The sequence below is a fragment of the Elephas maximus genome, chromosome 13, assembly GCF_024166365.1.
Source record: "Elephas maximus indicus isolate mEleMax1 chromosome 13, mEleMax1 primary haplotype, whole genome shotgun sequence".
Taxonomy (NCBI): Eukaryota; Metazoa; Chordata; class Mammalia; order Proboscidea; family Elephantidae; genus Elephas; species Elephas maximus.
Genome location: NC_064831.1, coordinates 24951079 through 25023167, shown reverse-complemented (window position 1 = coordinate 25023167; position 72089 = coordinate 24951079). Strand labels below are relative to the sequence as shown.

The following is a 72089-nucleotide window of genomic DNA, read 5'->3' as shown; positions in this document are numbered from 1 at the left end:
TTTGCCCGATGTTTGTTTGTTTTTAATGGTTCCATAGAGCAAATAATACAATGTAGAGGGCATATCCTTTGTCTAAAAATCACAAAGACTATCATCCAGTCTTGGATACCTTGTTAAGTTTATTTTGCTAGTGCTGGGCAATTCATTCTCCCTGAGCCTCTTTCTTCAACTGACAGCTGAAACTGACAATACTGGATCTATTTATTTATGCCAAGATCAAAAAAAATTAAGTTCGTATGAAGAATACACCATATAAAAGATTTATGATTCTGACTTAAGCCAAGTCCACAGAGAAACAAACTGTTTTCTAAAGCAACAACCCCCCCCCCAAAAAAATCATTGCTGTCAAGTCAGTTCTGACTCATAGCGACCCTACAGGACAGGGTAAAACTGCCCCCTAAGGTTTCTAAGGAGCTTGTCATAGATTCAAACTGCCCATGTTTTGGTTAGCAACCATAGCTCTTAACGACTACACCACCAAGATTTCCCCTAAAGCAGTGGATACCAGCATTTTCATCAGTTATTTGGTTTCACTTGTTGTGAATGTTTGTCTTCTGCCACAAGGAAATGGGTGGAAGAACTCATGGTAGGTACATATTACATATAAACAAAAAAAATAAACTGGTATTGGTATAAATTTACTCTGGTTCAAAATCCAGCTTAACAAACTACTTTATCGATAAATTGAAAATATCCAAACCTACTCTTTATCTATGTAGCAAGATCTGACGAGTTAAAGAGCATGAAGAGAGGTAGGTATATCATTAAAACTGTGGGACAGCTAGAACAAAACTATGGGAAAACTAAAGAATTAAAACAACACATAGCCTTTCTCTTGATTTTAATTTTTTTTTTTTTTAAACACTGGTACTAGCTTCAGAGTCTCTTAACATTTTAATCTGGCTTTGCTCTCTATTTAAAATTATTGGACGTCAGTTGGAAAAACACCCATGTGGACAAAGATTCTTCAAAGCAGTTTCCATAGAGTCTTTACTACGGATATTCTGAAAAGTTACCTCATGCTGAAATATTTCCTGGTCTCGTCCTCAACTCATTAATCCTTAAAAACGCATTGCCTATTTAAAAAAAAAAAAAAAACAAGCATTTTCATCTAGTCAATTCTAGTCAATTTGAACACATGACGACCCTATGTGTTAAAGTAGAACTGCTCCACAGGGTTTTCTTGACCATAAACTTTACAGAAGCAGATTGCCAGGCCTTTCCTTTGCAGCACTGCCAGGTGGGTCAAACCAAAAATCTTCTTTAAGTTAGTAGTTGAGTGCAAACTGTTTGCATATCACCTGGGAACTTTTCCCTGTGCCACAGTTATATCAAGTATCCATTTTCTTTCTCTCTCACCCTGTCTGTCTCTCTTTCTGTCACACAAACACCACAACGCACACACATATCTACTCATATCACATGTATAGTTACATATGGTTCTTAGAGAGAATTTTGAGTCTACCTTTTACATACCATTTAGAGTCTCTTCCAAAAGTGACTTTTCTTTAAAATTTAAATCCTCAGAGCAGTATTGCTCTGAAGAATTATTTAGGAGCTTATATAAACTACATTTTGAAAGGAAGAACAAAAACAACAACAACAAAAAAGCACTGAAGTAAGACATGAAAAGTGAGATTTATAATTAAGCTTGTGAAGAGTATACTGATAGCATAAAAATCCATCAAGGCCAATTTTATCTGTTTTTTTTAAAAATTTTCTTTACTATTGTACAATAAAGAAAAACAGTGAAAGCAAAAAGTACAGGTTTAATTATTTGATGAATTTGGACTAAAATGTTTGTTTTTGTTTTTAGGTGCCGTGGAGTTGCTTCCAACTCAGAACAAACCTACATATAAAAGAATGAAACACTACCCAGTCCTGTGCCATCCTCACAATCGTTGCTATGTTGAGCCCATTGTTGTAGCCACTGTGTCAATCCATCTCCTTGAGGGTCTCCTCTTTTTCACCAGCCATCTATTTTTACCAATCATGATGTCCTTCTCCAGGGGCTGGTCCCTCCTGATAATATATTCAAAGTACGTGAGACACAGTCTCACACAATTTTCTCTTCAAACGAGCATTCTGGCTGTATTTCTTCCAAGAGTCTTGTTCATTCTTCTGGCAGTCCGTGGCATATTCAATAGTCATTGCCATCACCATAATTCAAATGCATCAATTCTTCTTAGGTCTTCTTTGTTCATTGTCCACCTTTTGCAGGCATACATGGTGCTTGAAAGTGTCATGGCTGTGGTAAGGCATACCTAAGTCCTCAGTGATATTTTAGCTTTTTAACACTTTAAAGAAATAATCAAAACAGCCTGGTACTAGTTCATTGAGAGACACATAGACCAGTGGAATAGAACTGAGAACCCAGAAATAAATTCAGCCATCTATGGGCAGCTGATTTTCAACAGGGAGTCCAAGTCCATTCAGTGGGGAAGAAACTATCTCTTTAACAAATGATTCTGGCAAACCTAAATATTCCCTTGCAGAATACTGTAACAGAATCCATATCTCACATCTATCAAAGAATATACTTGAGTCTCTTAAAATTAAAGAGTTTTGCTGAAGGAATAGAGGGATCTAAACTGGGCAACTATTATTTAGGATTTCCAAAGTGCTCCAGAGAGAGGAATTTTTCACAGGTTTTAAGTACAGAAAATTCTGGAACTTACAAGAAAAAAATTCTCATTGGTTAACATTAACAAAATCATGTTTTAATAGTCACTAGACATTTATGAGATCCCTTGAACATTGTTTTGTTCATCATAAAGTTTCAGTCACTTAACATCTTGTTAATCAATAGATATTTTGGGGCCAGTCTGAGTAAGTATTCTTAGGGTCGTACTGTGAGAGGAAGAAAGGGAATGAGAGGGGAGTCCTCAGGCTCCCTGAAGCATTCTGGCTAACCGAATTTTGAGAGTTAGCTCAGAATGAGCAGTAAAAAACAAAAAATTGAGTCCTGGCCTATATTCTGGGCAGAAGCATCTCCTTATGCCAAGCACCTAGATTTTGGGGCTGTTACACATGCTCTGCATTTCTCAAGCTGAAAGAACTGAAGAAAAAATTCAAGCTTTAAGTTGAAATATTGAAGGGTTCTACAGGGAAAATATTGAAAGACTCAAGAAGCATAAAAAGAAGATGGAAGGAATACACAGAGCCACTATACCAAAAAAGAATTTGTTGACATTCAATCATTTCAGAAGGTACCATATGAGCAGGAACCAATGGTAGTGTAGGAAGAAGTCCAAGCTGCTCTGAAGGCATTGGTGAAAAACAAGGCTCCAGGAATTGAAGGAATACCAGTTAAGACGTTTCAACAAACGGATGAGGCACTGGAAGTACTCACTCATTTATGCTAAGAAATTTGGAAGACAGCTTCCTGGCCAACTGACTGGAAAAGATCTATATTTATGCCTATTCCCAAGAAAGGTGATCTAATCTAATGCAGAAATTACCAAACAATATCATTAATATAACAGGCAAGTAAAATTTTGCTGAAGATTATTCAAAAGCAGCTGGAGCAATATATAGACAGGGAACTGCCAGAAATTCAAGCCAGATTCAGAAGAGGATGTGGAACCAGGGGTATCATTGCTGATGTCACATGGATCCTGCCTGAAAGCAGAGAATACCAGGAGGATGTTTAGCTGTGTTTTATTGACTATGAAAAGGCATTCAAGTGTGTGGATCATAACAAATTATGGACAACATTGCCAAGAATGGGAATTCCAGAACAGTTAAAGGTACTCATGAGGAACCTATACGAGATCAAGAGGCAGTCTTTCAAACAGAACAAGGGACACTTTGTAGTTTAAAGTCAGAAAAGATGTGTACTAGGGTTGTATGCTTTCACCACACTTATTTAATCTGTATGTTGAGCAAATAGTCTGAGAAACTGAACTATATGAAGAAGAATGTAGCATCAGGATTGGAGGAAGACTCATTAACAAGTCATGCAGATAACACAACTTTCCTTGCTGAAAGTGAAGAGGACTTGAAACACTTACTGATGAAGATCAAAGACCACAGACTTCAGTATGGGTTACACTTCTATGTAAACAACAACAACAACAAATCCTCACAACTGGACCAATAAGCAACATCATGATGAATGGAGAAAAGATTGAAGTCATCAAAGATTTTATTTTACTTGGATCCACAATCAATGCCCCTGGAAGGAGCAGTCAAGAAATCAAATGACATATTGTATTGGGTAAATCTGCTTCAAAAGACTCTTTAAAGTTTTAAAAAGTGAATGTATCACCTTCAAGACTAAAGTGCACCTGACCCAAATCATGGTATTTTTTCAATTGCCTCATGTGCTTACAAAAGCTGGACAATGAATAAGGAAGACTGAAGGAGAATTGAGGCCAATTACAGTGTTGGGCAAGAATATTGAATATACCATGGAGTACCAGAAGAATGACCAAATCTGTCTTAGAACAAGTACAGCAAGAATGCCCCTTAGAAGCAGTGATGGTAAGACTAAGTTTCAGGCACTTTGGACATGTTATCCCTAAGGGATCTGTCCCTGGAGAGGGACATCATGCTTGGTGAAAAAAGAAAGACCTTCGATGAAATGGATTGACACAGTGGGGGCAACAATGGGTTCAAGCATAACAAAGATTGTGAAGATGGTACAGGACCAGGCAGAGTACATATAGAAATGTAATTCATCTGAAATGATACAGAACATAATATATATTTAATAACAAATTTCAATTTTTGTTGATATTTAAAAATTGAAAAAATTTGCAGGTCCTGGTGGATTTAATCTTTAATACCTTTTGGTAAGCTTAAAGTCATCTCATTATCATGTCATTACATAATTATGTTATCATGAGAGCATATTTTGTGTCTGAAACTTTCATAGATATTTGCCATGCATTTAACTCCCATAACAACTAGTGAGTAAGTAGGTACTATTCTTATACTCATTTTACATGTGGGGAAACAGAAATATAAGAATGTTCAATTAATTATATGAAATCACTAACGTATTAAGTAGCAAATCTAAAATATAAACCTGTATCTGATGCCAGATTCCATGTTCCTAATAGCTATGCTACAATAGACACAGACCAAATGAAATTCCAACTCTTTTCTGTTTGTGTAAAAAACTGGAATTTTTCTCCATCTCTTTCACTATATAACTTTAAGCCAGTTCTTCCACTTTTCCATGCTATGTGTAATTTTCTGTTAAGTTCCATATCACATTAACATTCTATACATCCAGTGGAAGCAAATATTTACTTTTGAGATTAAAAAGAGAGAGAGAGACACACACAAAGGCAAGCCTTTTAATTGTAACAGAGAATAGCCTAAATAATTGTTAGTTGTTTGACTAACTCTTCTTAACTTGGCAGGATTGATCTAGCTTCAGGACTTGGGTAGACTTGAAATAGGGAACTAGAGACAGAAATTTCTGGCTATCTAACTATAGAAGCACGGGATATTACTATACAAAACTTCACCATCTTCAGAATTTTTCTAAAGGTACAATTTAGAAGCTGCTATTAACACCTCTACAACAAAATGACAAATAATCCAATTAAAAAATGGGCAAAGGAAGTGAACAGACACTTCACCAAAGAAGACATTCAAGTGGCCAACAGACACATGAGAAGATGCTCATGATCTCTAGTCATTAGAGGAATGCAAATCAAAACCACAATGAGATACCATCTCACCCCAGCATTACTGGCACAAATCAATAAAACAGGAAATAAATGTTGGAGAGGCTATGGGGAGATCGGAACTCTTATGCACTGCTGGTGGGAATGCAAAATGATATGACCACTTTGGAAAGTGATACGGTGCTGCCTTTCAAAGCTAGAAATAGAAATACCATATGATCCAGCAATGCCACTCCTAGGAATATATCCTAGAGAAATAAGAGTCCTCACACGAATAGACACAGACACGCCCATGTTCATTGCAGCATTCTTCACAATACCAAACTAGATGCCTATCAACAGATGAAAAGATTAAACTATGGTACATATACACAATGGAGTATTATACAACAGTAAAGAACAACGATGAATCTGTGAAGCATCTCATAACATGGATAAATCTGGAGGGCATTATGCTGAGTGAAATAAGTAAATCACAATAGGACAAATATTGTATAAGACCACTACTGTAAATACTCATGAAAATGTTTACATACAAAAAGAAACAATCTTTGACAGTTACAAGGGAGGGGAGGGTTGGAAAAGGAAAAAGATTTAATAGACAAGTGGAAACTTTGGTGAATGATAAGACAGTACACTATACTGGGAAGCCAGCACAACCTGGACAAGGCAAGGTCACGGTAGCTCCATAGACACACCCAAACTCCCTGAGGAATCCAATTGCTGGGCTGAGGGCTGTGGGGACCATGATCTCAGGGAATATCTAGCTCAATTGTCATAACACTGTTTATGGAAAAAAAAAATTCTACATTCTAAATTAGTGAGCATTGTCTGGGGTCTTAAAAGTCTGTGAGTGGCCATCTAGAATATTTCACTGGTCTCACCCCTTTGGGAGCAAGGAAGAATGAAGAAAACCAAAGATACAAGGGGAAGATTAGTCCAAAGGACTAATGGACCACGTCTACCACGGCCTACACCAAACTGAGTCCAGTACAAGGAGATGGTGCCCAGCTACCACCACTGACTGCTCTGACAGGGATCACAATAGAGGGTCCTATACAGAGCTGGAGAAAAATGTAGAACAAAATTCTAACTCAAAAAGAGAAAACAGACTTACTGGCCTGACAGAGACTGGAGAAACCCTGAGAGTATGAGCCCTGGACACCCTTTGAGCTCAGTAATGTGGTCACTTCTGAGGTTCACCCTTCAGCCAAAGATTGAACAGGCCCATGAAACAAAACAAGACTAAAGGGGTGCACCAGCCCTGGGGCAGGGACTGGAAGGCAGGAGGGAACAGGAAAGCTGGTGATAAGGAACCGAGGGTTGAGGAGAGATAGTGTTGACATGTCATGGGTTTGTTAATCAATGTCATAGAACAATGTGTATACTAACTGTTTGATGAGAAACTAGTTTGTTCTGTAAACCTTCATCTAAAGTACAATTAAAAAAAAAAAACTCCTTGCCAATGAAAAAAATAATAATAAAATAAAAATAAGTGTTGTCATCTAGTCAATTCCAACTTGTGGTGACCCATGTGTTATGGAGTAGAAATGGTACAGTGGCTTTTCTTGACCATGACCTTTACAGAAGCAGATCCCAGGTGATTCTTCTGTAGCACTGCTAGGTGGGTTTGAACCACCAACCTTCTTTAGGTTAATAGTTGGGTGCAAACTCTTTGCTTGACACCTAGAGACCTTTCTCTGGGCCATAGTTATATGAGATATCCATTCTCTCTCTTTCTCCCCTGTATATTTCTGTCACACAAGCACCACAACACACACACATACACACTCCTATGACATGTATACATGCATAGTTTGTTGTTGTTGTAGTTATTGTTTTACCATAGTGAGTTTTCCTTTTTCTTTTTTATTGTACTGTAGGTGAAGGTTTACAGAACAACCTAGCTTCTCATTAAGATATTACTATGCATATTGTTTTGTGACACTGGTTGTCAAACCCATGACATGTCAACACACCCCTTCTCTACCTTGGGTTCTCTATTAACAGATTTTCTGTCCCCTCCTGCGTTATCATACTTGCCCCTGGGCTGGTGTGCCCACTTAGTCTTGTTTTATTTTATGGGTGTGTCTAATCTTTGGCTGAAGAACGAATCTCGGGAGTGATTTCAGTACAGAGATAAAAGGGTGTTCGCGGGCCATAGTCTTGGGATTTCTCCAGCCTCTGTCAGACCAGTAAGTCTGGTCTTTTTTTGGTGTGTGTGAGTTAGAATTTTGTTCTACATTTTTCTCCACCTCTGTCTGGGACTCTATATTGTGATCACCATCAAAGAAGTCAGTAGTGGTAGCCAGGCACCATCTAGTTCTGCTAGACTCAGTCTTCTGGAGGCTGTAGTACTTGTGGTCTATTAGTCATTTGACTAATCTTTCCCTTGCATCTTTGGTTTTCTTCATTCTCCCTTGCTCCAGGAGGGGTGAAACCAGTGGAATATCTTAGATGGCTGCTCACAAGATTTTAAGTCCCCAGACACTACTCACCAAAGTATGTAAAACATTTTTTTTATACACTATGTTATAAATTGTGTATACCAATTGAACTAGATGTTCGCACAGACCATGGTCCTCACAGCCCTCAGTCCAGAAATTCAGTCCCTCAGGGAGTTTGAATGTGTCTATGGAGCTTCCACATACATGATTTTTGTTTGTTTTTGTTGCTGCTATTAGGTGCTATGGAGTCAATTCCAACTCATAGGGACCCTTTGTACAACAGAACGAAAAACTGCCCTGTCCTAAGCCTTCACAATTGTTCATATTTTTGAGCCCAATGTTGCAGCCACTGTGTCAATCCATTGCATTGAGGCTCTTTCTCTTTTTCTCTGACCATCTACCTTACCAAGCATGATAGCCTTCTCCAGGGGCTGGTCCCTCCTGATAACATGTCCAAAGCATGTGAGACCAAGTCTCTCCATCCTCGCTTCTAAGGAGATTTCTGACTGGACTTCTTCCTACACAGATTTGTTCTTTCTTCTGGCGGTCGATGGTATATTCGATATTCTTTGTCAACACCATAATTCAAAGGCATCAATTCTTCTTCAGTCTTCCTTATTCATTTCTAGCTTTCATGTGCACATGAAAAATTGATAACACCATGGCTTGAGTCAGGCACACCTTAGTCCTTAAAATGACATCTCTGCTTTTTAACACTTTAAAGATATCTCTCGCAGCGGATTTGTCCAATGCAATGCATCCTTGGATTTCTTGACTGCCTCTTCCCTGGGCTTTGGTTGTGGATCCAAGTATAAGGAAATCCTTGAAAACTTCAATTTTTTCTGTTTGTCATGGTGTTGCTTATTGATCCATTTGCAAGGATTTTTCTTTATGTTGAGGTGAAATTACTACTGAAGGCTGTGGTCTTTTATCGTCATCAGTAAGTACTTCAAGTCCTCTGAACTTTCAACAAGCAAGGTTGTGTCACCTGCATAATGTAGGTTGTTAATGAGTCTTCCTCCAATCTTGGTGCTGAGTTCTTCTTCATACAGTCCAGTTTCTTGACCTATTTACTCAGCATACAGATTGAATAAGTATGGTGAAATTATGCAATACTGACACACCTTTCCTGACTATAAACCACGTAGTATCTACTTGTTCTGTTCAAATGACTGCATCTCGGTCAAAGTACAGGTTCCTTATGCCCACAATTAAGTGTTCCAAATTCCCATTCTTTGCAATGTTACCCATAATTTGTTATGATCCACAAAGTAGAATGACTTTGCATAGTCAATAAAACTCAGGCAAACATTTTTCTGGTATTCTCTGCTTTCAGCCAATATCCATCTGATGTCAGCAATGATGTCCCTCATTCATGTCCTCTTCTGAATCTGGCTTGAATTTCTGGCAGTTCTCTATCTATGTACTGCTGCAACCGCTTTTGAATGATCTTTAGCAAAAATTTACTAGAGTGTGAAAAAAATGATAATTTTGATAATTTCCCCATTCTGTTGGATCTCCTGTCTTTGGATCTCTCCAAGTCAGTTGACAAGGTAGCTGTCTTCAAATTCCTTGGCATAGACAAATTAGCATTTCCAGTGCTGTGTCCATTTGTTGAAACATCTCAGTGGGTATTCCGTCAATTCCTGGAGGCTTGTTTTTCACGGATGCCTTCTCTGCAGCTTGAACCTCTTCCTTCAGTACCATTGGTTCTCGATCAAATGTTACCTCCTGAAATAATTTCACATCCATGAATTCATATGCCCTGTGTATTTCTTCCATCTTCTTTTGATGCTTCCCATGTCGTTTAATATTTTCCCCGTACAATCCTTCAATATTACTACTCAAGGCTTGAAGTTTTTCTTCAGTTCTTTCAGCTTGAAAAATGCCGAGTGTGTTCTTCCTTTTTGGTTTTCTATCTCCAGTTCTTTGCACATGTCATTATAATACTTTGTCCTCTCAAGCTGCCCTTTGAAATCTATTCACCTCTTTTACTTCATCATTTCTTCCTTTTTCTTTAGCAACTCTATGTTCAAGAACAAATTTAAGAGTCTCTTCTGACATCCGTTTTGGTCTTTTCTTTCTTTTCTGTGTTTTAAGAGGCCTCTCGTTTTCTTTAAGTATAATACCTTTCATATCATTCCACAACTCATCTGGTCATTGGTCATTAGTGTTAAGTGTGTCAAATTTATTATTGAGATGGTCTCTAAATTCAGGTGGGATATACTCAAGATCATACTTTGGCTCTCCTGGATTTGTTATAATTTTTTTCAACTTTAACTTGCATGTGAGTAATTGATGGTCTGTTCTGAAGTTGGCCCCTGGCCTTGTTCTGACTGATGATATTGAGCTTTTTCATTGTCTTTTAGTCGATTTGATTCCTGTGTATTCCATCTGGCTATGTCCATGTGTATAGTCACTCTTTATGTTGTTAAAAAAGGTATTTGTAATGAAGAGGTCATTGGTCTTGCAAAATTCTATCATGTGATCTCCTGCTTAGTTTCTATCACCAAGGCCATATTTTCCAACTACCAATCCTTCTTTGTTTCTGGTTTTCACATTCCAATCACCAGTAATTTTCAATGTATCTTGATTGCATGTTCAATCAATTTCAGACTGCAGATACTGGTAAAAATCTTCAATTTTTTCATCTTTGGCCTTAGGGGTTGGTGTTTAAATTTGAATAATAGTCATATTAATTACTTTTCCTTGTAGGAATATGGGTATTAACCTATCACTGACAATATTGTACTTCAGGATAGATCTTGAAATGTTCTTTTTGACAATGAATGCAATGCCATTTCTCTTCAAGTTGTCGTTCATGGCATAGTAGACCATATGACTTTCTGACTCCAAATGGCCAATACCAGTCCATTTCAGCTCACTAATGCCTAGAATATTCATGTTTATGTGTCCCATTTCATTTTTGATGACTTCCAATTTTCCTAGATTCATTAATACATTCCACATTCCAATTATTAACAGATGTTTGCAGCTGTTTCTTCTCTTTTTAAGAGGAGGCACCACAAATCTAACTGGAGGAGGCAGCAATTCCCCAGTCATATTTCGAGCATCTTCCAGCCTGTTGGGCTCATCTTTTGGCACTATATGAGATAGTGTTCCACTACTATTCATAATGTTTTCACTGGCCAATTTTTTCAGAAGTAGACCACCAGGTCCTTCTTTGACTGTCTTAGTCTGGAAGCTTCATTGAAACCTGTCCACAATAAGTGACCACACAGGTATTTGAAATACCATTGGCATAGCTTCCTCCATCATAGCTACACACAAGATCACCACAGTATGAAAAACTGACAGATGAGTGGTGGCTCTAGATAATAAAAAAAAATTAATAGACACTTGTTATTTTCGGTGATGGTTAAGACAATACCTAAAGTGGTGGAAATGTGCTCAACTTGATCTTGGTAAATAATGACACTAAGAAATACACAAGAAAAAGGGACTTTTTGGTAAATACCATAACATATACAATTTTGCTACATCACTGATAACCAAAAATATATGCATAGATCTATAGGAAGATATGTATGCATATATGTGTATAAGAAGGTACATGTCTCTTTATGGCTGCATGTACAGATGTATCTGTAGGCACATACGTACACATTTATGTGTGTGCTGCATATATTTTCATATATATAATGAAAGCACATAGGGGGCACAGGTGCAGATACTTCCTGAACATAACCAAACAGCTCTTGACATTGGTTTACTGGATTTAAAGGTTTAGGCCCATAACTTCATGGGGCAATTTCGTCAATGGCATAATATGGTTCATGAACTTTATGTTCTACATCTTAGTTTGATGAGTAGCGTCTGGGATTTTTAAAGCTTGCCAGCAGCCATCTAAGATAAAACTATTGGTCTCTACTTGTCTGGCTCAAAAGAGAAAGAAGAAAACCAAAGACTCAAAGGAAAAAACAGTCTACAGGACTAGTAGCATACACAAACCACAGCCTCCTGTAACCTGAGATCAAAAGAACTAGATGGTGCCCAGCTACCACTACCGACCATTCTGACCAGGGACATAATAGATGGTCTCAGATAGATTGGAAGAAAAATGTAAGAGAAATCTCAAATTCTTAAAAAAAGCAAGGCTTACTGGATAGTAGAGACTAGAGGAATCTCCAAGACCATTGTTCTGAGATACCCTTAAAACTTTGCACTGAAACCTCACCCAGAGGTCACCTTTCAGCTAAATAACAGATAGGCTCATAAAATAAAAAAATATCACCTGTGAGCACCGTGCTTCTTTAAAAAATAATCTATATGATCAGTTAACATTTACCCTAAAGCAAAGAAGAGAAGGTAAAAGGGGCAGGAAACAAGATTAATGGTCACAAAAAAAAAAACAGAACTGAAATAATAGAATGTTGGCACATTGTGAAAATGAATTCCATGTCCTTTAACCAATATGTATAGAAATTGTTAAATGGGAATGTTATTTGCTGTGTAAACCTTCACCAAAAACACAATAAAATGTTAGAATAAAAAAAGAGGTATTTTGCAGCAGATTTGCCCAGTGCAATATAACATTTAATTTCTTGACTGCTTACATGGGTGTTGATTGTGGATCCAAATAAAATGAAATCCTTCACAACTTCAGTCTTTTCTCCGTTTATCATGATGTTGCTTATTGGTACAGTTGTGAGTTTTTGTTTTCTTTATGTTGAGGTGTAATCCATGCTGAGTGCTGTAGTCTTTGATCTTCATCAGTAAGTGCTTCAAGTTCTCTTCACTTTCAGCAAGTAAGGTTGTGTCATCTGCATATGACAAGTTGTTAATGAGTCTTCCTCTGATCCAGATGTACAGTTCTTCTTCATATTGTCCAGTTTCTCGAGTTACTTGCTCACCATATAAATTAAATAAGTATGGCGAAACAATGGAAGCCCTGGCAGTGCACTGGTTAGGTGCTATGGCTGCTAACCAATTCGAATCCATCAGGTGCTCCTTGGAAACTTTAAGGGGTAGTTCTGCTCTGTTCTGTCGGGTCACTGTGAGTCGGAATCAACTTGAACTTTCACCCTTCAGAACTGTGAGAAAATAAAATTCTTGGTTTTTAAAGCCACCCACTTGTGGTAAAAATAAATGCTTCTGTGAAGCATTCCTGGAACACTCAAAAGATATTCTTTCTATTTGCTTATCTCCCTCATCCCCATCTATCAAAAGAATTTATCTTGTAGTGCTCAACTACCATATCCATATTTTATTTCTGCCTTCTCACTTTAGATTGTAAATCACTCTGAGAAAAGTCTCTAAACTTTCGTAAAATCTTCCTCAACTGAGGTTTATCTAATAGTTTTCTCATGACTAGACTGGGGTTATAAATTCCTTGGAGGAAGACCACAGAGGTAAATTGTCATTTTTATCACATCAAGGTTACACACTATGAACACGACTTATCATTGGTGATGTTAACTTTGATCCCTTGGCTGAGGCAGTGTTTGTCAGCTTTCTTTACAGTAAACTTACACTTTTTTCCCCCTTCCCATATTGTACTCTTTGGAAGGAATTCACTTTTCAGTCCATTTTAAGAGACAGAAGGTTATGCTTTGATTCTTTGTGGATGGGATATCTGCATAAATCATTTGTAATTCTTATGCACAGGAAATTAGTTTCTTCTCCTCTCTCAGTTATTTATTTAGTCATATATATATGGAAACCCTGGTGGCGCAGTGGTTAAGTGCTACTGGCTGCTAACCAAAGGGTCGGCACTTCGGATCCACCAGGCGCTCCTTTATATATATATATATTTGTTGTTGTTATGTGCCATCAAGTTGGTTCTGACTCATAGCAACCCTCTGCACAACAAAATGAAACACTTTCCGGTTCTGTGCCATCCTCATGATTGTTATTATGCTTGAGACCATCGTTGCAGTCACTGTGTCAGTTCATCTAATGAGGATCTTTTTCTTTTTCTCTGACACTCTACAGTAATACATATAAGTGTAGACTAATGGATATTCATTTTGTACTTTGAATTATAGTCCAAAACTGTGTTATTTTCTTGCTTACATTTCTCAAGTTTTGACCATGGGAGCTCTTTCAGCTGACTCCTGTGTCCTTTGGCATATCTTCAACACTGTTTCAATGTGTTTCTGAGTGTATGTGTGAGCGCAAGGGTGCACATGTGTGCTTGAGCACTTTCTTACTTTCTGTCACTACAAGATGCTCTAGTTCCTCTTGTAAATTCCTTGCTCTAACCCTGTAATCAGCAACCATTTTCCAAGAAGTCATGGTTTTTTTAATTGAAGAATGTTATTGAAAACCAAGGTCTGGGTGCTAGATGGCCATTATTTTTTACTCTAGTCAAAAATATAATGTATGACCCAAATTTGTACCTGTAATTTCCAAAATAGGCCACATTTTCCCCTATAATCTTACAAGAAAAATTAAAGAAAAGTGCTTTATCATATGTGGCTCAAGTTTCTTAATTAGAAAAAAATGGATGCTTAGGGAATGATTTTCCCCAGACTGCTATATTTTGCATCATTCACGTTAAATACTCCTTCAAACAAAGAAAAACCAAACCCAGTGCCGTCGAGTCGATTCCAACTCATAGCAACCCTATAGGACAGAATAGAACTTCCCCATAGACTTTCCGAGAAGCGCCTGGTGGATTCAAAGTGCCGAAACTTTGGTTAGCAGCTGTAAGATTTAACCACTACGCCACCGGTGCTTCCAATACTCCTCCAGGGAAGCTAAAGAGAAGCATTTCCCAGTCAAAGTCTTATGTGAGTGTGGATTTCCGAGCTTGCGGGGTGAAACTGTGACCAACTTAGATTGCCTGCAAATACACAGATAAGAACTTAAGCATCTTTGTGAGACCAAAGAGAATTTAGAAGCTACATATATATAAGATTGAAGTTGTCAAGGATTTCATTTTACTTGGATCCACAATCAACAGCCATGGAAGCAGCAGTCAAGAAATCAAAAGATGCATTGCATGGGGTAAATCTGCTGCAAAGGACCTGTTTAAAGTGTTGAAGACCAAGGATGTCACCTTGAAGACTAAGATGCGCCTGACCCAAGCCATGGTATTTTCAATTGCATCATGTGCATGTGAAAGCTGGACAATGAATAAGGAAGACCGAAGAAGAATTGATGCATTTGAGTTGTGGTGTTGGCAAAGAATATTGAATATCCCATGGACTGCCAAAAGAACGAAAAAATCCATCTTAGAAGTACAACCAGAATGCTCCTTAGAAGCAAGGATGGTGAGACTGCATCTTACATACTTTGGACATGTTGTCAGGAGGGATGAGTCCCTGGAGAAGGACATCATGCTTGGCAGAGTACAGGGTCAGTGGAAAAGAGGAAGACCCTCAACGAGGTGGATTGACACAGTGGCTGCAGCAAAGAGCTCAAGCATAACAACAAGTGTAAAGATGGCTCAGGACTGGGCAGTGTTTTGTTCTGTTGTGTATAGGGTCGCTATGAGTTGGAACTGACTCGACAAGCACCTAACAACAACAACAAATATATATATATATATAATCATAGTGGTCCCATAGAACAGAGTGGAACTGCCCCATAGATATATGTAGAAGTACTTGTGAAAGAATAGAAAGTTTAGAGACTTTCTTGGAGTGATTTACAATCTAAAGTGAGAAGGCAGAAATAAAATATGGATATGGTAGTTGAGCACTACAAGATAAATTCTTTTGATAGATGGGGATGAGGGAGATAAGCAGATAGAAAGAATATCTTTTGAGTGTTCCACGAATGCTTCACAGAAGCATTTATTTTGCTATGGTTAGAGTAGGCTAGAGGTGTCACATCTTCTCAATGGAAGCCTAGTGTAGACTAAAAAAAAGACATTTTGGAATTCTATCTACAGAAAATTCTCCTTAATTCTTTCACTCATTATATATATATTTATTAAATATCTACTTTTCTATGCTGAAATTCAGCAGTGAGGATACAAAAATCCCTTTCTTATGTTGCTTAGTTCTAATGTGTATTCATATTTTGTGTCTTTCTAATGTATAGAAATGTGATTTATGTGCGTAAGCTTGTCTGTATATAGATAGATAGATAGATGATGGATACATAGGAAAATATATGATAGAGACAGAAAGATAGGTGGATGAATAGACTGATAGATGGATAGATAGAAGAGAGATGATAGATAGGGAAATAGGTAGATGATAGAGATAGAAGAAGAGATGAATGGAAGGGTTGATGGATAGATAGAAGATAGATGATAGACAGATAGATGATAGATAGACAGACAGACAGATAGATGATAGATAGATAGATGATAGATAGATAATAGACAGGCAGGCAGGCAGGCAGGCAGACAGACAGACAGATAGACAGGTAGGTAGGTAGATAGATGATAGATAGATAATAGACAGACAGGCAGGCAGGCAGACAGACAGACAGACAGGTAGGTAGGTAGATAGATGATAGATAGATAGATAGTTGGGTAGGTAGGTAGGTAGGTAGACGGATAGATGATAGACAGATAGATAGATGGATAGATAGACAGATGGATAGACGGATGGATGGACGGATGGATGGATGGATGGGTGGATGGACGGGTGGGTGGACGGGTGGGTGGGTGGATGGATGGGTAGGTGGATGGATGGATAGGTGGGTAGGTAGGTAGGTAGATGATAGATGATAGATTAGATAGATGATAGATCGATCGATAGATAGATACATAGAAGATAGATAGATGATAGATAAATCTAGATATAATAATAACTTGGTAGAAATTTCAAATAATTTGTCGTTTCTGTGATTAAGAGTTTGACAAACAGTACATTTGGAAAACTTCTAAGAATGAAAGTAAGCCTGGAGTTCCATGGCAGTGTGGTGGGGTACAAAATGGTTAAAGAGCACTGAGTTTCAAAACTCACTGTACAGCTGGTTCATTGTTTATTCAAATTCCTGGAATCTAGTGTTGCCCTAGAATATTGTGGTGCCTCCAGCCTAAGTCGAATGCATTTTGAGGGTTCAGTGATATGACAATGTAAATGGGTTAATCAGATCATCTCCTGAGGTAAGATTTTAAAAATCTTAATTTTTTAATGCAATAGATGATTACAACATATTTTCATTATTAACAAAGGGCATATCTCTAAAAGTAGGCCTTCTTCATCTCTGATGCCTAGAATGCAGTTTCCTAACTCAGAAACTGTAAATATTATGATATCCTTTGCTTCTTTTCCAAACACAATTTATTTATATAAGCACATGCATGTGTGATATAAATTGTCCTGATTTTAATGGAAATATTATATTTCAAGCATGCATTTATGTTCTCTGATTTTTCATGTACAATACATTCTAAAGACCATTACATATACAGCTGCTACATTTTTTTTTCATCAGTGATTACACAAAAAGTAGCAACCCTGATTCATTAAGTTCTGATGGACATTTAAGTTGTTTCCCATCTTCTGCTGCCTGGGAAAGAGATGCAGTGATTTTCTCTGTGCATGTGAGTAAGTGTATCTGCAAGAAATGGAATCACTGGCCAATGTGGATGTGCCATTGTAATGCCATCAATGTGGGAAATCACCCCTTGAGAAATGGCACCCACTTTAACTCCTCCCAAAAATGTGTGAGATTCATGGTTTCCCACACCTTTGCAAGCACTATATGTAAACGTTTATCAGAAGTGTCACTTTACTATCTGAGAGGCAAAAAGCTTATCTAACTGCATTTTAATGATAATGTTTTTAACTGTGAAAGACCTTTTCGTTGGTTTGTTTTGTTAAGGACAGACTCTTATTTTTTTTAATTTATCTTAACTTCTTTTTCCTATTATTTATTTTGCATTTTCTTTGTTTCAAGATTGATTTGTGAAATCTATTAATATTTGAAGGAAGCATGTTTTTTCCTGTCATATTGTCATATTGCTGCTAACCAAAGGGCAGTTCGAATCCGCCAGGACTCGACAGCATTGGGTTGGGTTGGATTGTTGTAATTATATTTACCTTTTTATTTTGACTATGTTACTAATCCTAAAGTAAACGTGATAGTGTTAATACAATTGTTTGTTCAGTGTCTGGAATTTAGTTAGCTATAAATAAATACTGGTTCCCTTTTTATTCCAGCTTTTCTTACTTGAACCCAGGGTTTAAGACACTCAAGAACTTAATGACAAGAATTATACCGAAAAGCGTCAATTATGACTTGGATCTTTCTGAGCTCATATTATGGATCCCTGGCATTAGCAGAAAATTTTATATATAAGAAGAATGTTCTGATGTGTGGAAAATGCTCTCTTGCTCTTAAATAGTCTCAGTATCCTCCTTTTTCTTAAGAAACTATGAATAAGAATGAATAAGGGAAAGAATGTGACTTTGGACAAAATGTAATGATAAAAAAATATGAAGGTTGATGAAACAGGCTCAATTTAGAACTTGAAACAAATAGGGTTGAGATGTAAAAGTAAACATAATTAGGAGCTGGAGCCAAGATGGTGGAAGAGACAGATGCTTCCGGCGAGCCCTCTTTACAACAAAGACCTGAAAAAACAAGTGAAACAAGTATATTTGTGACAAGCTGGGAGTCCTGAGCATCAAAGGCAAGCTTAGACAATGAACTGAGGGGCAGGGGGAGAAAGAGGACGTTCAGAAGTGTAGAGCAGTTACCAACCTGAATCCCGGGGAGCCCTCAGGCACCATTCCAAAGTGGAGCTGCGGTGGCGGTGGAGAGCAGGTACTACTGTTTGGCTGCAGTTTCCTCAGGAAGAAGCAGCCAGCCACACAGCCTACTCACATCTCTGGAACCTGAGAAGAACAGTGCTTTTGGCAAAAGCTAAGTACTTGCATATACTTTACCGTGCCCCCCCCCCCCCCACCCCGCCGCAAGCCGGCTTCAGCAACTGAATCCCTGGGCCTGAGATAGATCCTGTGAGGACCTAGAGACATCCTCCCGGCCTTGGGAAAGAAAAAAATTTGCAAATGGGGGGAAAACATAATTTGCTAGCTCCATTAACCAGGGGAGCTCAGGACAGAAGTGGCTCCTGTCCAGGCATAAACCGTCCTTGGACTTGAGCACCTTTCCCTTCTGCATGGACCTTTGTGGGCCTATTTCAGGAGAATAGGCCCTTGTTGACAAACTCCAACCATTTCAGCTGCGCAGTGGAGAGGTAGGTGTTTGATGTTTGACATTGCTTTGCCTAATAAACAAGGTCCTCACCTACTCAGATCAAGGACCTAAGGACTGGTAGCTCCACTCAGGTCATCTAGCCACCCGTGACAGGGGTCCAAAGATAACTGGTGCCTCCCAGTCCTTACAACCAAAAACTTTGGGTGCCCATACTCCCTCTGCAGAACCAACCAACACACTCTAAGGAACAGAAACACATTTTACTCAGAGACACTTGGGGGTCGGTTCTCAGCCCCCTGCCTTATTCAGAGCATAACCCCCTGCTACAATCAGATACCAGTATATACACCAATCACCCCTGCCCCTCTAAGACTGTAGGACAGAGACCGTACCACACACTTGATGATCAGCTACTTGGCAACCTGAGCTGAATTCATACAAGAAACCTGAATTGGACTCCTAGACTGATATAACTGATAACAGCTCTACCCAGCTGGGGTTAGGACACCAGAGCTCCAAAGGTGAAAATAATCAAGGAAGCTCACTCAAGTAACCCAAATGGGTATACCAAAACAAAACAAAGCAAGCAGGTACAACACATTAAGCAAGCATAAACTAATACAATAACTTATAGATGGCTCAGAGATAACAGTCAATACCAAGTCACATAAAGAAACAGACCATGATCACCCCAACAGGCTCTCAAAACAAAGAATCCAGGGATCTTCTAGATGAAAGTGCATTCCTGCAATTACCAGATGCAGAATACAAAAGTTTAATATACGGAACGCTTCAAAACATCAGAAAGGAAAGGAGGCAATACACAGAAAAAGCCAAGGAACACATAGATGAAGCAACTGAAGAACTCAGAAAGATTGTTCAGCAACATAATGAAAAGTTTAATAAGCTGGAAAAATTCATAGACAGAAAGCAATCAGAAATTCAGAAGATGAACAATAAAATTACAGAATTGGACAACTCAATAGAAAGTCAGAGGAGCAGAATTCAGCAAGTAGAAGCTAGAATTTCTGAACTTGAAAATAAATCACTTGGCACTAATATATTTGAAGGAAAATCAGATAAAAGAATTTAAAAAAAAGAAGAAACCTTAAGAATCATGTGGGACTCTATCAAGAGAAATAATCTACGAGTAATTGGAGTACCAGAAAAAGGAGGGATAACAGAAAATACAGAGAAAATTGTTGAGGATTTGTTGGCAGAAAACTTCCCTGATACTGTGAAAGATGAGAAGATACCTATCCAAGATGCTCATTGAACTCCACATAAGGTAGATCTTAAAAGAAAGTCACCAAGACATATTAAAATCAAGCTTGCCAAAAACCAAAGATAGAGAATTATAAGAGCAATGAGGGATAAATATATATAAATGAAAAGTCACCTACAAAGGAGAGCCAATAAGAATCAGCTCGGACAACTAGGCGGAAACCATGCAAGCAAGAAGGCAATGGGATGACATATTTAAAAATTGAAGGAAAAAAATTGCCTGCCAAGAATCATATATCCATCAAAACTGTCCTTAAATATGAAGGTGAAATTAAGATATTTCCAGATAAACACAAGTTGAGGGAATGCATAAGTACCAAACCAAAACTACAAGAAATACTAAAGGGAGTTCTTTGGTTAGAAAATCAATAATATCAGGTATCAACCCAAGACTAGAACACTGGGCAGAGCAACCAGAAGTCAACCCAGACAGGGAAATCGAAAAAAACAAAGCAAGATTTAAAAAAAAAAAAAAAAAAGCCCAAAACAGGGTAACAGTGATGTTATTATATAAAAGAAGACAACCTTAATAAAGAGAGACTAAGAAATGTAATCATGCACCTTCCATATGGAGAGGAAGATACGGCGATACAAAGAAATAAAAGTATGTTTTAAATTTACAAAAAATAGGGGTAAATATAAGGTAACCACAAAGGGAGACAAACTATCTTACTCATCAAAATAAAATAAAATACAAGGGAAAAATACAGACTCAGCAGAAACAAAATCAACAAGAACAAATATGAGGAAAGGACAATATATAAAGAAAATCTACTCAGCACATAAAATCAAGTGGGGAAAAGAAACTGTCAACACACAAAAACAGACCTCAAAATGATAGCACTAAATTCATACCTATACATAATTACCCTGAATGTAAATGGCCTAATGCACCAATAAAGAGACAGAGAGTGGCAGAATGGATTAAAAAAGAAGATCCGTCTATATGCTGCCTACAAGAGACACACTTTAGACTTAGAGACACAAATAAACTAAAACTCAAAGGATGGAAAAAAATATATCAAGCAAACAACTATCAAAAAAGAGCAGGAGTGGCGATATTAATTTCTGACAAAATAGACTTTAAAGTTAAATCCATCAGAAAGGATAAAGAAGGACACTATATAATAATTAAAGGGACAATACACCAAGAAGATGTAACCATATTAAATATTTATGCACCCAGTGACAGGGCTGCAAGACACATAAAACAAACTCTCTAAGCATTGAAAAGTGAGATAGACAGCTCCAGAATAATAGTAGGAAACTTCAACACACCACTTTCGGTGAAGGGCAGGACATCCAGAAAGAAGCTCAATAAAGACACAGAAGATCTAAATGCCACAATCAACCAACTTGACCTCTTAGACATATACAGAACACTCCACCCAAGAGCAACCAAGTATACTTTCTTTTCTAGTGCACTATGGAACATTTTCTAGAATACACCACATATTAGGTCATAAAGCAAGCCTTAGCAGAATACAAAACATTGAAATATTACAAAGCATCTTCTCTGACCATAAGACCATAAAAGTGGAAATCAATAACAGGAAAAGCAGGGAAAAGAAATCAAACACTTGGAAACTGACCAGTACCCTGCTCAAAAAAGACTGGATTATAGAAGACATTAAGGATGGAATAAAAAAATTGAGAATCCAATGAGAATGAAAACACTTCCTATCAGAACCTTTGGGACACAGCAAAAGCGGTGCTCAGAGGGCAATTTATATCAATAAATGCACAAATCCAAAAAGAAGAAAGGGCTAAAATCAAAGAATTATCCCTACACCTTGAACAAATAGAAAGAGAGCAACAAAAAAACCCACAAGCACCAGAAGAAAACAAACAACAAAAATTAGAGCTGAACTAAATGAAATAGAAAACAGAAAAACAATGGAAAGAATTAACAAGACCAAAAGCTGGTTTTTTGAAAAAATCAACAAAATTGATAAGCCACTGGCCAAACTGAAAAAAGAAAAACAGGAGGGGAAGCAAATAACCCAAATAAGAAATGAGATGGGCGATATTACAACAGACCCAACTGAAATTAAAAGAATCATATCAGATTACTATGAAAAACTATACTCAAATTTGAAAACCTAGAAGAAATGGATGAATTCTTAGAAACACACTACCTACCTAAACTAACACAAACAGAGGTAAAACAACTAAATAGGACCATATCAAAAGAAGAGATTGAAAAGGTAATCAAAAAACTCCCAACAAAAAAAAGCCCTTGTCTGGACAGCTTCACTGCAGAGTTCTACCAAACATTCAGAGAAGACTTAACACCACTACTACTAAAGGTATTTCAGAGCATAGAAAAGGATGGAATACTACCAAACTCCTTCTATGAAGCCACCATATCCCTGACACCAAAACCAGGTAAAGACACCACAAGAAAAGAAAATTATAGACCTATGTCCCTTATGAATGTAGATGCAAAAATCCTCAACAAAATTCTAGCCAATAGAATTCAACAACATATCAAAAAATAATTCACCATGACCAAGTGGGCTTCATACCAGGTATGCAGGGATGGTTCAACATTAGAAAAACAATTAATGTAATCCATCACATAAATAAAACAAAAGACAAGAATGACAAGATTTTATCAATTGATGCAGAAAAGGCTTTGACATAGTTCCACACTCATTCATGACAAAAACTCTCAGCAAGATAGGAAAAGAAGGAAAATTCCTCAACATAATAAAGGGGATTTATACAAAGCCAACAGCCAACATCACGCTAAATGGAGAGAGCCTGAAAGCATTCCCACTGAGATTGGGAATGCCCTTTATCACCATTCTTATTCAACATTGTGCTGAAAGTCCTAGCCAGAGCAATTAGGCTCGATAAAGAAATAAAGGGCCGTCAGTTTGGCAAGGAAGAAGTAAAAGTATCGCTATTTGCAGATGATATGATCTTATACACAGAAAACCCTAAGGAATCCTCCAGAAAACTACTGAAACTAAAAGAAGAGTTCACCAGAGTATTGGGATACAAGATGAACTTACAAAAACCAATTGAATTCCTCTACACCAACAAAAAGAACATTGAAGAGGAAATCACCAAAGCAATGCCATTTACAGTAGCCCCCAAGAGGGTAAAATATTTAGGAATAAATCTTACCATAGATGTAAAAGACTTATACAAAGAAAACTACAGTACACTTCTGCAAGAAATCAAGAGACTTACATAAATGGAAGAACATACCTTACTTGTGGATAGGAAGACAACATTATAAAAACGTCTATTCTACCAAAAGTGATCTATACATTTAATGCAATTCCGATCCAAATCCCAACGACATTCTTTAATGAGACGGAGAAACAAATCACCAACTTCATATGGAAGGGAAAGAGGCCCCGGATAAATAAGGCATTACTGAAAAAGAAGAACAAAGTGGGAGGCATTACTTTACCTGATTTTAGAACCTATTATACCGCTACAGTAGTCAAAACAGTTTGGTACTGGTACAACAACAGATACATGGACCAATGGAACAGAATTGAGAATCCAGACATAAACCCACCCACATATGAGCAGGTGATATTTGACAAAGCCCTCAAAACAGTTAAACGGGGAAAAGGCAGTCTTTTTAACAAATGGTGCTGGCATAACTGGATATCCGTCTGCAAAAAAATGAAACAAGACCCATACCTCACTCCATGCACAAAAACTAACTCAAAATGGATCAAAGACCTAAATATAAAATCTAAAATGATAAAGATCATTAAAGAAAAAATAGGGACAACGTTAGGAGCCCTAATACATGGCATAAACAGTATACAAAACATAAAGAATTTAGGAGAAAAACTAGATAACTGGGAGCTCTTAAAAATCAAACACTTATGCTCATCCAAAACTTCACTAAAAGAGTGAAAAGACTACCTACAGACTGGGAAAAAGTTTTTAGCTATGACATATCTGATCAGCGCCTGATCTCTAAAATCTACATGATACTACAAAAACTCCACTGCAAAAAGACAAATAACCCAATAAAAAATGGGCAAAAGATATGAATAGATACTTCATTAAAGAAGACATTCAGGTAGCTAACAGATATATGAGGAAATGGTCACGATCATTAGCCATTATAGAAATGCAGATCAAAACTACAGTAAGATTTCCTCTCACTCCAACAAGGTTGGCATTAATCCAAAAACACAAAAGAATAAAAGTTGGAGAGGCTGTGGAGAGATTGGAACACTTATCCACTGCTGGTGGGAATGTAAAATGGTACAGCCACTTTGGAAATTGATTTGGCACTTCCTTTAAAAGCTAGAAATTGAACTACCATATAATCCACCAATCCCACTCCTTAGAATATATCCTAGAGAAATAAAAGCCTTTACACAAACATATATATGTGCACCCATGTTCATTGCAGCACTGTTTACAATAGCAAAAACATGGAAGCAACGAAGGTACCCATCAACAGATGAATGGATAAAGTATGTCATATTCACACAATGGAATACTATGCGTCGATAAAGAACAGTGAGGAATCTGTGAAACATTTCATAACATGGAGGAACCTGGAAGGCATTATGCTGAGTGAAATTAGTCAGTTGCAAAAGGACAATTATTGTATAAGACCACTGTTATAAGAACTTGAGAAATAGTTTAAACTGAGGAGAAAACATTCTTTCATGGTTACAAGAAGGGGGAGGGAGGGAGGGAGGGTGGGAGAGGGTTATTCACTAATTAGATAGTAGATAAGAACTACTTTAGGTTAAGGGAAAGACAGCACACAATGCAGGGGAGGTCAGCACATTTGGACTAAACCAAAAGCAAAGAAGTTTCCTGAATAAACTGAATGCTTCAAAGGCCAGCATAGCAGGGGCAGGGGTCTGGGGACCATGGTTTCAGGGGACATCTAATTCAATTGGCATAATAAAATCTATTAAGAAAACATTCTGCATCCCACTTTGAAGAGTGGCGTCTGGGGTCTTAAATGCTAGCAAGCAGCCATCTAAGATGTATCAATTGGTCCCAACCCACCTGGATCAAAGGAGAATGAAGAACACCAAGGACATAAGGCGATTATGAGCCCAAGAGACAGAAGGGGCCACATGAACCAGAGTCTACATCATCCTGAGACCAGAAGAACTAGATGGTGCCCAGCTACAACCGATGACTGCCCTGACAGGGAGCACAACAGAGAACCCCTGAGGGAGCAGGAGAGCAGTGGGAAACAGACCCCAAATTTTCCTAAAAAGACCAGGCTTAATGATCTGACTGAGACTGGAAGGACCCCGGTGGTCATGGCCCCAAGACCTTCTGTTGCCCCAGGACAGAAACCATTCGCGAAGCCAACTCTTCAGACATGGATTGGACTGGACAGTGGGTTGGAGAGGGATGCTGGTGAGGAGTGAGCTTCTTGGATCAGGTGGACACTTGAGGCTATGTTAGCATCTCCTGCATGGAGGGGAGATGAGAGGGTGGAGGGGGTTAGAAGCTGGTGAAATGGACAGGAAAAGAGAGAGTGGAGGGAGTGAGCAGGCTGTCTCATTAGGGGGAGAGTAATTGGGAGTGTGTAGCAAGGTATATGGGTTTTTGTGTGAGAGACTGACTTGATTTGTAAACTTTCACTTAAAGGACAATAAAAATTATTTAAAAAAAAAAAAGAAGGAGAAGCATCAGAAAGGTGAATTATATGGGACTGTATCATTTTTTTTTTTCTTTATATCATAGGCAGTGGGCCAGAACTCCCACTCAGTCCTAGGTTAGCCACATGATATATAATCTCCACTCAGCCCATCTGTTGTCTTAGGAATATTTCTATTTTCAGAGTAGTTGTGGGGTAATACTTGCCTTTTCTAGGACACACAAGTGTAATCCGAGACCTAGTAGAACTGGATCCAGTGATACAAAAGAAAATGTCTTTGAGGTGAAAAAGAGAGTGTGTGATCGTATAATTCTCCACTCTTCTTTATCATTCCCGCATCCCAGAAACATCTTCAAAGGTGTTTCTCCTCTGTTACTAGTCATATTCAGATAAAGTACATATTTACTCATCAATCCAGCCAGCCTCTCATACATCTATCACTCTCTCTGTTTTTATTAATGGTGTTTTAATTCCAGCGAGGGTACTAACATATTAACGATTGGCTCTCAGAAAAATTGTAAGAAGTTGTTGCATCAGGTGGCTTACAGCTTCAAATTCCCAGCAATTGCTGCTGAAGTGCAATGTTAGAGTTCTACCAGAGATTCCAGTCTGCATGCATGCCTTTGAAGATAGTTCCAACATGATTTGTGCTTTAATTAAAGTCAAAATATTCACTGTGGAAGGATATTGGAAAATTCTCAAGGTACTCATTTAGCAAGACCAATTAGAACCTAGCAATAAGTGAAATTGACCTACATGAGAATGTAAGTCACGAACAGCAAAGCCCTCTATTTCCAACATTCCAGTTATGGGCTCGGGTAGCTGCAACATCTTTTTCACTTTCTTACTCTCCAATATGCTGTTGTGTGTTAACTCTGGTGCCTTTCCCTGCAGTAGCACCATAATCACTGAGCTGCAGTTTTGGCTTTCTGACATTGGCCTCTGCTTCTACCCCAAGATTAGCAGTGTCCTGTTTACCACCAACTACTAGTTGCAAATGGTTTTGTTCATAACCACCACATACCACATCATTATATTATTTATAGGATAGGGGTAAGTACCTTCTATCAGGGGAGCTAGCAAGGAGATTTTGGCTCTGAAGTCAACCATCTTTTTCTGCCAACACCTTATCAGAGAAAATTCAGCACCCTGCTCCAATACCGTTATTATTCCCTATTTCTCTTTGATGTCATTTGATTATATTTAACCAATTGGGATAAATAAAATGAATTGTATGGCGCCCTATAGGTGAGGTAGTTGCCCAAGAGATGGTAGCTTTCCCTCCTTTCAACAGCAAAAGATGTGCCATCAGGGCCTGTTACAGCAACCTTGTCAACCTCCTCTTCTTCATCCCATTCCTTATCATCCATCTGAAAAGTTCTATTTGTCTTGGCTGTTTCTCATTACAGCTTCCCTCATTACTCTTCTTGTTTTTCCATCAGCCGTTTTCCTCCTTTTGGCTGACTCAAACATTTTGCTGGTTATTCATATGTGTACGTGGCAACTGCAATTGCAGGACATCCGCAGCTTCAGCCCCTTCTTGTAGGAAGATTACATAAGTGGCCAAGCCTTTATTATGGCATCTACAATTGTTTCATTCACAATTGTGTCATTCACTATTGTGTCATTTGGGGGTGGCTTATTGCTGGTTATAATAAAACAAACCTAGGGTTGTTCGTACATAATATCTCAAGTACTTCAGAAGATGTATTTCATTTTTCTGTAGACATGGGAGTTTCAAATTTGACTTTCACAGCATAAACTCTCTATATTCCCCCCTTCATCAATCCCAAAAGAGGGAACACTCTTACAGTTAAACTTCTGGGGAATTGTTAGCATGCTGAACACTGCAGGCACCTGAAGATTAATACTTCCCTGATAGTTCCTTTCATTCTATTTGCCACTCAATCATTTAAGCAAATTTATGAAGGTAGCAAAGATTCATGGGCAATCGATGGTGCTTTTCAGCCAAATAACTCAAATCTTCCCTGGTCTCATGGCCATCTGTCTGATACCACATGGCATCTAGATGATGCACCTAGTAATAAAGGTCCATAAAAGAGGAAATAGCCTTTTGAAGGGATACTATACGTTTTCAAGTTTCCAATAGAACTTTTGATACAAAATGAAGTCCATTTTTGTGTGTTTCAAATGCCAGCCTCTGTGTTACCTTCTTTGGTGTTTCATTTTCTTTCTCTTCCCTCTTCGCGATTTTACTTTCACTAAAGTAATGAGCCCTGGTGGTGCAGTGGTTAAGAACTTGGCTGCTAACCAAAAGTCACTAGTTAGAATCTACCAGGCGCTCCTTGGAAACCCTGTGGGGCAGTTCTACTCTGTTGTATAGGATCACTGTGAGTCAGAGTCAACCAGATGGCAATGAGTCTTTTAAAGTGATTAATGAAAATGAGGGCATCCTTTTTCTAGCATCCTCCCCCCTCATTCGACTCCTCTATTTGAATCCACTTTGCCAGTTTCTCAGATGTAAAAGCTACATCAGGCAAAATCTATGGATAATATACATATTTTTCTTGGTAATCTGCTTCAGAGCTTTTGCTACTTTAAGCCAAGGGTAGGGTGACAACCATTCAACATCAAATTCTAATTCATTCCTCAATGTCCATTTTCTCTCCAATGTGCCTTTGCAATACTGATTTGGGCACCTGAAAGTCAATACCACTTCTCATACCACACTGAATTGTCCACTTCACTTGATTAGTTGCATTAGCGGTCTTGGATCTAAGGTCCAGGGTCTTAAGTCTGCCTTAAGGGAAGCGAAGTTTAAGTTCTAAGAATTTCCATTATTAGATAGTTACTTTTTCCATGTCAACAATCTTCCTTTAATATCTTTCAAACAAAATGTTTATTTTCTTTTTTCATTTTCATAGCATAGGAATATTAGAAGATTAATGAGAGTTATAAAATATTTAAAATTTCTTAAAATCCAAGCTTCATCAAGTTCAAAAATATAGGAGTCATTCCCATTATATTCTTCCTCTTCACCCATTTCATGTTTGACATGCAACACAATTTATAGAGTTCCTCTTTCATGAATCACCCCAAAAACAAAATGTTTCAAGATTCGTCAACATATTTCAAAGAGAGAAAGAATAACATCTCCTTTGTTTAGCTTAGGATATTTGAGTAAGTAGAGGTGAGAGGAATTGTGATGTAGGAAATGAGAAACTACCTTGCACTAAGCCTGGGAATTACTTCTACTAATGCCAGGGTAACAGATCACTCTTCTCAAGATCTGGAGAAACTAGATACACAGCCACATGTTCTAATTTATTGTTGTAGTCATAGGAAAGAGAAATGACTTAATCTTTAACATTGCACTGATATCATTAGACTTTTTTTTTCTTTCTTTCTTGTTTATTTATTTATTCCCTAATATCCCATTTCCCATTTCCATTTTCATCACTGGCAATCTTTGTATTGTTTTTGTTATATGTGTATATATATTTGGTATGTGTTTTTTTCCTTTTTATTGTGGTGAAAATATGTGCAGCCAAATACACACCTATTAAACAGTTTCTACGTGTATAATTCAGTGACATTGATTACATTCTTCAAGTTATGCAACCATTCTCACTAACCTTTTTCCAAATTATTCCATGACATTTACATAATTCAATGCCCCCTAAGCAAAAAATTCCTCCTTTCCCCCTACACCACACTCTTGGTGAACCATTGCCATTGAATAGATTCTGACTTATAGTGACCCCATAGGAGAGAGTAGAAATGCCCCATAGGGTTTCCAAGGTTGTTTCTTCACGGAAGCAGACTGCAACACCTTTCTCCTGCAGAGCTGCTAGTGGGTTCAAACTGCTGACCTTTCAGTTAGCAGCTGTGTGCTTAACCACTGTACCTGCAGGGTTCCTTCCCACCCTGGCTAACCAGTGTCAATTTTTGGTTTCTAAGAAACTGAAGATTTTTACCAACTTCTACAGTCCGAAACTTATTGATCAAACATGCACTCAGAATGCATTAATAATTATTGGTGATTGGAATGCAAAAGTTGGAGACAAGGAAGGGTCGGTAGGTGGAAAATACAGCCTTAGTGATAGAAATGATACTGGAGATCACATGATAGAATTTTACAATACCAATGACTTCCTTATTGCAAATACCTTTTTTCACCAACATAAAGGACAACTATACACATGGACCTCACCAGACAGAATACACAGGAATCAAATCCAATACAACTACGGAAAGAGACTGTGGAAAAGCTCAATATTATCAGGCAGAACAAGGCCAGGGACCAAATGTGAAATAATCAATTGCTCATAGGGAAGTTCAAGATGAAACTGAAGAAAATTAGAACAAGTCCACAACACCTAAAGTACAACCTTGAGCATATTCCACCTAAATTTAAAGACCATCTCAAGAGTAGATTTAATACGTTGAACACTAATTACCAAAGACCAGACTTGTTGTGGAATGACAACAAGGACATCATACATGAAGAAAGCAAGAGGTCATTAAAATGACAGGAAAGAATAAAAGACAAAAAAGAATGTCAGAAGAGACTCTGAAACTTGCTCTAGAATATCAAGTAGCTAAAGCAAAAGGAAAAAATGATGAAGTAAAAGAGCTGAACAGACAATTTCAAAGGGTGGCTCGAGAAGACAGAGTATTATAATGGCATGTGCAAAGATCTGGAGGTGGAAAACCAAAAGGAAAGAACACGCTTGGCATGTTTCAAGCTGAAAGAACTGAAGAAAACATTCAAGCCTCAAGTTGCAATTTTGAAGGATTCTACAGGGAAAATATTAAATGATGACAAAAGCTTCAAAAGAAAATGGAAGGAATACACAGAGTCATTATACCAAAAAGAATTGGTTGACTTTCAACCATTTCAGGGTGTAGCATATAATTGGGAACCGATGGCACTGAAGGAAGAAGTCCAAGCTGCACTGAAGGCATTGCCAAAAAAAAAGAGGCTCCAGGAATTGATGGAATACCAATTAAGATGTTTCAACAAATCAGTGTAGCACTGGAAGTGATCTCTCATCTATGCCAAGAAATTTGGAAGACAGTTACCTATCCAAACGACTGGAAGAGATCCATATTTATGCATATTCCCAAGAAAGGGGATCCAAAAGAATGCAGAAATTATCAAATAATATCGCATATAAGTAAAATTTTGCTGAAGATAATTCAAAAGTGCCTGCAGCAGTATATCGACACAGAACTGCCAGAAATTCAAGCCAGATTCAGAGGAGGACAGGAACCAGGGTTATCATTGCTGGTGTCAGGTGGATCCTGGCTGAAAGCAGAGAATATGAGAAAGATGCTTACCTGTGTTTTATTGATTATGCAAAGGCATTTGACTGTGTGGATCATAATAAATTACGGATAACATTGCAAAGAATGGGAATTCCAGAACACTTAATTGTGCTTATGAGGAACCTGTACATAGATCAAGAGGCAGTTGTTCAAACGGAACAAGGGGATACCATGTGGTTTAAAGTCAGGAAAGATGTGCATCAGGGTTGTATCCTTTCACCATCTAACCAATCTCCATGCTGAGCAAATAATCTGAGAAACTGGACTACAGGAAGAAGAGTGGGGCATCAGGATTGGAGGAAGACTCATTAACCTGGGCTATGCAGATGGCACAACCTTGCTTGATGAAAGTGAAGAGGACTTGAAGTACTTACTGATGAAGATCAAAGACCGCAGCCCTCAGTATGGATTATACCTCAACATAAAAAAAAACAAAAATCCTCACTACTGTAATAACAAGACACATCATGATAAATGGAGAAAAGACTGAAGCTGTCAAGGATTTCATTTTACTTGGACACACAATCAACACCCATGAGAGCAGCAGTTAAGAAATAAAAAGACGCATTGCACTGGGCAAATTGGCTGCAAAAGACCTCTTTAAAATGTTGAAAAGCAAAAATGTCACCTTGAAGACTAAGGTGAGCCTGACTCAAACCATGGTTTTCAATCGTCTCATATGCAAGTGGAAGCTGGACAGTGAATAAGGAAGATCGAAGAAGAATTGACCCCTTTGAATTGGGGTGTTGGAGAAGAATGTTGAATGTACTGTGGACTGCCAAGAGAACGAACAAATCTGTCTTGGAAGAAGTACAACCAGAATGCTCTTGAGAAGCAAGGATGGTCACGTTATCAGGAGGGATCGGTCCCTGGAGAAGGACATTGTCTTAGTCATCTGGTGCTGCCGTAACAGAAATACCACAAGTGGATGTCTTTAACAAAGAGAAATTTATTCTCTCACGGTCTAGTATGTTTTGAGTCCAAATTCAGGGTGTCACGTCCAAGGGAAGGCTTTCTGTCTCTGTCAGCTCTGGAGGAATGCCTTTGTCCCCAATCTTCTCCTAGCCGAGGAGCTTCTCAGACTCAGGGACCCCGTGTCCAAAGGATGCGTTCTGCTCCTGGCGTTGCTTTCTTGGTGGTATGAGGTTCCCAACTCTCTGCTTGCTTCCCTTTCCTTTTAACTCTTGAGAGATAAAAGGTGGTGCAGGCCACACCCCAGGGAAATTCCCTTTACCTTGGATCAGGGAGGTGACCTGAGCAAGTGTGGTGTTACAATCCCATCCTGATCCTCTCAACATAAAATTACAGTCACAAAATGGAGGACAACCACACGATACTGGGAATCATGGCCTAACCAAGTTGACACATATATTTGGGAGGACACAATTCAATCCATGACAGACATCATGCTTGGTAAAGGAGAGGGCCAGTGGAAAAGGAGGAAGACCCTCAACAAGATAGATTGACACAGTGGCTGCAACAATGGGCTCAAGCAAAACAACGATTGTGAGGATGGCGGAGGACTGGGTACTGTTTTGTTCTGTTGCACATAGGGTCGCTATGAGTCAGAGCTGACTCAAAGGCAACAGCAACATGTATTTGCTTATTTCACTTAAGTGAGATCATACAGTATTTGTCCTTTTGTGACTGGCTTATTTTGCTCAGCATGACTTTTTCAAGGTTCATCCATATTCTGGCATGCATCAGGACTTCGTTTCTGTTTAGAGCTGAGTAATATTCCATTGCACATATATACCACATTTTGTTTATTCATTCATCTGTTGATGGACATTTCAGTTGTATCCACATTTTGGATATTATAAAAAGTGTTTCAATGAACATTGGTATACAGGTTCCTGTTTGTGTTCCTGCTTTCACGTCTTCTGGTTATATACCTAGGATTGAGATTGTTGGGTCATAAGGTAGTTCTATCCTCAACTTTTTAAGGAAACACCAAACTGTTTTCCACAATGGCTGTTCCATTTTACATTCCCAAGAGCAATGTATGAGAGTACTGGTTTCTCCACAACTTGGCCAACACCTATTGTTTTCTGTTTTTTTTTTTTTTTTAATCACTGGCGTTCTAATGGGAATGATGTAGTATCTCATTGTGGTTTTAATTTGCATACCCCCTAATGACTAATTATGTATGTATATTAGGCTTATCAGGTCTAATTTACATATTTGATCATAAAGAATGCCTTCTTCCATTACACAAAATTTATCCATTAAATTTTTTTTTATGAAATGAAATGCCTACTTCTTTTTGTTTTCTTTTTTTGTATAATTGAATATACACACATACATACATATAGATATCCATACTCATGTGTATGGATACAGAGATATATACAATGGCTTTTATTGAACCACCACCAGATAATACAACTTAATGTTACATAATAATAAATTAGTTATGAACAAATCTGAAAGTAATGTGGGGAGAAAAGCAAGTTTTTAATCCTAAGTGAACATTAGCATTCTTCCATTCCTTCTGTAGCCCCCAGCTGATTCTGAGGTTGATGTGCCCACTGGGTCATTTCAGGTATCTTCAGCAAAAACAAAATGCATATCCAGTAGAAATTGGTGAATATATATTCAATAATTTCTATAATTGTAATCACGCTGGCACCACAAAATAAACCCAGCTGACCACCAACATCTGCTGTAATAAAACCAGTAAAAAATCAATAAATGGTTGCTTTTTTATAAGTAAATTAAATATTATTAGAAGTTAAATTATTTGAAACTAATACATTAATCATAACTGTATTATATGAAGATGAATTAATTATATTACTTTAAAGCTTATTATAAAACCTAAAAACAAAACCAATTGCCATTGAGTTGATTCTTGACTCATGGTGACCCAATGTGTTATATTTGTTATAAAGTAATAGTAATTAATAGTATCTTAATATAATTATTATTCAAACATAAAATCTGTTTCCCAAAATATAACCCAAAGTCTTTGGAGCATACAAAATTTAGGGAAAGTCTTAAAAAATCTTAGATAATTATAAATTCATGTTTGAAGAGCCACAGTGGGTCATTCAGGTGACATCATTGGATGGTGATGCTTCCCAGCAACGTAAATTTCCAAGCAATTTTGTTACTTCAGGTATTCAATTTTTCTTTTTAAACATGTACAGTATTTCAGTTTGCTAAAATGCCTTAACACAGAACGTCCTTCTCAAATAGATTACATGATTAATCTTTTTATCAGTGCCCCAGTATATTCTTAGGATCATTCTGTTTCTGGTTGTTGGATAAGTCAGTTTTGGCTTTTTCAAGAGCTTTAGGGAACCTGTATATTTTCTCCCCATCCAGGACCTCAGTCGCCATGTCTGACTGCAGTCATTTTGCCTGACTCTGATACAATCTTCTGTCTCTTATCTGGATTCCTCCAATATGCAATGAGATCTAGGAAATCAGATATTATGTTTGTTAAGGAGTAAATAAAAAAGGAGAACGAGAAGACGGTGGCAGTCTCCTAAAACCCCACTTTTGCCTGTTCAGATTCTCTGAGGTGGCTGAAATCCTACACAAAGGTTTGATTACTGGAACACCTTACAATAAACACGTGACAAGGGGGAAGTCTGACGGGAAGTAAGATGCTGAGTGTGAGATAATGAATAGTAGCCTTTTTGTCAAAATTTATGTGTGACCTCTTTGAGGTATTTTCTAGAGAGAAGAGAAGTGTCAGATTTAAAGGGTAGATAAATGACAAGTACTTTGAATCTTCTTCTTCCATTGATAAGCTAAATATTGAATTAAAAACAAAACAGAAAAACACTTGCTTTTAAGTTGATTCTGACTCATGAAGGCCCCATGTGTGTCAGAGTAGAGCTGTGCTCCGTAGGGTTTTCAGTGACTGATTTTTTGCAAGTAGATCACCAAGGCTTTCTTCTGAGATGTATCTGAACCAGTTAGAGACTCCAAACCTTAAATATGAAAGGGAAAACCACTAGTAGAAAAGGAAATTGAGGAGCAACTGAATAACACTTACCAAGTAACTCAGACACACTCACTGCTTTTTGCTGTTGTGTTTATAGTTTAAGTCACTGTAGTTTATTCCAATGTATACAAGATTCTTCCTGGAGATAAGAACAGAGTTAGGATAACTTAAAGATTGTCGGCACTACCTCTAATTCCTTTGACAAAAGTAATACTAATCTTCGGTTCAGAGCTTATTTAGTGTTGAATCAGGCACACCATTATGTTCAATATTAATTAAAACAGGTTCATTTGGAAGACACTCTTATCGTGATGGTATTTAGGGACCGAAGTAGTAGACCATCAGTAGAACCAAGAATTTTTTATGTATCACTACTGAGTGTGATAGTTAATTTCATGTGTCAACTTGGCTAGACTATGGTGCCTAGTTATTCAAAGAAACACTAATCTAGATGTTGCTATGAAGGTATTTATTTGTGACTCACATTTAAATTTATTGACATGAAGTAGCTCCAAAACCAAACACATTGCCATCCAGTTGATTCAGACTCATAGCGACCCTATAGGACAACTGGTCACATGGTCATAACTGGTATTTAGAACTACCTTCTTCCACCATCCAGGCCATATTCCCTTTGCCATCAGCAAGCACCTCAGCTGGTCATGGTTCTTTACCTAGTGGAGTGACCCAAACCTTCATTCCTGAAGGGTCTAGGCCATCAGCCATCTTGTTGGAACTGGGTTGCTGTAGTTTTCCATTGACTTTAGTCACAGGTATGGTAGTACTAAGAGATGCCCTAAGGGATCTCCTGCATTCCAGACATACTCTTCTTTCCATTCATTATGTAATATCGATAGGATTTCTCCTTGGTACTCAGGATCAATCACACCACCCAATACGGCAACTCCCTTCTTTGCCTGTTGTTCCAGAGGTGTGAGGAACTGAAAGTGGATGAGTGGCATTCTTAACTTTCAGTTCGATAGAAAGAGTGTTGTGTCTCCAGGTGGGAGCATTCTTCCCTTTAGAAGTAAGACCTCTAGACCTGCAAAGCCTAGGCTTATGGGGACAGGAAGCAAAAATTTGTGAGTGGGTCACTAGGGGTAATAGTGTGTGGTGCACTCCCTTTTCTACCCCTTGATTCCTGGACCCATGAATTCTGGCTATGTGAACTCAGTGTTGGTTTCTGATTTTGGCAGACTGGGCACTCAGCAGTTGCTGTAGCCAAGTTGGTCTTGGTGAGTGGAAGTCCACATTGCTGAGCCCATGCATAACCTCCATCCCTGCCACCATGGCCACTTTGTACATGAGCCCAGTGGGCAATGACAGGAGCTGCTGGAGAAACAGGATGACTGTTTTCCACAGAATATGTTATCTTATCCACTGGACCTTTAAAATCCTCCTCTGCTAAGGTCACTCTTTGGTGAGCATTCACATGACACACAAATATCTTCACTTTTTTGGCCCATTCAGAGAGATCTATCCACATACCTCTTCCCCATACCTCCTTGTCACCAATTCTCTAATCATGTTCCTTCCAAGTCCCCAACCATCCAGGAAAACCATTGGCCACAGCCCATGAATCAGTATACAATCATACATCTGGCCTTTTATCCTTCCATGCAAAGTCAACAAACAAGTGTACTGCTGAAGCTCTACCAGTCCGGAGGATTTCCTTTCATCACTGTCCTTCAGGGAGGTCCCAGAAAGGGGCTGTAGTGCTGTTGCTGTCTGCTTTCTAGTAGAGTCTGATATTGTGCAGAACCACCTGTAAACCAGGCACGAGTCTTCTCATCCTCAGCCAACTGATCATAAGGAACTTGCCATGAGGCCATAAGTGCAGACTGGGAGAGGGAAGGAAATGTGACAACAGTGCAGACAGTGGGAATTTGGGCCACTTCCCCATGCAAATTACATGTGTCTTCAGGTCCTGCTTGGGCTGGATCTCATATATACCACTTCCATTTAATGATGGAGTGTTGCTGTGCACATCTAACTTTATGACTCTGTGGGCCAGACAACACACAGTTCATGATGGACAGCTCAGGCTGCTTGGTGACTTGCTTGCCCATGGTTAAGCCTTCAGTCTCTACTAAGGCCCAATAACAAGAGAAAAGTTATTTCTCAAAAGGAGTGTAGTTATCTCCAGAGGATGGCAGGGATTTGCTTGAATATCCTAAGGGTCTGTGCTGTGATTCACCAATAGGGGCCTGCCAAAGACTATAAATAGCATATCTATCTGCCACTGACACTCCTGGCACCATTGGATTAGCCAGATCATATGGCCCAAGTGACAGAGTGGCTTTCATGGCAGCCTGAACCTGTTGAAGAACCGTCTCTTGTTCTGGGTGCCACTCAAAATTAGCAGCTTTTGAGACGCTTGATAAATAGGCTGGAGTAGCACACCCAAATGAGGAAAATGTTGCTTGCACAATCCAAAGAGGCCCACTAGGTGTTGTGACTCCTTTTTAATTGTAGGAGGGACCAGATGCAACAATTTATCCTTCACTTTAGAAGGAATATCTTGACATGCCCCATACCACTGGATCCCTAGAAATTTTACTGAAGTGGAAAGTGCCCAAATTTTTGTGGGATTAATTCACCACCCTCTAGCATGCAAATGTTTTACCAGTAAGTCTAGAGCCATTGATACTTCTTCCTTACTAGGTCCAATCAGCATAATGTCATCAATGTAATGGACAAGTGTGATATCCTGTGGAAGGGAAAGGCAATCAAGGTCCCTGTGGACTAAATTATGACATAGAGCTGTAGAGGTGATATACCCCTGAGTTGGGACAGTGAAGGTGTGTTGCTGGCCTTGTCAGCTGAAGACTAGCTGCTTCTTGTAGTCCTTTGAAACAAGTATGGAGAAAAAGGCATTAGCCAGATCAATAGCTACATACTGGGTACCAGGAGATGTATTAATTTGCTCAAGCAATGGGACTACATCTGAAACAGCACTGCAATTGGAGTCATCACCTGCTTAAGTTTTTGATAATCCACTGTCATTCTCCAAAATTCATCTGTTTTTTGCACAGGGCAAATAGGCCAGTTAAATGGGGGATGTAGTGGGAATCACCACCCTGCATCCTTCAAGGCCTTGATAGTGGCTGTAATCTCTGTAATCCCTCTGGTAATGCACTGTTGCTTTTGGTTTACTATTTTCCTAGGTAGGGGCAGTTCTAATGGCTTCCACTTGGCTTTTCCTCTCTTACTTCACCAATCCGATGTGGAGGTTCTGCCAGTTGTTGAGTATATTTATGCATCTGGAACTGGGAAATCACTAAGGGGTGGGTTTGGGGACCCACTGGACCTACTGTGAGATGGCCCTGAGCTAAGATTACATTAATAACCTGACCTCCATACACCCCTACTGTGACTGGTGAGACACAGTGACATTTTGGGTCCCCTGGCATTAGTATCAGTTCAGAGCAAGTATCCAGTAATTCCTGAAAAGTCTGATTATTTCCTTTTCCTTAATGAACAAACACCCTCATAAAAGGCCACAAATCTCTTTAGGGAAGGCTGAGAGAAAGAGTAATGGTATCAATTTTTGGCAGTACAGCAGGGTCCTTTCTCAAGGGGACATAGCCTCCCCTCTGTTCAAGGGATTGTGGGTCTCTGACTCAAATCTAGGAGTTGATTGAGTGGCAGTGATTCTCTTTTCAGACAATTCGAGCTAGACTATTGCTCTCTTGACCTAGAATTTTTCCGTTTGTACAGATCAAGTAAATGTTTAGTAGATTTCCCGTGGATTTCACTCATAGGGACACTGTGACTAAGTAGCCAATGCCATAAATCCATACTAGTCAGATTATTCTGATTACTGCTTTGACTTTGCTGTCCATTACCATAACCACACCCAGCTTGTCTTTGTCGATTAAGTGCTACCACTTGGCCCCTACTACCATGGGCTCCAATCAGCCCCGTTATAGTTAGGTGTCTTAATTCAGTTAGGGGAGTTCCCCCAGTCAAATCTGACTTACATGAAAGAGCAGTCACAGCAGTCTTCAAGGATGCTGGTGCTCCCTTCACAAATTTATTCCTCTTTGTTGTGGTAAAAGTTGTGTCCTCTGGGAACTCCATGGGTGGATCTATGTGTCCGACCTGATAAATCCACTCTAGCATGCCAATTTCCCTAAGCCTTTGGATACCTTCTTCTACAGTTTACCAAGGTCTCACATTTCAACTTGATTTAGTGTAGGCCATCACCTAATCCATGCTTCAGTGACCCAACCAAATAAACTATTAGACTGTTTTGTAACCTATCTAGCTGAAATACTGAAGAATCTGTTCTTAGTGGTCCCATATCAATAAATTCAGACTTATCCAACTTTATGTTCCTTGCACCATTTTCTAACACCCTTAAAAGCCATTCCCGCACATATTTTCTAAATTTCTGTTTGTATATATTAGAAAAATTAAGCAGTTTTTTTGGAGTGTAGTGTACTTCCTCCTGGGTCACACTTTGCACTTCACCTCTTGGGGCTTATTGCAACTTAAGTCTAGTTATAGGTCTAGATGCAAGAATGGGTCATAGAGTGTGTCCTGGGTATATTTAGCAAAGTCTTGTAAAGCATCTGCCTCAGGGGATGCCCCAGGTAAAGCCCGAGGTGCTGCCCCATGTGATATGTCAGAGCAAGACTTTTCAGGCACAGCTGGGTTAATCTTATTAGATGGGGGTGGAGGTTTTAGTGGTTTTACTGGGGAGAGTGGCTTAGCTGACAAAGATGGAGTAATCTCTTCAGAGGGGGAGTGAAGGGCTGGTTCTGTTGGCAGGAGTGGTTCAATGGAATTTAGGGGTTCAATGTCCCCAGCTTCCTGATTATCTGTCTGTGTGTCCTCATCCCAAGTTTCAGGATCCCGTTTCTTTCCAGTTAATGCCCTCACTTTAACTTCAGGCACCACTCAAGGTTGGGAATTCAATTGGCATTGTAATTCAGTCACTTGTACGTTAAGACTCTGGGTTTGGTTTTCAGTAATATCACTCTTTTACTGCAAGAAAAGAGGCTTCCTTTCAGGGCACAAGTGGCAACTTTCAGGTCTTGTATGCAGTGCTTGAGCTGTGACTCTGTAGCTTTGAGTTCATCCCTGTCTTTCACCACTTTGTCTAGCACAAGCATGACCTACCAACCAGCTTCCTTATAATTCTCATTCTGACAAAACTGTAAAGCCAAAAAACCAAATCCATTGCTGTCAAGTCAATTCCAACTAATAGCAACCCTATAGGACAAAGTAGAACTGTCCCATAGGGTTTCCAAGGAGTGCCTGGTGTATTACAACTGCTGACCTTGGTTAGGTGCTGTAGCTCTTAACCACTATTCCACCAGAATTGTAGGAAAGTATCAAATATGTAATCACCCAGAGCCTTGTGTTTCACAAATATTTGAACCAGTGTTGATGATATTTAGTGTATATCTATTGCCATCTCATGCGATGGATTAGCATTGCCCTCTTTACTACTGGAAGCAGAGTCATCAGCCACTTTAAGACTAGCCAGACTCGAGAACCAATTCAGAAAATCATCCTGACAATTTTGTTCCTCTAGAATCACTCTTAGTACCAAATGTCTTAGGTTGGGTTCTCTAGAGGAGCAAAACCAGCTAAGCGTATATATGTATACACACATACATTCATATAGAGAGATATTTATTTCAAGAAAATGGCTCACGCAGTTGTGGAGGCTGGAAAGTCCCAAATCAGTGGGTCAGACATCAGACTGGACACTTCACCTGACTCACGTGGTTACAGCAGCTGATGAATCCAAAATCAGCACGTCAGACGGCAGGCTGCTGGCTCATGGGGCTGTGGGTACTGGCAAATTCTAAAGCCTGCAAGTCAGACAGCAGGCTGCTGGCTCATGGGGCTGTGGGAACTGGCAAATTTCAAAGCCTGCAAGTCAGACAGCAGGCTGCTGGCTCATGTCTCAAGAAGTAGAGGTCAGATGGAGGATTGAGAGAGAGATCTTTGCCAGAACAGCCAAATATATTGAATGCAGGCCACACCTCCAAGGAAGCTCCTTTTATATCAGATCACAAAATGGAGGATAATTACATAATACCGAGAATCATGGCCTAGCCAAGTTGACACACAACATTAACCATCAGAGATACTATTATTATTCCTATTTTATAGGAGGTACAGAAAGGTTAAGCCACTTGCCAAAGGTCATGCAGATGATAAATTGTGGAGCTGAGAATGGCAGCCTGAATCAGAGTACAGCCATTATCCATCCTACTCCACTGTCTCACTCAATGTTTGCCTTGTATGTCCCTGACTCTGTAATCAAAGGGCACCTGAAGTTTCTTTCCCAGCCACAGAGGAAAGAGTTTCCTGACAGGGAAATATTCAGGATTGGTAAGACTTATAAAAATGATCTAATTTTTCTTTCAAATTGAGAAAACCTTGACATGCAGTATTAGATTTTTGAAAACATCCAATTTTAAACTTTGGAAGCTAGAATTAGAAACCTGCCACTGATAACATGATTTCCTTTTCTAGAAATCTCTGCTAAAATCAGTTGAAGATTTATTTGACAAGTGAATAATTTTCCAGCCTAGAATTTTGTAAGAATGGAATACGATAAAGTGATATGCTGATTTCCTATGTTTTAAATGAAAGTAAATATAATTAAGAGTGAAGTCAGTCTTTACTTACCAAGAAGCAGAAAAGGTAAACTTCCACACTGCTTTTCTATGTGCCGCGCTTTGCATTCCATTAAGCAACCAGATGTGCTGTAGTTACTGAAACTCTGCAGCTGGTTGTTAGGGTTGCATTCTCCCCAGGGATATTCTTGATTAATTGTCTTGAGATGAAATAAACAGGAGATTAGGAGATTTTTTTCTGAGTCAATCTACCCATTTCCATCTCAAGGAAAAAAGCTGATACACTATTTTACTTTTCCTTTAGTTGACTATTGCCTGCTCTATTAACTTGGAAATCCCTGTAGGTTAGTATCAGAGTGGTTCTTTAACATACTCCAAATGTTGTGAATCAATAAAGCCAGGCTGCCTGATTTTCTAAAAATTAACTCATATAAGGAAAATATACTATTTTATCATTTACGTAAATGACACAGTACAGTACACCCCCAAAACAGCAACCAAAATCATAAAAGCAATTCTTTATTGAACACACAGTATATGTGAGGAAGACCCTCAAAGGGATGATTGACACCATGGCTGCAAGAATGGGCTCAAGCATAACAACCACTGTGAGGATGGTGCAGGACAAGACAGTGTTTCATTCTGTTGTGCATATGGTCACTATGAGTTGTAACTGACTTGACGGCACCTAACAACAACATTATATGTGAGGGAACATGGTAAATTTTTTATTTTTCTTATTTTACTTAAACATTGTAGTAACTAGGAAAGAAAAATATTACTCCCCATATTATATGGAAAGAAGATGGAAATTCAGGAAGTTAATTAAGGAAATTTCTCAGTTAAGTGGATCACTCAAGTGGTTGGCAAATGGACCTGCCAGACCTGTCTGACTCCAAACCCCCTATCTCTTCCGCTTTGTTTTCTCAGTCCCATTTGTTGTACCATTGAGACAATACACAGCTCAGCAATGGGTCTCCCCAGGTTTAATGACAATTTTCACATCTAATGAAATTTAAAGCTACCTTGGACTTCAGAGCCTTCCCAGTTTTCAATTACAGTGCATATATGAATTCATTATTGTTATTAATGTGTGCCTTCAGGTAAAAGAAAATTACCTGAAACTATAGAATTTCCAGTAGTGTTCTAAAGGCACTTTGTTGTTGTTAGCTTCCTACTCACAGTGACCCCGTGCACAACAGGATCAGGCTGTTGTGATTCATAGAGTTTTCACTGGCTGATTTTTGGAAGTAGATTGTCAGGCCTCTCTTCCTAGTCTTGGTCTGGAAGCTCTGCTGAGACCTGTTCAGCATCAGAGCAACAGGCAAGTCTCCACTGACAGACAACTAAAGGCACTACCCCAGCCCTAATTCTCTCAGAACGCCACGTCTTGTGAATATTTACCTTCACTTGGAGGATGGTTACCCTTGTATGCATTCCCACAGGTGAAGACAAGCCTAAACCTTCTAACTGTGGCACCTTCTTTGGTGAATGGATAGCAAAGATGATCCCAGCGTCAACAAAGCCAAGAGCTGGGTCATCAGTGAATTTCTCCCGAAACAAAAATGCATTGTTCTCCAAATTGCAAATTGATTTTATCAATTCCACATGTTTAATATTCAATATCAGAGCTCCATCTCTTTTCATATAAAGGTTACGAAATTAAAACCTAGGAGGTGTTTTTCATGGTGGCGTCATACATCAAGTCCTCGACATTTTGCCATAGACCACTCTTCACCCCAAGATAGGCGTCATATTATATATCGTGACTGTTCTTCAGCTTCCTTCCTTTGGCCTCACTTCCCCTAGCTGCCTCTGAGTTCTCTCCTCCTTAGCTGTTCTCTTTGATTCATTTGTTTTAGAAAATAATTTGGCCCTCTGCTTCTCTTTGGCAGTAAAGTTTCTGGCTTTATTTAAAACCAATCTTCATTTTTCAAAATCATTAGTCAAATTCATTTTGCCATAATACTGAAGATGCACTATTTCTTTAGCACCAATGCTCTTCACATAGACCTTCTGTCAGATGAAGAAGTTTAAGACTGAACTTCTGGAGGCTTGCTCGCCTGTTTTAAATTCAGGCTGCAAGGAGAGGAATGCACTTGGGAGTATGATTCTTTTTCCTGTAAATGGGTCAATTGCATATGGAATTACATTTACTCAACCCACTTAATATTTCATTTGTAATTCAGGGGCCTATTTCTCCTGGGCCATATGACTCTCTAAGAAATTTGGAATTCTGGAGAAGTATTCCAGTGCCACTTACCTTATGGAACAATGTGTTGAATTTACAGGTTTTAACTGCATTCTAATAATATTTGGAAAATTCTAGCTTAAAATCCATATGATTTTTGAATTGACCATATAGTTAATATTTAAATTCCTTAAAAATTTTAATCAAACTTATATACATATATATGAGCATGGGTACATGCCTTGCAGTGTGTATTGTTGTATTTACACATAAAGAAAGTATCTTGAATGGGATACAGGAGAAAGTTATGGAGTGTACCTTAACAGAAATTCTTTAAAAGTAACCAGAGGTCTCATTCACTTGGACTGAGAGGTGGAATGGTTTCTTGGGATTCATGGAGAGTAGGTTTATTTCTCATCTTTGTTATTAATTGTGTGATTTTGGATACTTAATCCAGCAACATTTCAGAACCCTCATTTATAAAATCACAATAGTGGACTAGAAGACCTGTAAATGTTTAATACTAGAAATGGTTGTGCACGACAGAAGGTGAGAGTGCAGCCTGGATTGTAGCTGTATCAGAAACCCTTGAAGGTAGCACCACTGCATTTCTTAGCTATCTGAACTTCTTTCTCCAAGGTCCATAAATGTATAACTTCTCTGCCTAATTCCGTTAGGAATGCTAGGCTTTGCCAAAGTCTATTTATACAATGTTCTTTACATGCCAATTACTTTTTCATCATCTTTCTAGGCTGTGGATTCTATGGTTTGTCAAATGTGTTTGTATAGCTTTTTTCTAAAGCCGATTGCTTGTTTACATGAAAATCATTTTTAAAATAAAAAAATGCATTAGAGTCATCTTAAATTAATTATATACTTTCCACCTTAGAAATCTCTTGCTTTCTTATTTTTTTGCATGAACATTTCGTGGAGTCACGATAAATGGAAGTCAGTTGTATAGCTAAAAAAGTCCAGATTATGCCTCTAAATTTTGCACTCATAATCTCTAACTCAATAACTGTATCCATGAGATTACAGGCTACATTAACAAGACCAAAATAATACCCAACTTGTGGGAGCTATCTGAAAGGGCAAAATATTAGGATCAAATCGTTGACACATCCACCCACTCTTGTTTGACTTGAACCCTGCCTGTCTGAGTTTAAGTCTTCTCATTACCTGGTTGACACTGAAGAGTAAGCTTAAGCCTTGTCCAGGCACACTCACTTTTTTCATTGCTTGGATATTTTCACCATGATTAAAAGTAAAACAATTTCCATATTCAGTGAAGACATGTGCAAAATCCTCCAATACGAAAATAAACCAAATAAAACAATCAGTTGAGTATTGGTCACTTCTGAAGTATAAATCTCTTTAACTGTTTTTTTTTTTTTTTATCACAAATTTTTAAATGAGAATACAAGGATATTGGAAAGAATAGACAATCTGGTGATCCATGTTCATATTCAATGATAGTTTTTTTTTTTTGGAATATGCATTTGTCAGTTTGTATTTCATTATTTAAGTGGGATATTTTCCTGTGGAATTAAGACTATTTACAAGATTAAAAAATATATATTTATTTTATATTTTATTAAGGATTCATGGAGACATATTTTTATATGCGGTGAACTCTTTCAGCACTTTTTCTTTGCAGGACCACACACCCTCCTCCATCCTGTATGACCGTGATGGGCTGGTCAAGCACAGTGCTCTGCTCCTTTAACCCTCCTTCCCCAACTGCCCCACTCTAAGGGTCTGCATGTGATCACTCTGGGAAATCTGAATACACCATCCTGCTGCCTCAGAGACTGCCTCAGGAATTGATATATGTTCCAAGCAGAGCTAATCAGTCTTCCGTGGGATTTTAAGTGGCTACTAGAGAACTAAACTGTGATAATGGAGTATAGGGTTGACATCAGCCATCATGGCTCTGTGTAGGGAGAACTCACACAGAAATAAATCAACCAGAAAAGTCAAAAGATGAACAGGGAGACAGGATCTTAAAGAGTTGAAGTGTCTTGGTCCAGCCTTTTCTGAAGCTAGTCCTACTCTGGAACTTCCCAGCTAACTAAACCAATGCTTTCCTTTTATCTTCAGCTTACTTGAGTTGGAGTTCTGTATTTGTTTCTAAAAAGTTTCATCTAATGCAAAATTTCTTGATGGGATCTTTAAACGTGTTAGCAGATAAAAAGCAGCATAAAAAAAGTTCTTTCACATCTGTCATTCAAATGTCTCTCAGGCATTTCTGTTCTGTTTACTGTGTGTTAGGGAGACAACTGAAAGCATAAGGAATTGTCTCCCAAACACCCTGCCCCCGAGCCCTGAAAAAAAAAAAAAAAAAAAAGTTGTTGCTCTCCAGTTGATTCCAACTCATAGCAACCCTATATGACAGAGTAGAACTGCTCCATAGGGTTTCAAAGGAGTGGCTGTTGGGTGAGAACTGCCACACTTTTGGTTAGCAGCCGAATTGTCCCCCAGAACCATGAATTTGTGAATCACTTAACAACACAGGCTATAAAACTCCTGATAGGGCATCAAATTGCCAACATAATCCCTTTAGTAATAAATTCCAGATATATCCATCATTTTCTCTTAAATGTAGAGTAGTTATAAAAACAGAATTTTTATGTTATGAGTAATAGATACATAATTTTCATACTCAAATGCTGTCACCCTCTCAGTTTCTATAGCCTCCAATGCAACGACACGTGCATGAAATCTGAATGATTGCTGCTTAATGAAAACAAAAAAATGCTACCTTAGAATAGATTTTTTGTGAATAAATAAAAAAATAAAATATCCTCAGGTTAAAATAGTTTTTATTTTGGAAGGACTAAACTGCAAGAAAGGCAACAGAAGAGTTTTGTTCTCCTTCGAACTACTCGAAAGAGGAAATCTGTCTCGTGTGTATTCCACACACCCTGATATTAGAAGCCTGAGCTAATGAAATATAATCTTTGAGCAAACTTTGATTGATTCCCCATGCAAGCAAACGCTATCTAAATGTGAAACAATACAATAAAGCAGCTAATTACATTGGTGATATTTGTAGAAGTATCAAATTATTACCTTTGGGCCACATCGCATTCCAAAAAAGTCACATTCCAACAAAGTGCTGTTGTTGAGATAAAAACCATTTCTCTTGACAAACTCCATAGTGCTGAAGTTTTGGTTACTCCTAAGAAAATCAATAGCCTTTTTCAGGCTGGTGTAATTGGCACTGATTTCCTGAAGATGGAGGACTTTGGACACAATATTCCACAAGAAAAAAATAACATCAAATTTGCCCACAGGATCTGTTTGGAACCTATTTATAGGAATAAAGGCAATATTTATACTGATAAAATCTTGTAACTATTCGTAGAACAGAGGCCAAACATCTGGAGCCCATCAGCTTTTCCAGCTTATCTCCCATACTCTCTGCCATTCAGAATACCCAGCCCACAATACATGCAACAAAATTGGATTCCTAAGAGGTCCTTATCACACCCTACAATTTACCCTGTATTGTACATTCATTTACCTGGAACTCCTCCCAAACACAGGTCTGGATAAATCCTAACTGATCTTCAAGACCCAACTTAAATGGAGAGGCAGGAATGTGTATTTGGAGCCAGATTTTCTGGGTTAAATTCCAGCTCTGCCATCACTGTGACTGTACTGTATCTGCTTAGCTAAGCTGGAACTTGGTTTCCCCAGATGCCCTTCATCGTATATACCCTGCTGTACTCCGGAGTTCATTGCAGAGCAGGAGCCGTTGTAGCTGAGAGACATCGTTGCCGATCTGCTTACTCACCTGATTGGCAGAGGGCAGCAGCCAGGATTATAGCTTCTGTCAGATCTTCTCCTTCGGTTTTTTTAAACCCTGGGGCAAGTGAGAGTGTCCCCGAGTGGAGAAAAAGTGCCAATTTATCCCGGAGGTCACCCACGCCATTAAGATCGGAGGTAGTGAGAGAGAGACACGTACATTTTCAGCTTGCAGTGGTCTCCCTCACTTCACATCTATCTTCCCATCTGCTGGGCTAACTTCAGATCCAGAACCAGAAACAGAAGCAATGGGCTTACAAAGAGGGTTTAACTAATCCCTGAAATTGAGGCACAGTTCCTGTAATCAATCCCTTATTTGATACCAGTCATAGTGATTCTGCTTCTGAGTGAACCCTGATGGTCTCCGCCATTTAACTGTACGAACTTGCTATTTTTTAAATCTCTATGTGCTTCAGTTTCCACTTTTGTAAAATGGCTATAGCATTAACATAATCTACCTCAAAATGGCATTTTGAAGATTAAATTGATTATTTTTTCTAAAGCATTTAAAAGAGTGCCTGGAATATAGTATGTGTTAGGTATTTGTTAGGTAGATACCACATTATTGTCTTAAGTATTTTCCTGTCAAACAAGCTAGAAGTAACTTATCTCCCCTAACAACTATAAAAAAACAAAAAAAACAAACCATTGCCGTCAAGTCAATTCTAAGTCATAGTGACACTATAGGACACAGTAGAACTGCCCCAAAGGGTTTCCAAGGAGTGCCTGGCGGATTGAACTGCAGACCTTTTGGTTAGCAGCGAAGCATTTAATCACCACATCCCCAGGGCTTCCAAACCAGGAGGCCCTACACACTTACAGAGAATGGGCCACACATTTTGTTCTACGTTTTCTGAAAGTTACTTTGAAGAAAGAACGTTTGTTCAGTTTCATGATTTATAATATCCAAAAAAAGTATGCAAAAATATACATAATACAAGACAGAAATTGCAAAGCAAAACAAGAAAATTATAAGGTAATATAATATAAGGCCATGTGGGATATGGTTTGTATATAACCTCACTCCTAGCCCTTTTTTATATCCCAAATTTTATTTTCAGATATATATACATACATACACACACATATATACATACATATGTTCATACATAAATATACATGTACATACATGTAAGAATGGCATGGCAGCAGCATCTGACCTCCTCTGACTTCACAAGGGGAATCAAGATCAGCAGCCCAAGGCTGAGTCCTATGGAGCAGAGGTCAGATACACCTCCTCTCTCTAAACTTTTACCAGTTCTGACACCGGCCATCTCTCCCAGGGCACTCTCTACTTCTCTGTTTGGTTTGATAATTTGTTGCAATGGCCACGCAGAACTCATGGATTATACTCCTAATTACGGGAATTATTAGGGAAGTAACAGGTTACAAGTCAGGATCAAGAATGATCAGGATACAGTCCTTTAACCAGGACAGCCTCTTCTCAGCCATGCCTGCATGCAGCCCTCTCTCTCCAGCCCTCAGCCCCTCGGCCCCGGCCCCTCGGTCCCTCGGCCCCTTGGCTAGCCTCTGCTTTGCTTGGGCAAGAATTAAAAATCTCTTTAGCTCCTCCAATTTGTCAGTTTTTGCTTAAGTATTTGGGGGCTCTGTAGTTAGGTGAATATACATCCATAATTGCATATAGTAAGCATTATAAAACTATTTGATAAATAAATATGTGCAATTGCAGTTGATAGATCACTTGGCACCATCTTATGATATAAATTTCAAAAGGAAAAATAAACACCAACATATAAAATTTACTTTGGTACATCGTGCACTGAATTTATATTACGTATATGTTTTTATATGCATGACGGAGCCCTGGTGGCACAGTGGTGTTTAGAGTTCCACTACTAACCGAAAGGTCAGCAGTTTGAATCCACTAGCCTTCTTTGGAAACCCTATGGGGCAGTTCTATTCTGTTCTTAGGGTCTCTGTGAGCTGGAACCAACTCCGTGGCAACAGATTTTTGGTTTATATGTATGATTTTCATGAAAAAGGGTACTTTACCTTTCTTAAAATAAGCCAGATCATGTAAACAAATCAAAGCAAAACTGAAACTACAACTCAAAAGTGATGATCTCAAAGATACACTATCAACGTCCTGTTTCATTTAGCTTGTTTTTAGTAAGAACTAAAACCAATATAATTTCCTGTTCTGTGTTAAATGAGCCTGGGACCAGACCCTCCTGTATTAGGCTACACATACTTAGACGAAGCAAACATAACTGTAGCTACCTGCTCTACTACATCCATACTCCTGGAAAACAAATGAGACTCTGAACCAACTAAAATAGTTTACTTATCAGGATCGCTAGCATATTCATCAAGACTCACTTTAAGATCTTTACCTCATTATGCCACCAATGCAAAGCCATAGCATCATAAATTTTGCCCAATCCCAACTAGTCCAAGCCTTGCAAGATCTGCCTGAAAATCACCAGTCCCATTACTGCAACCATCTAAACATCCTCCTCTGACTTCCACCTTCTGAAACACTATTAAGACTCTGTCATGATGATATTTGACCAACTCCAGTATATCCAGTAATCTTAGCTTTTCTTGGTTGAAAGTGTATCTTGTGATTATCTAATGAGCCAAACGTCTATATTAGCCAGAACCTTTGAGGAGAAGCACAGTGTTAGCTCCAGACTGAGGGATGGACGAGATAGCCACCTTTAAGCTACTCCGGCTTTCCACCTCTCTGTGTGACTGACAGGATACCAAGAATTTTCCCCAAAGCCCTGTAAATTTGGAATATTACACACACTAAGAATAAATACTCTCTCACGCAGTATTTGCCAGATCCTTTTCAAAATAACTATGCAGAGAAACAAAGGAATTATCACTGGTGTAGAAGGCATGAACACAATAGATAAAAGGCTTAATTAGGAGGGCATCTTAAAATATTCTTTTAACACGCTTTATGCTCTACTAATAATACTTGGTGGTGATGTGGGTAGATGAATTAAATATAATGAGATAAAGTCTAACGGATTTAGGGACAGGGGAATGAACAACTCTGTAAGCCATACTGAACAGCAAAAATCAAAGTGTTTTATTCTGAGTTTAATTTACATTTCAAAATCCTTCCAAGAATATCCTTTTAGAAATCATTCAGAAACTTTGATTAGATATAGTTTACCTCACATACTTTTTTAAAAAAAAGGAGGCTGGTAAAGGAAAATAATAACAAAAATAGTTTTTTTGTGGTTTAAACAATTTAGTGACTGGTAGTCAATTATTAAATCTGCCCTTTTATGTATATTAACACCTCTTAATGCACTTCCCCAAATTATATAACCCAAATGGATAAGCCAAGTTGATGGATGACTCCGCCCTTCATTGAGTTCCACCAAAACAAGCCAAGACCTACCGTGTATTAAGGAGAATTTTACAGATCAGTTTGTGGAGACAGAAAACGGAGAATATATTCACTTCTTATCAGACCTTGTTGTGTTGTTAAACCAAAAAAACAAACCCACTGCTGTTTAAGTCAATTCTGACTCATAGTGACCCCACAGGGCAGAGTATAACTGCCCCCATAGGGTTTCGAAGGCTATAAATCTTTATGAAAGCAGACTGCACATCTTTTTCCTGCAGAGCAGCTGGTGAGTTTGAACTGCTGAACTTTCGTTTAGAAGCCAAGTGCTTTGATAGTTATTGTTAGGTGCCGTCAAGTCAGTACTGACTCATAGTGACCCATCTACAGCAGATCTAAATGCTGCCCTGTTTTGCATTCTCACAATCGTTGCTGTGTTTGAGCTGATTGTTGCAGCCACTGTATCAATCCATCTCATTAGGGTCTTCCTCTTTTTTGCTGACCTTCTACTTTATCAAGCGTGTCCTTCTCCAGGGACTGGTCCTTCCTGATAACATGCCCAATGTGAGACAAGTCTTGCCATCCTCACTTCCAAGGAGCATTCTGGTTGTATTTCTTCCAGGGCAGACTTGCTCTTTCTTCTGGCAGTCGATGGTATATTCAATACTCTTCACTAACGCTACAGTTCAAATGCATCAGTTCTTTGTCAGTCTTCCCTATTCATTGTCCAGGTTTCACATGCATATGAAATGATTGAAAATACCATGGCCTGGGTCAGGCACACCTTAGTCCACAAAGTGACTTCTTTCCTTCTTAACATTTTAGGGAGGTCTTTTGCAGCAGATTTTCCCAATGCAAAAGACCTCGTTAAAGTGTTTGAATTCAGGGTGCTGGCTCTAGGGGAAGGTTCTCTCTCTGTGTCCTGTCTGGGGAAGATCCTTGTTTCTTTTCAGTTTCTATTCCTAGTTTCACTGGGGATTAGGTGGCTTGTATCTTCCCCATCTCTGCTTTTTTCTCTGTGCCTTTTTTATCTGCTAGTTTTATATCTCAAAGATGGCTGGTTTAAGACACAGCCTACCCTGATACGGCCTCATTAACATAACAAAGGAAACCCATTCCCAAGTGGGATTGCAACCACAAGTATAGAGGTTAGACTTTAGAGCACGTATTTTCATGGGGATACAATTCAATCCACCAGAGAGACATTATCATTAAAAAAATCACTATCTGATATGAGCCTAAATCATCAATTTGCAATTTCAGCTATGCAAAATGAGTTAGGTTTCCTTACTAATAATTATGAATGTACTAAAATCAGAGTATTAAATTTGCATTGGAGTTTTTTTTTTTTTTTAATACAGGTTTTGCAGTTATAAATTCTCATCTAAGAACTATTTTAGCTGTATCTCATAGGTTTTGCTGTGTTCTGTCTTCTTTTTCATTAATGTCAGAATTTTCTCATTTCCTTGTTATGGTTTTTGTCTGTTATTTAGGAGTGTATTTTTTTTAATTACATGTATTGTTGAATTTTCCAAATTTCTTCTATTTTTTATTTCTAATTTCATCCTATTGTGGTTGATGAGCATATTTTGTATGATTTCACACCTTTTAAATTTATTGAGGCTCATATTTTGGTCTGGCATTTTATCTAACTTACAGAATGTTCCATGACTACATGAGAGGAAGTTGTATTGTGAGGTCGTTGGAGAGGGGGTTCTGTATTTATCAGTTAGGTCTAGTTGGTGTATGATGTTGTTCAAGTCTTCTACTTCCTTGTTTTTGTGATTAGATTTTCTATCCATTATTGATAGTGGGGTATTGAAGCCTTCAAATGTAAATGTTGAATTGTCTATTTCTTCCTTCAATTTTGTCAGCTTTTGCTTGAGTATTCTGAGGTTCTGCTGTTAAGGAAATATACATTTATAATTGCTATATTCCTGACACCAATTTTTATCATCATAAAATGTCCTTTTTGTCTAATAATGTATTTTGTTTTAAGATTTTTTTTTTTTAATTAGATAGTCATACCATCCGGTGTCATTTCTCTACTCCAATATAGCTTTGTTCCTTTTGTGCTGTTATTGCTAAATATATTACATTTCTATATTTTATACACTTAACAATTATATACATATTGCTTTATACAATTGCCTTTAAATCAGGTCAGGGAAGAAAGGAGAAGAAATCTGCGTTTATACTTTCCTTTATAATTAAAAAGTACCTTTACCAGTGCTTTTTGTATTTTCATGTTCATTCAGATTACTCTCTGAGAGCATTTCCTTTCAGACTGGAGAACTTCTTTTAGCATTTCTTGTAAGGCAGATCTGCTAGTAATGAATTTGCTTGTTTCTTTTTTTTTTAATCTGAAAATGTCTTTATTTCACCTACATTTTAAGTATAGTCTTGCTGGCTATGACATGTTAGACAGATTTTTCCTCCGGCACTTTGAGTATGCCATACTACTGCCTTATAGCCTCCATTGTTTCTGATAAGAAGTCAGCTGTTAATCTTAACTTGGTTCGCTTGTTTTTCTCTTGTGACTTTGAAGATTTTCTCTCTTTGGCTTTGAATATTTTTACTATGATGTGCCTCATTTGATTCTCTTTGCAACAAATTTTATTTGGAGTTTGTTCAATCTCTTGGATATGTCAATTCATTTTTTCAGATAATTTGGGGGAGTTTTGGCTATTATTTCTTTAGATATTTTTCTGCTCCCTTCTCTCTCCTCCCTTTCATGCACTCCTGTTACATGTATGTTTGTGCACTTAAGGATCATTCTTTTTCCTTTATTCTTTTTTCTCTCTTTCTTTTGAATTCCACAATGTCTGTTGATCTACCTTCAAATTTATTTATTCTTTCTTCAGACAGTTTGAATCTACTATTGAGCCTCTCTAGTAAATTTTTTTATTTCCATTATTGTATTTTTCAACTACAGAATTTCTATTTGACTCTATCATCTATCTATCTATCATCTATAAAAAAAAAATAGGCTCTTTGAATTATGGTGCCCTGTGTGACTGCACAGGTTGTACACCTATGAAGCTGGCCCTGACTCTCTGACATTAAATATCACATTGCTGTCTATATACACAAGAACATTTAAAATCTCTATGCTTTTTTTTTTTTTCTGTTTACAATAGTTCCCTCTTCTAGTTACTCCTGATACATACCCGGGAACCACCTCATCATCATTTAATATTCAGACTTCTATGCCACCCCACACAGCACCTGCCAGTCTATCCTATATGTTTAGAGAGTCCTTGCATATACTTCCATTTTATTGTACAGTTGTCCTGTTGTATTGAAATTGTTTATTTTCTATCTTTTTTGCTAAGGAGTGGGATTGTTAGGTCAGATGGTAGTTCTATTTCTAGCATTTAAAAAAAAAAAGAAGGAAACAGCAAATTGATTTTCAAAGTGGTTGTGACATTTTACGTACCCACAAGCAGTGTTTGTGTTCCAGTCTCTCCACAACCTCTCCAACATTTATTATTTTGTGTTTTTTGGATTAATGCCAGCCTTGTTGGAGTGAGATGAAATCTCATTGTAGTTTTGATTTGCATTTCTCTAACGGCTAATGATTGCGAGCATTTCCTCATATATCTGTTAGCTACCTGAATATCTTCTTTAGTGAAGTGCCTGTTCATATCCTTTGCCCATTTTTTAATTGGGTTGTCTTTTTGTGGTTGAGTTTTTGCAGTATCATGTAGATCTTAGAGATTAGACGATTAGAAATGTCATAGCTAAAAACTTTTTCCCAGTCTGTAGGTAATCTTTTTACTCTTTTGGTGAAGTCTTTGGATAGGCATAGGTGTTTGATTTTTAGGAGCTCCCAGTTATCTAGTTCCTCTTCTGCATTGTTAGTAATGTTTGGTATTCTGTTTATGTATTATATATTCTGTTATTTATTAGGGCTCCTAGCATTGCCCCTATTTTTTCTTCCATAATCTTTATCGTTTTAGATTTTATATTTAGGTCTTTGATCCATTTTGAGTTAGTTTTTGTGCATGGTGTGAGGTAGGGGCCTTGTTTCATTTTTTTGCAGATGGATATCCAGTTATGCCAGCACCATTTGTAAAAAAGGCTGTCTTTTCCCCGTTTAACTGACTTTGGGCCTTTGTCAAATATCAGCTGCTTATATGTGGACGGATTTATGGCTGGATTCTCAATTCTGTTCCATTGGTCTATGTATCTGTTGTTGTACCAGTACCAGGGTGTTTTAACTACTGTGGCTGTATAATATGTTCTAAAATCAGGTAGAGTGAGGCCTCCCATTTTGTTCTTCTTTTTCAGTAATGCTTTACTTATCTGGGACCTCTTTCCCTTCCGTATGAAGTTGGTGATTTGTTTCTCCATCTCATTTAAAAATGTTGTTGGAATTTGAATCAGAATTGCACTGCATCTATATAGATAGCCTTTGGTAGAATAGACATTTTCACAATGCTAAGTCTTCCTAACCATAAGCAAGGTATGTTTTTCCACTTATGTAGGTCCCTTTTAGTTTCTTGCACTAATACTTTGTAGTTTTCTTTGTATAGGTCTTTTACATCTTTGGTAAGATTTATTCCTAAGTATTTTATCTTCTTGGGGGCTACTGTAAATGGTATTGTTTTGGTGATTTCCTCTTCAAGGTTCTTTTTGTTGGTGTAGAGGAATCCAACTGATTTTTGTATGTTTATTTTGTATCCTGATACTCTGTTGAACTCTTCTATTAGTTTCACTAGTTTTCTTGAGGATTCTTTGGGGTTTTCTGTGTATAAGATCATGTCATCTGCAAATAGAGATACTTTTACTTCTTCCTTACCAATCCGGATGCCCTTTATTTCTTTATCTAGCCTAATTGCTCTGGCTAGGACTTCCAGCACAATGTTGAATAAGAGTGGTGATAAAGGGCATACTTGTCTGGTTCTCGATCTCAAGGGGAATGACTTCAGACTATTTCCATTTAGTGTGACATTGACTATTGGCTTTGTATAAATGTCCTTTATTATGTTGAGGAATTTTCCTTCTATTCCTATTTTGCTGAGAGTTTTTATTGTGAATGGGTGCTGGATTTTGTCAAATGCCTTTTCTGTATCAATTGATAAGATAATTTGATATTTGTCTTATTTATATGATGGGTTACATTCATTGCTCTTCTAATGTTGAACCATCCCTGCATACCTGGTATGAATCCCACTTTGTCATGGTGAATTATTTTTTGATATGTTGTTGAATTCTATTGGCTAGAATTTTGTTGAGGATTTTTGCATCTACATTCATGAGGGATATAGGTCTGCAATTTTCTTTTTTGTGTGGTATCTTTATGTGGTTTTGGTATCAGGGATATGCTGGCTTCATAGAATGAGTTTGGGAGTATTCCGTCCTTTTATATGTTTTGAAATACCTTTAGTAGTAGTGGTGTTAACTCTTCCCTGAAACTTTGGTAGAACTCTGAAGTGAAGCCATCCAGGCCAGGGCTTTTTTTTTTTCTGGCAATTTTCTGATTACCTTTTCGACTTCTTCTTTTGTTGTAGGTTTATTTAGTTGTTCTACCTTTCTTTGTATTAGTTTAGGTAGGTAGTGTGTTTCTAGGAATTCATCCATTCTTCTAGGTTTTCCAGTTTTTTAGAGTACAAATTTTCTTTTAATTTCTGTTAGATCTGTTGTAATATTACCCGTCTCATTTCTTATTTGACTTATTTGCTTCCTCTCCTGTTTTTCTTTTGTCGGTTTGGCCAATGGTTTGTCAATTTTGTTAATTTTTTCAAAGAGCCAGCTTTTGGTCTTGTTAACTCTTGCAATTGTTTTCTTGTTTTCTATTTCACTTAGTTCTGCTCTAATTTTTATTATTTGCTTTCTTCTGGTGCCTGAGGGTTTCTTTTGTTGTTCTGTTTCTATTTGTTCAAATTGTAGGGATAATTCTTTGATTTGGGCCCTTTCTTCTTTTTGTATGTGTGCATTTATTGACATAAATTCACCTCTGAGTACTGTTTTCACTGCATCCCAAGTGTTCTGATAGGAAATGTTTTCATTCTCACTGGATTCTATGAATTTCTTTATTCCATTCTTGATTTTTCTATAACCCAGTCATTTTTGAGCAGGGTATTATTCAAGTTTCCAATTGTTTGATTTCTTTTCCCCGTTTTTTCTCTTATTGATTTCTAGTTTTATGGCCTTATGGTCAGAGAAGATACTTTGTAATATTTTGATGTTTTGGATTCTGTTAAGGCTTGCTTTATGACCTACTATGTGGTCTATTCTAGAGAATGTTCCATGTGCATTGGAAAAGAAAATATACTTGGCTGTTGGTCGTAGCATTCTGTATATGCCTGTGAGGTCAGTTTGGTTGATTGTGGCATTTAGATCTTCCGTGTCTTTATTGAGCTTCTTTCTGGATGTTCCATCCTTCACAGAAACTGGTGTGTTGAAGTCTCCTACTATAATTGTGGCACTGTCTGTCTCACTTTTCAATGTTACTAGAGTTTCTTTTATGTATCTTGCAGTTCTGTCATTGGGTACATAAATATCTAATATGGTTATATCCTCCTGGTATATTGTCCTTTTAATCATTTTATAGTGTCCTTCCTTATCCTTTGTGGTGGACTTAACTTTAAAGTCTATTTTGTCAATAATTAATATTGCCACTCACGCTCTTTTTTGATTGTTGTTTGCTTGATATATTTTTTTCCATCCTTTGAGTTTTAGTTTTTTTGTGTCTCTAAGTCTAAGGTGTGTCTCTTATAGGCAACATATTGACGGATCTTTTTTTTTTTATTATTCATTCTGGCACTACCTGTCTCTTTATTTGTGCATTTAGTCCATTTACATTCAGCATAATTATGGATAGGTTTTGATGCCCTTTTTTGTGTGTTGTTGACAGTTTGTTTTTTCCTCTTAATTTTTTGTGCTGAGTAGTTTATATATTGTCTTTTCCTCTTATTCTTTGCTGTTGATTTTGTTTCTGCTGAGTCTCTATTTTCTTCTCGTATTTTATTTTGATGAGTTGGATTGGTTGTCTCCTTTTCAGTTACCTTAATATTTATCCATATTTTTCTAAGCTTAAATCTAACTTTTATTTCTTTATATCGCCTTGTCTTCCTCTCCTATGAAAGATCTATGACTGCATTTCTTAGTCTCTATTATTCTAATACTGTCTCCTTTTACATAATGACATTGCTTTTGCTCCATTTTGAGCAACTTTTTATCTTGATTTATTTTTGTGATTTCCCTACCTGGGTTGACTTCTGATTACTCTGTCCAGTGTTCTGGTCTTGGGTTGATACCTGATATTATTGATTTTCTAACCAGAGAACTCCATTTAGTATTTCTTATAGTTTTGGTTTGGTTTTTACGAATTCCCTAAACTTCTGTTTATCTGGAAATGTCCTAATTTTGCCTTAATATTTGAAAGACCGTTTTCCTGGAGATAAGATTTTTGACTGGCATTTTTTTTCCTTCAATGCTTTATATGTCATCCCACTGCCTTCTTGCCTGCATGGTTTCTGCTGAGTAGTCTGAGCATATTCTTATTAACTCTCCTTTGTAGGTGACTTTTCATTCATCCCTAGCTGCTCTTAAAATTCTCTCTTTATCTTTGGTTTTGGCAACTTTGATTATAATGTCTTGGTGACTTTCTTTTGAGACCTACCTTATGTGGAGTTCGATGATCATCTTGGATAGATATCTTCTCATCTTTCATGATATCAGCAACATTTTCTGACCACAAATCTTCAACAATTCTCTCTGTATTTTCTGTTATCCCCTCCCCACCCCGTTTTGGTACTCCAATCACTCAGAGGTTATTTCTCTTGATAGAGTCCCACATGTTTCTTAGGGTTTCTGTATTTTTTAAATTCTTTTATCTGATTTTTTCAATTACATTGGTGCATAGTGCTTTATCTTTTCTCTCACCAATTCTACCCTCCACTTGCTCAATTCTGGTCCTCTGACTTTCTATTGAGTTGTCTAATTCTATAGTTTTACTGCTAATCTTCTGAATTTCTGATTGCTGTCTCTCTATGGATTCTTGCAGTTTATTAATTTTTTCATTATGTTCTTGAATAACCTTTTTAGTTTCTTCATCTGCTTTATCTGTGTGTTCCTTGGCTTGTTCTGTGTATTGGCTGATCTCATTCCTGATGTCTTCAAGGGTTCTGTATATTATATTCTGCATCTGGTAATTCCAGAAAGGCACTTTCATGTAGAAGATCCATTGATTCTTCATTTTGAGAGCTTGTTGAAGTGATCATGTTCTGCTTCTTTATGTGATTCAATATTGACTGTTGTCTCCATGCTTTCTATAAGTTATTGTATTAGTTTATTTTATGTTTGGGTACTATATCCTGGCTTTTTGCTTTGTTTTATTTTGATATGTCCGAATAGTTTGCTTGAGTGAGTTAGCTTGGTTATTTTTGCCTTTGAATCTCTAATGTCCTCTCACCAGATGGCTAGAGCTGTGACCTGGTGTATAAGGCTAGGAGTCCATTCACTTTTCTTGTATGGATTCAGCTCAGGTGTCCAGGTAGTTGGTCATCAAGTGTGTGGTACAGACTCTGTCCTACATTCTCAGAGGGGCAGGGTGATTGGTGTAGTTACCAGTACCTGGTTGCAGCAGGAGTTCATGCTCTGAGCAAGGTAGGGGGCTGACAAGCATCCCTAGAGTGTTTGTGAGGAAAAAGCATCCCTGTTTCCTAGAGGGAACAGGTGGGTGGGTTCTTCAGACTGACCTTGGACACCAAATGCTTTTGGTTGTAAGGACTGGGAGGTACTGATTATCCTTGGACCCCAGTTGCAGGTGACTGGGTGACCTGAGTGGAAACACCAGTCCTTAGGCCCTGATGTGGTTAGGTCAGGACCCTATTTAATAGGCAAAGTTGTGTCAAACATCAAACACCCACCTCTCCGCCGCACAGCTGAAACAGTTGTAGTCTGCCAAAAAGGGCCTATTCTCCTGAAATAGGCCCACACAGGCCCAAGCGAGGGGGAAAGATATTCAATTTCCATGGATCGTTTATGCCTGGACAGGAGCTGCTTCTGTCCTGAGCTCCCCAGGTTAGTGGAGCTGGCAGATTATCTTTTCCCCAGTTGTGAATTTTTCCCTTCTCAAGACGGGGAGAATGGACCAGGGTGCACAACAGGGCCTATCTCAGGCCCAGAGGAATTGACAGCCACTGAAGCTGGCTTGGCGGCTGGGGGCACGGTAAAATAAATGCAAGTACTTAGCTTTTGCAGAGAGCGCTGTTCTTCTCTGGTTCTGGAGGTGTGAGTAGGCTGTCCAGCTGGCTGTTTCTCCTTGAGGAAACTGCAGCCAAATGCTACCACCAGCACATCATAACCTGAGGGCATCCAGCTATTCAGGTCCGGCAAATCCTCTCCTCTTCTGAACTGTCTGTCCCTCTCCCACTGCTCAGTCCATTTTCTAACTTTTCCTTTGATGTTCAGGGCTTCTAAAAAAAAAGTCATAAATATAATCATTTCGCTTGTTTTTTAGGGTTTTTGTTGTAAGAGGGTTTACTGTAGGAGTATGACACCTCCGCCATCTTGGCCTCGCCTCCCTCTAATCAAGAATTTTTAATCTGTTCTGTCTATCGCCTAGCATATAGTTGTGGAGAACAAGCAGGAAGGAAAGAAGATCGGAAGGAAGGAAGGGAGGAAAAAGGAATAAGGGAAAATAAATGAAAACAACATTGGTAATGTTCTTTCCTCCTCTACCTTTATGCTTTTAAATGCAATTTAGGAACTTTAATGATTTTACTTATGTGAATACTGTCTAATAAAACTCTATTTCAGTCAGCCAAGAAAGGCTATACTAGTGAAGTTACAGGGGCTCATTTTTATGAACAGGATAATTTTTACCTGTTTAAATTACAAAATACCACAGCTGGGAACTCCATCTTTTCCACATATTGAACTGCCACAGATGTTGTGGTGGACCAAGAGAAGTAGTTGGCAAAGCAACTGTGTATCTGCCACACCAAGAGTGAGACTGAGCCCAGGGCCACCAACAACCAGATCAACTTCCGAATTTTGCTCTGGTTCCTGACAACGTTGTGTACCCCATGAAAGGAGGTGGAGATGGGAAAGTCATAGTCAAGCTTCTTCCGGGCAGTAGGAGATGGCAGCGGTTTCTTTAACAGGCAAAGCTTTATCTTTTCCAAGAGTCCTTAAGGTTTTGCAAAATAGTGAAATAAATTAAATAATTAAATAACAAATAATTAAACAAAGCACAAAATAATTAAACAGAAATAGCAATGGGTTGAGAAAACTTGATGCTATCTGCACAGAACACAACACACGCAGGTTGCCTTTTTTACTTGTAATACACCAGGACTCAAATTCTTCACGAGTTAGGTGGTTTATTTAGGCATCAAGAAGCATACATTGACTGCCTAAGTCTAATGAGAAAGTGCTATGCTATTCGGAAAATGTATAACATACCTTTTATGTTGCAATTTGTCTTTTTTTATGCAAGTGTCTTGGTGCCATTGTATAAATATGTTGTTACACCAAAATCTCATAATCTTTGAAAAGTTAGTTTTAATTTTTAAAATATTCTTTGATCCTGAAGTATCACAAGGTTTCTCTGATGTTGTGGACAACAGCAGGCTTATTCTTCAGAGAATAACAAGTGGGGCTGAGAAGCAATCTGTTCTTCATTTAACCTGAGTCCTACGGTATTTTATTTTATGGCTGAATGTGACTTCCATACCTTCCCATAATTTGAAACACAACTATTTGTTACTTCTATTGGTTATTTAGTCAGGCTGTTTAAAGTTACATTATTAGTTGAGTAACCTGTTTGTACTTCTTTAAACATTGAACCCAGTCTTTCCAGACAATCAACAATCAGTCAGATCATGTTTATTGGTATTAATTTCTAAAGAGCAGTAAGGGTGGCCGTAGAATATTTTACAGCAATATATCATATATCCAGGGTTTTCTTTTAGTTGAATTTGTGTTTGTCTGTAGGAGAGATGTGGAGCATCCCTTTGATGAAGGAAGGCAGAAATACAGTTAAAAGAATGAGATGGCCTTTGGAATGGGGGATCTTGTTTCCCATTCGGCTCCAGCCTGTTGTAACCTGGACAAACTCCTTCAAGCTTTTAAATCTGACACTTTCATTCCTGTTCTGTCAAATGGCAGAAGTGTCTGACTCAGCATTTGCTTCATGAGTTTACCAAGAATATTAAATGAGAGAGGGCTTGGAACATTACCTAGACCATGATAAATACTCAACAATTATTACCTATTTTTACTATTTTTCTAATTTAGTGATGTGGTAAATGGTAAAATGTTCAGCGACTTTTGAAAGCTACCTAAAATTCTGATTAAGGAAATGAGTTCTTCATGATGTCATAAATGCTCATAATTAGGTAAATTAAACTTTACCTTCTTTGCTTCAATTTAAGAAGTGTTTTTTGTCAACTAAACACTATTTGTTTCAAGCTCACTTATCATTAACTCATTATTAAATACTGCATAGTATCTCCAATCAAATAGTTAAGTTCATTAAAATTCATAGGATACATATGACCTATGTAAAAGGCATCTATAAACATTTTTCTAAGAGATACCATTTCATTTACAAAGTTCTAGGGCATGATTACAAATTATGTTATGATTATTTTACAAAAATCATGCTCTAAGCAGAAAAGTTAGTATTAATCTGATTAGCTTAAAGTTAGACTAAAATTTTATACCCCCACCCACTGATGCTGAGCCAATTCCAACCCATAATGACCCTATAGGACAGAGTAGAACTGCCCCGTAGGGTTCCCAGGGCTGCACATCTTTATGGAGGCAGTCTGCACATCTTTTTCCTGAGGAGTGGTTTGTGGGTTTGAACCACCAACCTTTTGGTTAGTAGCCAAGCCTTTTAGTCTCTGTGCCACCAGGGCTCCAAATTGTATACTAGCTGCTACATAGTGTTGTCTTTAGTATCAAATAAAATAACATATGTAAAGCTACCAGTACAGTCCTGGGGAAAATGAAAAGTAAAAAAAAAATGCTACCTTATGAATATTAGAAAAATAAATTTACTTATGCTCTTTTGCATATTTGTTTAGGCATTATTTATAAAACCTTGTGAAGAATTCACTCTGGCAAAAGCACAACTCAGTCTCTGGAAAACTGTCACCTTTCCTACCATAGGCACCAAAGCTACTGGAAAGAGAATAGTAATCTAGTAGCCAGTTACTGGGACAAGCAAGGTATTGCTAGCTAGAAGCACTTTACTGAGAAATATTGTTTCAAGTTTACCTGTCAAACATCAGCCCATTTAATATAGCTCTGTTTCTTGACAACTGCTTTGGCCTTGCTGGAGTATTCTCAGCCATTTACTGGCTTTCAGTACTGTTTTTTATTATTATTTTAGATGAACAGTAAGGGAACAAGGCAATGCGGTGTTGTGAGGAAGATTAGAGTCGATTTATAAATGGCTTTCAAGCCTGCCAAGCAGTAACCTTTTGCTTTCCTCACTGAGGCCTGTGTTCACTGCAGTTAATCTTTGCGTTAATTAAGTGCTCATCTTCAGAGCTGCATGTTGAGGGACGTCGATCAAGTTTCCTGACAAAGAGAAACCAAAATGAACCAAACCAAAGCAAAACACAGAGATTCTAGCATATAATAATATTTTTAAAACATTTTTTGTCTCCCTCATGCAAATTAGTCTTTTCTCATGTAACAAAAATTGCATTACTTATATTTATACTTACATACAAGTAATATTGGAAATCAAATTTCTGCAAGAAAAAAAAAATCCCCCCTTCTCTTTGCTGATTTCTAGCCTCTAGACATGAAAATTTTAACTGTTCCGAGGATTTCACTTCTTACCCACCTTTCTCAGCATATACATTTGACTTTTCAGTCTGCTCCATTCCTGATTTCAGGAAGCAGCAGCCCTCAGGTGTATCTATTTTCCATCCATGGCCATAATCATTTTGTGTTCCTTATACGGCAGTTGAGGTAGTAAAATATGGGGCAATTTAAATGTTTGTGTTGTCATGTTTTAGTTCATAAAACACCTAATCTGCAAACTAAGAATGCTGGACTTATAAGAGCTCTCACAGAGTGAAAAACAAAAAGTCTTATCATGAAACAGCTTTCTCAGATCAGAGGGCCAAAAACCCCAAAACAAAACCCGTTGCCGTCGAGTCGATTCCGACTCATAGCGACCCCATCAAATTTGTATGGCTGTAGTGGTCCCGACACTCTCAGGTTACCCAACAGGAAGAGTCTAGCTTGTGTCTTTGTTTCTCTCTTTATACAGCATCGAGCCAAAATGCAGTTGGAGTGAAATGTTTTGCGGTAAAGGTGTCTTTTCTTTGTTGAAGTCTCCTTTTAGTAACAGATGAAACTATTTCTAACAGAAATAATAGCCTATGAAAAGTAAATAAAATATGAGAAAATGTCTCCTCAGGAAGATATAATACTGAAAACATATACATTTAATAAAGCACAAAGGTCAATTATTTATTTTTATTAACAATTTTGAGAAAATATTAAAATAAATTAGAGAATATGCATTAGTATGTATAAATGGTGCCATCTATGACACAAGTGAGGAATTGCATATATCTCCACAACACAACCCCTTGGATTTGCCTTTGTAATGTATTATTTCATAAATATTTAATCAGTAACCACTGACACGGTGCTTTTACATATATTTCCTTGGAATCTTAGTACTGTAAGTTAAAATTAGTCTCACATGGAGATAAACTAAGACATTTCAAGTGATGTAAAAAGAAAAGTCCTGGAAAGACTTTCCCCAAATCAAGTAAGATTTCACAGAGTACGGCCCCCAGACACTCTTTTAGCTCAGTAATGAGCTAAAAGGGTTCATCCTCCAGCCAAAGATTAGATACGCCCATAAAATAAAATGAAACTGAAGTGGCACACCAGCCCAGGGGCAAGGACTAGAAGGCAGAAGGGGACAGGAAAGCTGGTAACCAGGAACCCAAGGTAGAGGAGGGAGAATGTTGACATGTTGTGGGGTTGGTAACCAATGCTGCAAAACAATATGTGTCCTAATTGTTTAATGAGAAGCTAGAGTGTTCTGTAAACCTTCATCTAAAATACAGTAATAATTAAAAAAAAAAAAAAGATTTCAGGAAGAGGGTCAGTCTGATGATGAATGAATTTCTCCATTAAAATTCTTTCATTTTTGGTTAAAGTACAACTTCAGGTATAGCCTTTTAAGATTCAGGTACTCCTGTAAGGAATAGCCTTAACTTACCTATTTACCCCTCCTTTCTTGACTTTATTCTTTCTTCTATCTTTCACAAATATTTGGGGAATCTATATGATGTACAAAGATAAGTATCAGGGATGTAAAAAGACCTACAACAAACAACAACAACGAGTTGCTGTCAAGTCAATTCCAATTCACAGCGACCCCATGTGTGTCAGAGTGTAACTGTGCTCCATAGGCTTTTTAATGGCTGATTTTTTGGAAATAGGTAGCCAGGTCTTTCCCCCGAGATGCCTCTAGGTGGGCTTGAATCCCCAAACTTGCAGTTATTGGCCAAGTTTTTAACCTGTTGCTAGGTGCCATTGAGCGGATTCTGACTCATAGCAATCACATGTATAACAGAATGCAATGTTGCCTGGCCCTGCACCATCCTCACAATAACAGGTATGCTGGAGCCCATTGCTGCAGCTACCGTGTCAATCCATCCTAGTGAGGGTCGTCTTCTTTTTCATGGACCCTCTACTTTACCAAGCATGGTGTCCTTCTTCAGGGATTGGTCCCTCCTGATAACATGTCCAAAGTAAGTGAGACGAAGTCTTATTATCCTCACTTCTAAGGGGCATTCTGGCTGTACTTCCTCCAAGACAGGTCTGTTCATTCTGTTGGCAGTCCGTCATATATTCAGTATCCTTCACCAACGCCACAATTCAAATGAGTCAATTTTTCTTTTTCCAACTTTCTTATGTTGACATCTACGAGGTGATTGAAAATACCCTGGCTTGGGTCAGGTGCACCCTACTCATCAAGGAGACATCTTTGCATCTTTGCTTTTTAGCACTCTAAAGAGATCTTTTGCAGCAGATTTGCCCAATGCAGTATGTTGTGTGATTTCTTAACTGCTGTTTTCATGGGCATTGACTGTTGATACAAGAAGAATAAAATCCTTGACAACTTCAAATTCTTTGCCATTTATTGTAATCTTGTTTGTTGGTCCAATTGTAAGGATTTTCTTCTTTATGTTGAGGTGTTATTCATACTGAAGGTTGTCTTTGATCTTCATCAGTAACTGCTTCAAGTGGTTTTTACTTTTGGCAAGCAACGTTGTGCCATCTACATATCTCAGGTTGTTAATGAGTCGTCCTTCAATCTTGATGCCATGTTCTTCTTAATACAGCCCACCTTCTCTGATCATTTCCTCAGATACAGATTGAATAAGTATGGTGAAAGAATACAACCTGGCCACACACCTTTTCCAATTTTAAACCACACAAAACACCCTTGTGCTGTTCAAACTACTTCCTTTTGGTCTATTTACAGATTCTCCATGAGCGCAGTTAAGTGTTCTGGAATTCCCATTCTTCACAATGTTATCCATAATTTGTTATGATCCTCAGAGTCGAATGCCTTTGCATAGTCAATAAAACACAGGTAAACATCTTTCTGGCATAGTGTGATTTCAGCCAAGATCCATCTGACATCAGCAATGATATCCCCGTTCCACGTCCTCTTTGGAGTCTGGCTTGAATTTCTGGCAGTTCTCTGTCATGGATGGCTGCAACTCTTTTTGAATTTTCTTCAGCAAAATTTTGCTTGCATGTGATATTAATGATATTGTTCGATAACTTCGGCATTCTGTTGGATCATCTTTCTTTGGAATGGGCTTTTTTTCCAAATTTCTTGGCATAGATTACTGAGCACTTCCAACGCTGCATCCATTTATTGAAGCATTTCAAATTGGTGTTCTCTTAATTCCTGGAGACTTTTTTTTCACCAATGCCTTCAGTGCAGTTTGGACTTCTTCCTTCTTGACCATATGCCGCCTCCTGAAATGGTGGAACATCAACCAATTCTTTTTGGTATAGTGACTCTGCATAACCCTTCCATCTTTTTTTGATACTTCCTGGGGCATTCAATGTTTTGCCCTTAGAATCCTTCAGTATTGCATCTCAGGTCATGAATTTTTTCTTCAGTTCTTTCTGCTTGAGAAATGCCAAGCGTGTTCTTCCCTTTGGTTTTCTAACTCCAGGTACTCGCACCTTTAACTATACTACTTTACCTTGTCTTCTCTAGCTGCCCTTTGAAATCTTCTCTTCAGCTGTTTTATCTCATCATTTCTTCCTTTTGCCTTAGCTACTCTAGGTAATTCATCTAAGGAATGAATTGGCCCCTTTTCTTGAAGGACTAATTAAAACAAGTGTACTGTACTTCCTGCTACGTTGTTTGAGTTCACTGTTGTGACTGTTTTGTCATCTCATTGAGGGCTTCCCATATTTTATGACCGTCTACTTTACCAACGATGTTGTTCTTTTGGTCTTTCCTGATGTCTTATCCGAAGTAAACAAGCCAAGCCTTGCCATCCTCACTTCTAAGTAGTATTATTATGCATAAAACGCCAGTAACCCAGTGCCATCAAGCATGCTACTTTATTTTCTCCAATTATACATTAAAATTAATAACTTAAAATATGATTTGAGTTATTAATCATGTTTTCATATAATCAAATTAACAAAAACATTGTTAATTTGAAAATACAAAGTTGTGAGGCTTTAGACTCAGGTTAACCTATTTAAAGCACCAAAATTCTTTTTTTTTTTTTTACTTCTTTAATGTATATTTTTTTTTATTGCACATTAGGTGAAGGTTTACAGAGCAAATTAGTTTCTCATTAAACGGTTAATACACACATTGTTTTGTGATATTCGTTGCCAACCCCACGACACGTCGACACTCTCCCTTCTCAACCTTGGGTTCCCTGTTACCAGCTTCCCTGTCCCCTCCTGCCTTCTAGTCCTTGCCCCTGGGCTGCTGTGCCCCTTAGTCTCTTTTTGTTTTATGGGCTTGTTCAATCTTCGGCTGAAGGGTGAACTTCAGGAGTGACTTCATTACTGAGCTGAAAGGGCGTCCAGGGACCATAGTCTCAGGGTTTGTCCAGTCTCTGTCAGGACAGCAAGTCTGGTCTTTCTTTTTGAGTTAGAGTTTTGTTCTACATTTTTCTCCAGCTCTGTTCAGGACCCTCTATTGTAATTTGTGTCAGAGCAGTCGGAGGTGGTAGCCAGGTACCATCTAGTTGTATTGGACTCAGCCTATTGGACGCTGTGGTAGTTGTGGTCCATTAATCCTTTGGACTAATCTTTCCCTTGTGTCTTTGGTTTTCTTCATTCTCCCTTTTTCCAGGTGGGTGAGACCAGTGGGGTATCTTAGATGACCGCTCACAAGATTTAAAGGCCCCAGACGCTACTCACCAAAGTAGGATATAGAACATTTTCTTTATAAACTGTGTTATGCCAATTGAGCTAGGTGTTCCCTAAGATCATGGTCCCCGTAGCCCTCAGCCCAGCAATTCGGTCCCTCAGGGACTTTGGATGTGTCCATGGAACTTCCATGACCTTGCCTTGGTCAAGTTGTGCTGGCTTCCCCAGTATTGTGTACCATCTTACCCTTCACCAAATTTACCATTTATCTATTGCCTGTTTATTGTTTTTCCCTCCTCACCCCTCATCTCCCTGATAACCATCAAAGATTTTTTTCTTTATGTGTGTAAACCTTTTCATGGGTTTTTATAATAAGGGTCTCAAACAATATTTGTCCTTTGGTGATTGACTTATTTCACTGAGCATAATGGCTTCCAGAGTCACCTGTGTTTTGTGATGCTTCACAGATTCATCATTGTTCTTTCTCACTGCATAATACTCCATCGTGTGTATGTACCACAGTTTGCTTATCCATTCATCTGTTGATGGGCATCTAGGCTGTTTCCATCTTTTTGCTGTTGTGAAGAATGCTGCAATGAACATGGGTGTGCATATGTTTATTTGTGTGATGACTCTTATTTCTCTAGGATATATTCCTAGGAGTGGGATTGGTGGATCATATGGTTTTTCTATTTCTAGCTTTCTAAGGAAGTGCCATATTGTTTTCCAAAATGGTTGTATCATTTTGCATTCCCACCAGCAGTGCAAAAGAGTTCTGATCTCCCCACAGCCTCTCCAACATTTGTTATTTCCTGTTTTATTGATTCGTGCCAGCAATGTTGGGGTGAGATGGTGTATAATTGTGGTTTTGATTTGCATTTCTCTAATGGCTAGGAATGGTGAGCATTTCCTCATGTGTCTGTCAGCCACTTGAATGTCTTCTTTGGTGAAGTGTCTGTTCATGTCCTTTGCCCATTTTTTAATTGAATTATTTGTCTTTTTGTTGTAGAGGTGTTGGATTTTCTTGTAGATTTGTAATAGCCAATATTTTTTTCCCAGTTTGTAGGTTCTCTTTTTACTCCTTTGGTGAATTCTTTAATTTTTAGAAGATCTCAGTTGTCTAGCTTATCTTCTGGTGTTTCCGTGTTGTTAGTTATAGTCTGTGTCCTGTTTATGCCATGTTTTAGGACCTCTAGCATTGACCCTATTTTTTATTTTCATGATCTTTTTATTTTTGGGTTTTATATTTAAGTCTTTGATCCATGTCAAATTAGTGTTTCTGTATGGTGTGAGGTATGGGTCCTGTTTCATTATTTGCAGATGGACATCCAGTTTTGCTGGCACCATTTGTTTAAAAGACTGTCTACTCCCAATTTGATGGACTATGGGCCTTTGTTGAAGATCAGGTGACCATCAGGGGATAGATTTACATCTGGGTTCTCAATTCTATTCCATTGACCAATTGTGTCTGTTGTTGTACCAGTACCAGCCTATTTTGACTACCATAGCTGTACAGTAGGTTTTGAGATGAGGTAGTGTGAGCCTTCTTACTTTATTCTTCTTCTTCAATAGTGTAAAGAAACAAAATCCTCTTTTTTTAGAATATTTTATATTTTTAATTTACTTCTTTATAGTACTTTAGATGAAGGTTTATAGAACAAACTAGTTTCTCATTAAACAGTTAGTACACATATTGTTTTATGACATTGGTTAACAACCCTACAACATGTCAACACTCTCCCTTCTCAACCCTGGGTTCCCTACTACCAGCTTTCCTGTTCCCTCCTGCCTTCTAGTCCTTGCCCCAGGGCTGGTGTGCTCTTTAGTCTCATTTTGTTTTATGTGCCTGCCCACTCTTTGGCTGAAGGGTGAATCTTAGCAGTGACTTCATTACTGAGCTGAAAGGGGGTCCAGGGGCCATACTCTCAGGGTTTCTCCAGTCTTTGTTGGGCCAGCAAGTCTAATTTTCTTTTTGAGTTAGAATTTTTTTCTATGTTTTTCTCCAGATCTGTCCAGGACCCTCTATTGTGATCCTCTATCAGAGTATTCAGTGGTGGTAGACGAACACCATCTAGTTGTCCTGGACTCAGTCTGGTGTAGTCCATAGTAATTCTGGTCCATTAGTCTTTTGGACTAATCTCTCCCTTGAATCTTTAGCTTTCTTCATTATTCCTTGCTCCCAAAGGGGTGAGACCAATGGAGTATCCCAGATGGCTGCTCACAGGCTTTTAAGACCCTAGACACTAATAACCAAAGTAGAATGTAGAACACTGTATAAACTATGTTATGCCAATGGAGCTAGATGTTCCTTGAGATCATGGTCACCACAGCCCTCAGCCCAATAATTCAGTCCCTCAGGGAGTTTGGATGTATCTATGGAGCTTCCATGACCTTGCCTTGTGCAAGTTGTGTTGGCTTCCCAGTATTGTGTGCTTTCTTACCCTTCACCAAAGTTACCTTTTATCTATTGTCTATTTAGTGTTTTTTCCATGCCCATCCCTCCCCTTCCTTGAAACCATCAAAGATTGTTTCTTTTTGTGCATAAACCTTTTGACGAGTTTTTACAGTAGTGGTCTCATACAATATTTGTCCTTTTGTGATTGGCTTATTTCGCTCAGCATAGTGCCCTCCAGATTCATCCATGTTTTGTGGTGCTTCACAGATCCATCATTGTTCTTTATCGTTGTGTAATACTTCATTTTGTGTATGTACCACAGCTTGTTTATCCATTCATCTGCCGATGGGCATCTAAGTTGTTTCCACCTTTTTGCTATTGTGAACAATGCTACAATGAACATTGGTGAAGCACAAAAATTCTTAACTGTTGAAGAGTAGATAGGGTTCATGGTAATTTTAGCTCTCGGTTACTTGAGTGGTTGTTTAGAGAGTGCTAAGGCAATGGATGGACATGCTATCTTTTGGGTGTTCTTTTTGAATAACTATATAAATTACTTATGCATTACTTATTTTTCTTTTTTAAATTTTTATTGTGCTGTAAGTGAAAGTTTACAAGTCAAGTCAGTCTGTCATACAAAAACTTATATACACCTTGCCATATACTCCTAATTGCTCTCCCCCTAATGAGACAGCCTGCAGCTTCCCTCTACTATCTCATCATGTCCATTCTGCCAGTATGTGACCCCCTCTGCCCTCTCATCTCCCCTCCAGATAGGAGATGCCAACATAGTCTCAAGTGTCCACTTAATCCAAGAAACTCATTCTTCACGAGCATCTTTCTCTATGCCATTGTCCAGTCCAATCCCAGTACGAAGAGTTGGCTTTGGGAATGGTTTCTGTCTTGGGCTAACAGAAGGTCTGGGGGCCATGACCACCAGGGTCCTTCTAGTCTCAGTCAGACCATTAAGTCTGGTCTTTTTAAGAGAAATTAGAGGTCTGCATCCACTGCTGTCCTGCTCTCTCAGAGGTTCTCTGTTGTGTCATCTATCAGGGCAGTCATCGATTATAG

The 72089-nt window shown here is 38.2% G+C and overlaps 1 protein-coding gene across 1 annotated transcript; it reads right to left on the bottom strand.

The window, feature by feature from the left end:
- Nucleotides 1-33847: 33847 nt before the first annotated feature.
- On the bottom strand, nucleotides 33848-64116 carry ASIC5 (acid sensing ion channel subunit family member 5). The gene is given in 10 exon segments (XM_049852806.1): nucleotides 33848-34038; nucleotides 35383-35424; nucleotides 35427-35470; nucleotides 36929-37076; nucleotides 41986-42133; nucleotides 43338-43484; nucleotides 45304-45429; nucleotides 47197-47434; nucleotides 61097-61403; nucleotides 64077-64116. Coding segments are annotated over 10 exon segments (1431 nt in total).
- Between the last annotated feature and the right edge of the window lie 7973 nt (nucleotides 64117-72089).